Source organism: Durio zibethinus, chromosome 11 (assembly GCF_047325235.1).
Source record: "Durio zibethinus cultivar Kanyao isolate XHJ-2024 chromosome 11, ASM4732523v1, whole genome shotgun sequence".
Classification (NCBI taxonomy): domain Eukaryota; kingdom Viridiplantae; phylum Streptophyta; class Magnoliopsida; order Malvales; family Malvaceae; genus Durio; species Durio zibethinus.
This window is the reverse complement of record NC_143172.1, coordinates 23695037-23758667: the sequence shown is the minus strand read 5'-3', so window position 1 is coordinate 23758667 and position 63631 is coordinate 23695037. Positions and strand designations below refer to the sequence as shown.

Here is a 63631-nt window from a genome sequence, read left to right as displayed (position 1 = left end):
ATAATTTTTGCTAAAAAAATAAAAAATAAAAAATAAAAAAATAAAGAATTGTTTAAATGAATCTTTTAAATGTAATTTTTAAAGAAAATTAAAGGAGTTTGATTTTTTTAATTATTGTAAGTAAAAATAATTTTTTGAATTTTTCCATAGAGTTAGGATAATCTAAAATTATTTTTACTAGAATAAAGGTTTATTTAAACAATATAAAAATTAATATAAACGAATAAAAATTAAAGTGCTTCTTTAAATGAATCATTTAATTATTAACAAAAATATATTTTGAATTTCACCAAAGAGTTAGGATAAAAAAATATTTTTTTACTAAATAAATAATTATTTAAATAAAAAGATGAAAATAATAAATAAATAACAAAAAAATCAACTGTTTAATTAAATCTCTTAGGTAAAAATTTTAAGAAAATTAAGAAAATCTCATTTTTTAAAATTATCATCAATAAAAAAATAAATTTTAAGATCTCGTAAGAAAATTGAAATAATCTTAAAATTCGTTTAAAATTTTTAAAATTCTGTTAAAGAGTCAGAATAATTCTAAAATTAATTTAATAAAATTTTGGGATTTTACAAAAGTATTGAGATAATCCTAAAATCAATTTTAATAAATAAATAAAACATCTTATGATGAAATTTCAAAAATTTTGTGAATAATTAATTTTTTCAAAATTTTTTCTAAATAAAGATTTTCTATAAATTCTACCAAAACTTTGAAAATTATAAAATAGGAAAATAATAATAGTACTAATTTCACTAAAAATGTTTTTATAAATAAATTTTAAAAAATTAAATTTAAATATAAAGAATATCATATCATCAAAATTAAATAATAATACATGTTTAATTCTTACCGTTTTTCAAACGGGCAATGTGAAAGTACTAATACTTTTCTCACTCATAATCGTACTCCCGGACTCCACTCTGATTTTGCAGACCTAAATGTCTTTTAATAAATTTTAATTAATTTTAAAAGTTTTATTAAAAAAATGATATTTTTAAGTAGTCAGTCACACCCTACAAAAAAATATTAGTGACGACTCCAAAAATTTTTTATTTAAGTTTAGCGATCGAGTTTTTCAGATGAAAAATCATTATGACATAGACATCTAAGTGCTTAAGCTTAGTTATTTTTTCTAGGGGCTTTTAAGATAATATATTCAGTCAAATTTTAATGGTGATTAATAAATTTGAAATATTTTAAAAAATCATAATTTTAAAATTTAAAGTTTAAAGGTCTTAAATAGAATAAAATATTATGCAAAGATTATATACGTTTATTCAATATATTTGGTTTTTCTTAATACTATTACACCAAAAATTTACACATAAATGGGTGAAAAAATTGTCTTTTGGAAAAAAAAAAAGTTGTTGACAAAAAATAAAAAATTACTTGACAATAATCGATTGTGTGTTAATAAAATGTTAGAACTTTATTCTTAGTTCTAATGATCATATTTCAATCATGAGAACCTTCAATACAAAAAATATATATATTTGAAATATAGGTAACTTATTTTAAGTGCATATTTTCATTGAAATTTATTTTCCTACAAAATTTTAAAAAACTCCATTTGGTTAAAAGGTTGGCATACCCCTTTTAAAGTAAACTAGAGATGCGCAATTGATCGGTTCAATTAATTTGGTTGTAAAAATCTAAAATTTGATTAAACCAACTTTATCTATTAAAAAACTTAACTGATCAACTTATAAGATAAAAGCCAAAATTCATCACTTAATGAAAAAAGAATCGCATGAATAAAGAAACCCATTTCAATTCAAAGGACATTTCAAAATTGCTTTCAAGCGTCTTCAATGTCAATGCAACGTTAGAATTATAATTAATCAATAAAGAAAGGCATTTCAATTTAAAGAACCAATAAAAAATCAAAGAATGAAGTCGAATCATATTTGTGCCAAAATGCAATCTCAAACTCATTTATGTAAGTAGAAAATATTGTTTTAAAATGAAATAAAAAATATCCACACTTAACGAGCACAAAGGCTCTCAAGCTTATTTGTTTGATTTTACCCCATAAATTTGATGAAAAACGAGAGAAATCCAAAAAAAAGCCTTAAAAGCTTAATATCCATACCACAATTTGCTATGCAAAACATGACACACTTGACCACATGGAGTATCTTTGTAGCACCTTCACTGAGCTTTGCATCACCCTTGCAGGTACCAAGAATGGTCTCAGAGTTAGCCTTGCACCTATTGAAGAAAGCATTTTAGGTTTTCTTAAGATTTTTTTCCCAGCCTAGGCTTTGAGAGTGAGAATGATGGCTTCTTGGTTTGGAGCTTGTTCATGGCATTAAGGTTAAGGATAGATGGTGACTAAGTTTCGACCAACAAAAGGAAAAGAAATGGAGATGATTCTAAGATGTATTGTGATTTGTGAATTATGAGGTGAAAAGTATAGAAGACTAGTGTTTGGTTTGGTTAATGTGAGATGTATTTTGATTTCAAATTTCTAAAAAGATTGGACTGGAGAAGATAGGTTGAGTGGCAGCAAAACAAAATTTAGGGATTTAGGAAATTAGGGACTAGGGTTTTGAATGTTAAAATCTGAAAAGATATATAATTTATTTATTTTAAAATTTTTATTATTTAATTTACATTTTTTCGATCGATTTGGGTCTTAAAAATTTAACACAAAAAATCGATTAAATCCAATATTCAACCGACTTACCCTATTAAACTGAAAAACTATCTTGATTTACTTTAATTAAGCGATTTTTTTTTATTTTTTCAATAAAAATCGACGAATGCATAGCCCTAAAGTAAACATATAAAGAAAAAAATATATTGCAATACTTTAACTAGTTTAAATACTCCAATGGTGATATATGAAATAATAATTTTATTTTCATATTTTTAATTTTTATAATCTTAAAAAAATCTTTTATATGAAAAGTAAAGAAAAAAATATCTCTAATTTATTAATGTATTTTATTTAATTTTTAAATAATTTCATCAATTAAGTGCTCATTTGAATTTAAATGAAGCATTAGTGACACGTGGTTATAAAGTTTGATTGCATCATAACTATGTTTGGATAACAAATGACAGTTGGTGAAAACATATTTATCGTATTGGAGTTTCAATTAGAAATCAGATCCTCTTATGTTTGGATAACAAATGATAATTAGATAAAAATATTTTTTTATCATAGTAGAGTTTCAATTAGAAATTAAACCCTCGTGGTTCAGTGAAAAGTTATAAATGTTGACTACAACTAGTTTCCATTATTAGTCTCTCTTTTTATTATTTTTTTCAAAACTTATCTATTGTGTTCAACACTTGTCGGTTTTTTTTTTCTTCTTTTCTTTAAATTTTTTTACTTAAAAATTTCAAATAATTATTTTTTTACAAGATCAAAGTATAAAATTTTAATTATTTATTAGTAAAATTATTATTTGATATAAAAATAATTTAATAAATTTTCAATTATTTATTAATTGTCTTTGCTAAAAAAATATTTATTTATTTTTAATACTCATTTTCTCTTTTCACTACAATTCACTTTATTATCACTTCTACTTTTATATCCAAACACGTATTTCATCATTGATTTTAATCTCATCATTATAATACATAATCTTTTCGCTCCAATAATTAATCTCACTTTCACTACTATTTTCAATATCACCAAAACCAATCTTATTATCTATCCAAATTTGCATCTAAGTGATGAGTTCTCAAACTCACATGACATCCTATAAATACAATTTACATGTGAATTTAAAATCATTATTTAGAAGTTAGAAGTAACAAGCTAAAACACTTACTAGGTACAGTACCATAATCATTTTTTGTTGTTGCTTAGGAAAAACATTCACTTTTATGATCAATATTTTTTAAGAAATCTATACACTATATGTTAAAAAGATCCCTAAAGGATCCTATAGTTGACATCTATCCATTTATATCCTTTTTCTTTTTTAAGTACTTTTTATCTATTTTTGGAAGCTTACATTGCTTTGTATTGGTTTAGAATCTATACATCTATATCTATACTACTATTTATAAAAAAGGTCTCATAAGCTTTCTACAAATGACTTTTTTTTTTTTTTTTTTGAGATTTAGTGGGCTTTGGGATGTGAGGGAATATAGATAAGCTTTTTACACATGACAACTATTATTTTTTTTGGGTTTAGTGAGTTTTGAGGTGTAAGGGAATATGGGTTGTTTTATAGGTTAAATTTTTAAAAAGTTTGTTATTGTATAAGTTTTTTTTTTATACATAATAGCTATCCATTTTTTTAAATTTAATAGGTTTTTGGGTGTAAGGAAATGAGACTTGTTTTTTTAGTTGAATTTTATTTAAGGAAGTCTATTTTTGTATATGGATTTGTTTCATGCTTTTGTTTTATTTGGTACATAAAACAAAATTATAATATTAACTTTTAATCTCTAACTAAATTGTAATATTTCTTTTATATGTGTAACTTTCAATTTTTTATTTGATATATAAATGCAAATATAATACATTTAAATATCTTTAATTCCATCTTTATAATACATTTTAAAAAAATTATTGACCTCAACCAATCCCAAACGAAACGGTTTACAACACTAGTTTATATAATACAATTCTAAAAAGTTGAACAAATTGAATTTAAGTATTTGATCCAATACTAAAACACATGCATCTCTAACTTAAAGTGTTAAGTTTGAGATATTCTATTTGTTAAAATTCATGTATATCTTATAAAAGAATAAAAAAAAAGTACTAATACATAATAATAGCATTTAATTCCTCTTAATTAGAAGCAAAATATTGGAATATGAAGTTATTTTATCTAAGATATAAAAATTATAAAGATGTTCCAAACAATGATAATTTACATTTGTTTATATTAATGGAGTAATTATTTTGAAAAGTCATAATTCTTCAGGAACAAGTGGACCCATTATTTCTCAAAAGAAAAAAAAAAAGTCAAATTATGTTAAAGGTATTTATACTCTGTTAAAATTTGAAGTTTAATCTTTATATTGTAATTTATACATATTTAATTTTTATATTATTTTGATTTGATAATCTTAGTTCAATTACTAATTTAGTCAAATTTTTGTCATGTGTTCTGTTAAATTTTGAAATTTGATCTTTATATTGTAATTCATACAAATTTAGTACCTGCACTATTTTGATTTGATAATTTTAGTCCAATTACTAACTTAATCAATTTTTTGCCATTAAAAATACACACATGGTCATTGACTCGAGGACATGACTATTGACTTTGCTAATATGGTAAATTGGATTAAATTGATTAAATTAATTATTAAATTATACAGATGATCTCTATACGCATATAAAATTTAAAATTTAGTCTCTCTAGTTTAAAAATCTCATCATCGTGCAAGTTTAATTTAATAATTTCAGTCTAATTACTAATAAAAATTATTTTTTATTTTTCTTAAAAAATAAATTTTAATTTTAAAAAATCTATATTATGATTTTTTAGAATTTTTTTATTTTTTAAAATATTAAATTTAATATTTTTAATATTATTAATTTCCAAAAAATCATATATATATTTCAATTTTATTAAAATCATATTTTATTTTTAAAAAAACTAATATTTTGAATTTTTTAGAATTTTTTTAGATTTTTAAAAAATACTAAATTTACTGTTTCAATATTTTAATTTTTAAAGTAAAATTTATTTTTTTAACTTTTTATTTTTGAAAATTTAAAATTTTATTTAATCAAAATATTTAATTTTTTGTTTTTAATATTTTGGAATTTTTATAAAATTTTCTATATTTTTTAATTTTTTATGTTTCTTAGACATTTTCTAGATTTTTTATAAAATATAAAAAATTTTATAAAAAATAAAAATAAAAATATAGAAAATTTCATAAAAATTACAAAAAATTAAAAATGTTAGACTTTAATATTTTGTTTAAATAAAATGTTAAAATTTGAAAATAGCACAAAATCAAAAAATGAAATTTAAAAAATTAAATATTGAAAAAAGTAAATTTAATATTTTAAAAAATCTAGAAAATTTCTTAAAAATTTGAAATACTAATTTTTTTAAAATAAAGTTTGATTTTTTAAAACTAAAAAATATGATTTAAAAAAATAAAAATATTTAAAAATATTAAATTTAATATTTTAAAATAAGAAAAAATTCTAAAAAATTTTAAAATATTGTTTTTTTTAAATATAAAATTTGATTTCTTTTACAGTAAAAAAATGATTTTCATTAGGAACCAACATTATTAAATCCTACTTGTACGAAAACGAAATTTTTATTGAATTATACTAAACGTATTAACTTTCGTGTGAATACAATGATTATTTGTATAATTTAATAATTAATTTCATTTATCAAAGATGTGATGTCAACATAGTCAATACTTATGTTATCAAGTTAATGGTTACATCGATATTTTTAACGATAAAAAATTGATAAAGTTAATAATTTGACTAAAATTATCAACTCAATATAATATGAAAATTAAATTTGTATGAATTATAATAAATGAACTAAATTCTAAATTTTGATATAGTATAAAAACTTTTAGCATGATTTGAAAAAATAAAGGAAAAAGACCACAAGTGCTTTATATACATATATATATGTTTAATCATATACTATAATTTCTTTTTCTAGGTATCTTCCTTTCAATTTCCACCTCTCTAGAGTAATTAATTAGTTGGTTCGATTGAAAATATCAGTGATCAAAGTAATCGACTTTCATTCAACAAGTAATCAAATCGATAAAAATTTTTTAAATAACTGATCATAACCAAATTGATTAAAATTGGTTCGGTTTGGTTAATTTGATTAAATAACCAAACTTTTTATAATTTTTCTTCATTTTATGATCAATTATTTAACTACAAATTCGATTCAATAAAACTCAAACTCAAATATCATTAAAACTATTTCGATAGATAAAAATACTTATGTCAACTTTTTTACTACTACCTATTAAAAAGTTGATTAATTCAATCGATTCATTTATCAATTTTAATAATAAAAAAATTACTCGATTTAACAAATTTAACTGATCTAAAAAATTAATTATAATCAAAATTAAATAGACCAAACCAAATTGATTTTTTTTATCAATTTCAATAGATTAAATAAGTTAATTTTTGCTCACCCCTACACCTCTTTCAATGTTTTTCCTTGTTCTTTATTAATGTGGCCAATTTAGTATAATCTATTGCATGTCAATCTAACCTTGCACGACCTCAACAATAATCATTAAAAAGTTTAACAAGTGTAATTAATAATCCTAGTAAGCCCTTTAATTCACTAGACTCCTTGTCCTTTGCACAATATATCTCACCTTCTCCCTATTACTTTATTAAATACAAGTAATCACATCAAGAGAAAAATTTTGACATCATGATTTGTGAAATATTTTTTTTTAAATTATAGTCCGAGAATAAAAAAAAAAAGTTATGATGCTAATATTTATATTTTAAATTTATTAGATATTATTTTTAAATTTAATTATATAAATTAATTGATTTAAATTTTGAATTTTAACACTGAACACCTTTTTACTGTGAAAAGATGTTTAAAAAATAATAACGCGTTCGTACACACACAAATATAGTAAACATAGAATAAAAATATTAAAAGTCGACCTTTCAGACCAAAAGTTATTATCTATACCATATCTCATTAAACAGTATCTTTTTAAGTTATGAACTATTTCCTCATCATAAGTTTTAAATGCTATAGGAATAAACTGGATTTTGTAATTAAGGGTATTAACCGTAGTTAGGAATTTAATGGTTAAAAACATAAGAAATTTATTAATGTTAAATATTTTTTATATAAATAAACTGCAATTTAAAAATAAATGAACAAGAACTTTGTTTGTTTTGTAAAAAATAACTTTCAAAAAATGATTTCTGAAAAATGTTTATATTTTTTGAATTGGAATTGATTTTTTATTGTTTGGATGAATTAATAAAAAATATTTTTTATTGTTTGGTTGTTTTTTTGAAAAATCTATTTTTTTCAAATAATATTAATATAACTATTAAAATATTAAAAATTATTTATTATTAAAGTATATTAAAATTATTTATTATTAAAATTAGTAATATTAAAAAATAATTATATTTTAATAATAATATTTAATATTAAACTATTATGTTAATATAAAAAATACTTAAAATAAAACTATTATTATTCTTTATACTATTTATTATTATATTATAATATTTATTTATTAATATATTATATTAATATTATATTATTTATTAATATATTATTAAAATATTAATTAACATAATAATATTTATTAACATATTATTTATTAATATAAAATTATTTATAAGTAAAGTTATGCTAAAAAACATTAATAAATAGTTTTATTGTAGTTTTTTTTTCCATAAAATGTCTTCTCTTTTTTAAATTCTTATAATAATTAAAAAAAAAAAACGATCTTAGGTTTCATTTACTAGCAAGTCATTTTTCATTGACCAACTAATTTTTTGTTAAACAAACACTTAAAAATATAAAAATAATTTTTTGTGAAGAAATGGAGACTTGGATACTGAAATATTGATGAATGTTCAATATTGACATAGAAGACAAAATATAAGTATCAATATATCATTAAAACCTCCTTTAGTGAATTTGATATTATCATCAATTGACAATAGTTTAATTGAAAATCATAAAATTATCAAGAAAAATAATATAACATATACAAAATTAAGTACATTTATTTATTTTTAGATTTTTTCATATAACTATATTTTTATTTAAAAATTACAAAAAAAATATTTATGTAATTTTTTTTCCAAAACTTTTCTTATTAAAGAAAAAACACTAACATAACGAGTGTGCTCAATTTTAAATTAAAATGAGCAATGGCCAAGGACTAAGGAGTAGAAAATCATTGTTAGATTTCTCCTCCCCACATGGAAAAAGAAAATAGAGTTGGCGTTATTTATATATTTGGCTAAGATTTAAAGGTTTTTTCATCGATTACTTAATTTACGGCAAAACATTTTACTATAATTTTTTTTATTACAAAATTACCAACTTTTTGAGTGTTTTTTTTTTCTTATAATTGTTACCTGGTTTACATTTAGGGTTGGTATCGGATCAGGTTCGGAGCGGGTTTTACTCGTTCCGAACTCGACTTTATCCGAAAATTTTTTTGTTTTTTATATCCAAACTCGGCTCCAACCAGATATTATATAAATCGTACCTGATTCAACCTAAAATTAATAAAATATTATTTTTTAAATATAAATATTTAAAAATATCATTATCTAAATATATATATATAAATAAAAAATTAAATAATTAATTAAAAAATAATTTTTTATATAATATCAGGTTAGGTAGGATTTATCTAAAACTCGAACCCGATTCGATCACGATTATTTCTTAACCATAACTGACCCGACCTGAAACTCAAATTAAAAAAAAAAAAATTGATCTCATAAGGATTAAAACCCATCGAAAACAGATTGAATTATCGACCCTATTTACATCTAACCAAAATTGTCACTTCCAACAAATTTACCTTTGGATCTACAAAAACAAGTTTTACCATTATGCAGTTAAAATAATTAAATTAAAGTACGATATGAATTTGAAAGTATTAAATTTGATTATTAAGTCGGTTGATGTTAGTCCTCAATTTTTGAGTTTAACAGTTAACAAATTTTTAAGAGAACATAGAGATGTTGGTCTCAAACTTGGACCTCCTTCTTATTCTTTCATGAATTATGCCCATTTTATGTTCTAAAAAGAATTGTTGTTGCTAGATCTGTTATTCATCCCATGAGCAGTAAAAATTTCTTTCGTTAAGGGTTTTTTTTTTTTTTTTTGTGTTCTATGTTATTATGCACAGAAATTGGAATTGTAAAGGCTCAATAGACTTATCGTGAAGTTAATTTTGTGTGAATTTAATAATTTCTCATTTCGAAATTTTGCGAGAATTTTTAATTTCACTTAATGTCATTCGGAGTTCATTAAAATAATGCTATTTTTTATGTTCACTTGTTTAAATTAATTTGATTATAAAATTATTCTATTCTCTTATACAAAAAAAAAAAAAAATCAAGATATCAAAATTGTTTGTGTACTATGAAACGCAAAGAATTGTAAGTCATATTTAATATATAATATTATAATAAGATATAATAAGATGATATTATAAATATAATTAGATTAAATAATATAATTTTATTTTGTGTTTAATATATGTAAAGATTATGATAAGATAATTTATTTATTTATCAAAATTATCATTTTTTAAAATTTATATAATTTAAATTATTGATATAAATTTTAAGTATATAATTTAATATTAAGTTTAATCCAATAGATTAAAAATAATCTTTTTCATTTTAAAATGATTGAATAATTTTGCGCAAAGAAAATATTAATATTTTTTGTAATTTTTATCCTTCTTTTTAGATATAAATAAAAAATAATATAAAATAATAATAATTATATTTTATCAATAATCTTATGCATTAAACATGATTGTGATTGAAAACAGTTTTAATTAAAAAGGGCATTTAAAAAGAATGGTAACAAAAATATAATAAAAAATTTTAAGTATTTATTATTGCTGTAAAGAAATGTTGTGATTGGTGGAAATATTTAAAAAATTATATAAAATATTAAAATATTAAAAATATAAAGTAATATACTGATTTTTTATCTCAAAAAGTATAAAATTTCACCGCAAAAATACTTTTTGAATAGATTTTTGGTTCGGATTGCAAAACCAAAATTTTAAATTAAAAACCTTTTTTTTTATATTTTTTATTACTTAACATTGAAGTTGGATCAAAACAAAATTTGAACATAAATATTACTTTCAACGCCAATGTTAAATTATGCTTTTGTAATGCTAAAAGAAGTTGATAATTATGATTTTTTTAAAATTTTTTATAAGTTTAATAAATGATGTGTTCTGTTAAAAAAAAATATGAATTTTTTATAGTATTGAGAGATGAAAGATTTTGAATCCGGGTATTAAAATTTTTTAAAAGAGAAAAACTTGTAATATTTTGAAGTAACATTGATGATTGAACACCTACGAGGGAAAGCCCAAACAAAATCCCAACAAGTATTAAAGAAAGGTGGGATGTATGGGCCATATTAAACATGTTTTAATATGTCATATGCCCGATGCAGAGAAAAGACAAAAAGTTTGAGGATTTGTTGTTGGACCCATTCAAAATTTATATTAATATCCATCCAATCTTAACCGTTTAAAAAGCGGTTTTTTAACACTTGAATTTTGAAATTCGAATTCTTAATCGTTTGATGATCCGCCCTTTGCTCTTTTTAGGTGTGGCGCGTTGGTCCCACTTCCAGCTGCCTCGGCCTTGCTTATCATCTTACTTAATTCGCACCCCACTCTCAATGCTGCTCACAAACCTTACTCTCCACGTCTATCTTTAAAGTGTCCTTAGGGCAGCGGTTTTTATAACTTAGCAAATAGAAAAAGGACACGTCAGATGACGGCTGAAAGTGACAAGTGTCGCTGAAATAAAGCGAGTAGAAAACAGTTGGGATGACAGAGGAATAGGAGAACTGTGATTTTTTCGAAAATTTATTTATTTTTTATCCTTAAATTTTCCCGCCCGAAAACCAGAGTCAAAAGGACAGCAGTGAATCATCATAACATTAAAAAAAAGGAAAAACAAATCCTTATAAAATTCGAACACAAGTTCTGAATTTGTTTGTGCGTTAAAAAAGCAAGAATTTTTGTTTGAGAAAAATCCTACAAAGACAAAACAACAATCATGGAGGAGCCTGTCAAAGAACAACAACCTCCTGCTCAAAATTCTGGTTCATTTCTGCCTCAATTTCTCTATGTTTCCCTTGGCTTTTAAAGGTGGTTAATTTTGGGTTTTAAATTTTTTTTTTTGGGAATGTTTTCAGGGAGTGCAGGGAAGTCGAAGTTACGTTATCCACTTCGATCGTCGATAAAACCAAAGGAAGAGAAGCCACGAGTGGGTGATTTATCCAGTTCTTCTTCATCCAGAAGGTATTCATATTCTATACTTTGCAGATCAGTTTTTGTCTCTGTAGAATTTAATTTATGTTTTTTCAGATTTAATGTGACATACTAAAATATGATACTAAGGTAAAAAATTATACACAGGAAATGGGTAGGAGCGGAATAATTGAAAGAGTTTGAAAATTTTTGAAAGATTTTTAAATTGATAGATTAAAAGATTTTGTTATATAAATTAAGCGAGTAAAATTTCAAAAAGTTTTGATATAATTTTTAAATAAGTATTTTTATTAAAAATCTTGATAGAATTTTTACTTTGAACAAGTATAATTAAATTTGAATTGTAATGATATTTTTAATTTTTTTATATATTATTAATATTCTCAGTTAATTTTATCAATTTATTTGTTTGAATTTTTTTATTAATATTTTTATTAGTAAAAAATTTTATAAATTCCACTTAAAAAATTTTATAAATTCTACACACACTTCCCTGTTAATAATTAGTCCATTGCCTTTCTGGAAAATAATAGCATGTGAAAAGGATTTTATTTAATCATCCATCTATCCACTATCTTCCCAATTTTCTTCATCTCAATGGCACAATTCTATGTGGTTGCGCTCTTAGTTAATAATTTATAATTTCCTAGCTGCTGTCTTATTGGTATGACCTTTTAGGTGCTAAATAATTTTGGGGGTTTTTTTTTTTTTTTTGGTCTTCTTAGGGGGAGAGCAACCCCGAGTGTAAGCAAGAGTGTGGGTGTTCTTGATCTTTCGAAGGAGAAGTCTGCCAAGCCACCCAGAAGGCTATCTATTCCAACCAAATCAACTCTGGCTCCATCTCCAAAATTTGTTGGAACAATCACTCCTATATCTGAGGCTAGAGCTAAGAAACCTGCAAATGGTCAAGGGAAAAGTGACACACCTCTTTCTGATGCCTCTAGATCAGCAACTCGAAGGAGGTTCAATGTGCTGTCATCAGCTTCATACTGGCTGTCCCAGATTAAGCTCTCTGAGTCATCTTCTAAGCACTCAGTCTCACTTGGGTTTTTCAAACTTGGCTTGGAAGCGGGATGTGAGGTATTGTAATTCATTTGTTTATCCATTTCACTTTGCAGGCTTTTGCTCTGAATTGGGTTTATTGCATATCTGCATCAAAAGTTCTCGCAATCATCGCAAATTATTGCATCATCCTTTGTATTTAGCACTTTCATTTCCTTTGCGATTCAATTATCCTTTTTTTTTTTTTGGGCTTTTGCTAAATATCATCTTTTTAATTATATTTTTAAGCCTGCATCTCTTGTTATATAAGTCATAGTGGTTTATGCAGTTTAGTATATTGGATTTATTTTTGCCTATCCTGAGATACAATGCAAGTTCTTGGTATTGAGTTCTAACTTATCTCTGTTTTTGGTCTAATCTCATCATGACTCCAAATTCAGCCTCTTAAGAAAATGCATGATGAGCTTAAATCCTACATACGTCGCCATAATCTTAGTGAAAATGGGGAAGCTATAAAGGAACTACTTGAAAGCTACAATGTTTCAGAAAATTCAGATCAACCACAGGTGTCTGAAAACTGTTCTCAAGTGCCTGAGGAGGGGACTCGGTCATCTGATGATGAGGTTCACAGCGTTTCTTCTGCGGTGGGATTTAGGAAACTGAAACCCAAGTCCTTGAATACTGATGCTGCTCAAGTATCATCAGTGGCTGAATCAGCTAAAGAGGCTACTCTAAAGAATAATCCTGCAACCAGGAATAGGGTTTTGCATAGAAACGGTTCAAATTCAAGGTCTGTTTCGGAGACTAGGAGTCGTATGTTACAGAAAACTCAGAAGACAACCAAGCCAGAGGATGTTAAAGGAAAGGACAAGACTAAGAGATTGGGAACCGAATCGACTAATGAAGAAGGCAAGTTTGTAGATAAATTTTAGGTTCAGCATCTGTTCCGTACCTTGGATGCGCATGGTTTATGCATTTGTAATTTTATTTACAGGTCAAATTAGCCCTACAGCTGCAGTTGAGACTGTCGACGGGGACAAAGAAAATATGGTAAAAGTTCTTATCCTCAACTGACTAATATATCTACTTATTACCCTACATTCTTTAATGCTGTTTAATGTTATAACCCCGAATTTGCAAGGTTTCAACAAGTTTAGTAGAGCAAAGTTGATGCCTGATTTCTACCTCCCCACGCCACTGACTATTCATTGATAAAGTTTATATTAATTGACACAATCTATTTAAAATTCTCGCCATCTTCCTTTACAGGATGGGCCTTTGACTGAAGAAATCAACCTGAGTGGAGTGATGTAGGAGGTGTTCTGCACGAAATATGCTGAACCATATTATTTTAATACTCATTGGGTCGTTTGTTGTCTGTTTTGGTTTGTTTGTATAGGGGTTATGAAGTGTTCCAATCTGGTGTAAGTCGAGACCTTTTGTTTTTTTCTCTTGGGTCGTTGCTATGTTTTTGTATGGTATATACAGCCACTTAGATACAAATTGTATCAATATTCAACTTGCTTGTGTTTTAGTATTAATGTTATCTTTTCAAGGATATGATTTACACAAAGCTTGTTCTGATTTGAATCTTTTACACCAATTCAGGAATCTGTAAGCTGAATCCATTCAAGGCAAGTCAATTAATTTTCATGATCAATAGGCAAGCATCAGCACCAAGTCCCAAGGGGACAAAAAGCAGACAGAAGATCAGTCCTACCAATTAACCTAAAAATTCAACGTTGTAGACAAACAAAAAAGAGGAAAGAAACCCATTAGGCTATAACCATTAGAGATTTTCTTTTTAGCACAAATTCACTCCAAAATTTACAAGAAATGAATAACCAAAAGCGATAACATAAAAGACAACCCAGAAAAAAGAATTGGGTATCCCCAAAACTTCAAAAATCAAAAAGGAGAAATAAATAGAAAACAACAAAAACCGAAGTGGGCAAATTTAAAAATAGCCTGAAATTCAGTCGGAGTGAAAGCTATCATCGTCGCTGTAATCAGAGAGAGGATGATGGGGAGGATTAAAGCAAAGGTAGAGCCATATAGAGTTAGCAAGGCGGCAGAGATGATGGAGAGGAAGGCAGAAGAGGAGATGCAAGACTTGATCGCTGCTTAAGCGCTCTGGATTACAGGCTATGTATTGGCATACGTTTGCCGACACGTTGGCTATTGTCATCACCACCGAGCTGTTTAACACCATCTTATTTTCTCTGTTTCTTTTTTTGTGTCTGTCGTTTTTGCTATCTTGTCTTTGAGCCTGTGTGATAATGTTCTTTCTCTGGCCTTATTATGTCTTGTTTACATTTTTTCTTAAGAGACTGAAACTACGTCGTATCGCTTTCATCCGTTGTATTATAACTACGGGCTGAAAACCCTGTGAAAAAAATAGCGACTTCTTTATCGATGTTTGATGTGCAAACTATTAAAGCTTGACTTTGGTTAACATTTCACATTGTCTCGCGCTTGGCCTTTCTGTGTTTGAAAATGATAAAGTTGGACTTGAATTCGAAATTTAATTAAAGTAATTAATGTCATTATTTTTAAGAAGTAATATAATATTAAACAAGTTTAAAACTTCAGTCTCTAAATTTTTTTTGTTTATTCTAAACTTTGACCTCTTTTGTACTTAAAAAAATTGAAATTGGCAAACATTTATCTGATGTCTGATTGTAATTTTTCCCTTGTCCAGGATGGGAACAAGCTATTTTATTTACTCATTTTCAAAACTAATATCAGCTGCAATTCCTTAAGATATGATTTTATGGAATTCTTAGCAGACTAAGGTCCCTCGAAATGATTCAATAGATTGCTTTTGAGCTTTTCTTTCAATGCACTTGAGAAAGTTGAGGGAGCGGGAATTGAACCTTAAAACCTCAACCTAATCCACGGATTGATTAGGAAGATTTCTTCCTAATCGAAATCCCCAGAGTGAAAAGGGTGGTTTCATCTAGATAGCAGAAAATAATCCTGCCTCATTGTCAATTTGTTATGCATGAAATTCCTCGTAAGAATGAAAAAAGCTGCATTAACACTGAAACACACTGCATGTGGAAAGAGTTGCAGATGATCATATCCTGAAATCTATCATAAAAAAGATCATCTTTGAATTACAAGCATAAGACTAGGTATTATTTCCACCACGGATGAGAGAGTAAAAGCAGAAACTATTTGTCAAATGTAAAATCCTAACATCAATTTTAGGCAGCAGCATGACATATGCACCACGTAAAGTACAAGTAGGTGCTTTACCTCCCATGTACTCATTTACCATGAGCGTATGTAAGAAAAGGAATATGCACCGCTCATACTTTTTCTTTGTGGTGCTTCTCTCCAAAAAAAAAAAAAGCAAAAACATAAAGGTTGAACAATTCTGTTTGGGATGAAATCAACCAGAGATTTATATTGAAGCAAAAAGTTCATAATTAATGGTTAATGCAGATATAAAATGCTATTTTACAAAAGCTTAAGACACACAAAGCAAAAAGTCTTAGCATGATGTAGATCAAATAGCCCCAACATCCATTTATAAAGTGAACAAGTATGAGAATACAGGATAAAGTTGATGGAGTCCTCACAGAAAGACTCTGAGTGGGCAATGTTACCATGATATCAAACCTTAAAAACCCACTGTCCCACTACTGCATGGAGTTAATCTGCTGTCCAGCTCTGCTCCACAATCTCCCTTACTCTTCGGTTGTACTCACGCTTGTTCTCACTAAACATCCTAGCAGCTTCTGAGTTTGCAGGCGAGTTAGGGTTGGGATCACAGAGCAATGACTGCAACAATGGCATGATAGTTAAAATCACCATGTAGTCACAAAAAGACACAAAGACAACTTAATTTACCTATTTAAATGAGTGTAAATGAAAATTAAAGACCCATTAGTTTGTTCTAAACTTATGTAGAACCACGCTATAAGAAAATATTGAAGCTCTAATTTAATATCACCAGTTAAAACAATCATTTGTACAAATAACAAAAAATTATATCTATCAAAACAAAGATAATCTTGGCTGAAAGAAAAGAATTGTAGGGGAAAATAAAGAAAGAAAATGCAAAGTGCAAATTACTTTTGCTGCATCAAAATGAACAACAATTTAAATCCTCAAGATAGGGCAAGTTTGAGAGTTGAGATATACTAATCCAATCCATCATCAATTGCATGTGCTGTATGTGTCAGAATATTGATTTGCCGGGAAAACCTTTCTTTCTGTCACACCAGAACTTTGCAAATCACCATTTTCCTCCAAAGTGTCCTCTTGAACAAAACCAAAAATCACAAACTTGGTTTCTACTATTCCTTTTCTTTCTCTCACATGGGTCTTGGATATTAATTTTCATAAAAATGTTAAATGAACAGCTGAATGCTTCAAACAGCTCTGAAGAATCTAATATAGTTACACAGCATAGGTTTCAGTAAAAAATAAATAAACGACATAGGAATTGAGTGCAGGAGCAAACCTGAAAATATATTTGCAATCGATGAGGCATTTGGGGAACCAAAACCAGGGTGTTTAGGAGCATGGTTAAACAAATTTTATACACGTTTTATTTGGAACATCTTTTTCTATCACAAAACTGCCTTTTATTTCATCGGTTTAATACAACATATTATTATTAAGCTAATTTATTGTTTTGACAAAATCAATAGAAAACTTTAATTGTACAAGAAAACTCATTCTGAGTTTGTTTCTAACTGACTTCATAAATTTCATGGATCATGATTTGATTCTTAATCTTCTAAATTTTTTCCCACCTAAAAACATGGACATATGAAAATAAATCATTTAGCTTTGTAAATGAATTGCATCAAAGTTTCTTCATCTTATCAAAAGTAGAAATTCAGGGAAGGTGGCAAACTAGCAGGCTTCTGCTTGGAATCAGTTTTTTGTTTTATAAATGATATATGCAGCAAAAGTTCTTCCATCAACATTCTCACAATAATAGACACACAACAATAATATCCATAAAGCAAATAGGTTTTCAACTATACCTGGATGGATGTGAGAATAGCAGCTACATCATATATAGGACTCCACTGGTTCTGTAAAATGTCCAAACAAATACTTCCATCTGCATAAACTGAAAAAGTTCAAAAGGTTCAAGTCAGAAACCATGGATGGCATATACAGATTGTTACATAAGACTAACATTACAATTATGCTAACTAGCACTTACTATTTGGATGAAACATTCGGGAAACAAATCTCACTGTTGGAGGTTTGTTTGGATAATCCTCAGTGAATTGAAGAGTCAACTTGAACGTACCTGAAGAACTCAGAAAGATATTTCATTTCATGTAGATCCAAAGAGTGTAAAAATTACATTAGGATGATTAAACACTTAAGATGCCTTCCACCTTTCCACTAACCATCACCAATTGCTGAAACTATTATGTGATCCCTTATATTTTCACCTCAATGGAAGACAGTGAACGAAAAATTAACAAGGAATTGATTTTTCAGCTAAAATTATCCTTTTTTCCTTATCAAACTACTGTTTCTATTTCATATCAAGACTAGTTAGTACTGACAGAGAGTGCCCCCTTACAAGCACTCTTATAAACATGACAGAAACAGCATTCAAGATACAAAAGTAATCATGAACAAATGTCCCATATCCATACATTCATCACTACAAAAGAATGACACTGCATATTCTGAATAAAAACCTACCAAGAAACTTGCAATAAACAAACTCTTTAGCCATGTTAACAATGACTTAGCAGTTTACCACTAGGATTGAATGCCGTCTAGACCACAACATATGCTTAAAATAGCTGATTGGTCTCAAAGAAGCATGCATTGGAAAGCTATGGCAATGGCATAGATACATTACTGCTAATGGTTCGAAGGCTTACACTTGGGAAGCACAAAAAAGAAAAGAAAAGTAAAATCAAAATCACCACATAGAAACTAGCTATGTTGCTCCACTCTTTGTTTTTCCTATAATACACAAGTCAATACACATATTAAACTCCTCCCTATTACTGTTGGACAGATATCCTCATCTCACAGTTGTACCAAGTCAGAGCATCATAGGCCTAGGTACCAACCACAGCCCAAAAAAAAAAAAAAAACTACATCATTTTGCATCAGAATCCATTTCTGTAATAAGAATCAAGAAATGCTATAATGTCACAATGGAAAATGAGGATAAGATTGTTGAAACCCATATATCGCATCAATAAAGGAAAAAACCCAAAATGAAATTGTCTAAAGGGATATGTGTAACAAACAATATAAGATCTTATATATACATCCATCTGAGGCAATTGAGAGGTAAAAAACACAGCACATCCTCCTTAAGTAAGAGCTTGGGAACGAGGTTACTCACCTCCATCCCATGGAGTATCATCTGGACTGCAATCCAAATCAGACAAGAAAGCAGAATAGCTTATTGAACCATACTTAATATTCTGATAAATAAAAAGAGGTAAAATAAATATCCTAAACAAACTTGAAAATAAAGAAAAACGTCTTTTTTGTTTCAAACTTACCCGAATATAACAGCATTCCAAAGCATTATATTGTTGTCTTGAGGTGCCCCACTGATACCTGCAGGCGGGTCTTGTTGCAACCTCTTAAAATCTCTCATTAGCCTCTTCCTTGCAGGAGTTGACATTGTCACCAACTACAACAAAAAAAAAAGAAGAAAAAAGAAAAAATTCAAGCAATGAGCTTCCACCACCCAATTGATTATTATCTTCATCTCCTTTAATAACAACCATTGAAATTATCAGGAAACAAATATAGCTGCTAATTTAACAATAAAACAAAAAGAAGCTTGCCCTTCTTTCATTTTTCAGCTAACTCAACTTCTAATTGAAGCTTATCAAGAATCTTGATCGTTTTTCTCTATATTTCAAGTTTTCGGCTTAAAATAAAGAGACCCTTTTCTCAATTCAATCCAATACTAAAAATTTCATCAAAAACAGGAGCAAGAAATTCATGGTTTACATCCAAACAAACAATCCGAAAGCTTAGAACTTTGCCACCTCAACAAACATAAAATTCAGATCTTTTCCTCTATTTTACACCTGGATCCAGTGAAATAACAACTTATACAAAGTTCATAAAAAAAACCTTCACAATAATAAAGAAAAATTTACCTGGAGGTTAATGCTAAACGAGGAGATAAGCAATCAGAAAAATAGAGGGAGTTAGGGTTTTAATTGAAGCTGTAAATGATCTATATATATATAAAGATGGAGAAAAAAATGGAGGAAGATGATGATTGGAGAGGCAAAAAAGGAGAAGAGAAAGTATGAGAAAGAATCCGCAGAGAAGGAAATCAATTGAAAATGGAGTTTCCTCGGGTTATTTTGGCTGTTTCTGGTGAGTCTCGTCCCTGTCCCCAGTCCACACGCTTCCGTCTCTATCTGTATTTTTATACGTATACGTGTATTTGACCATTAAGGAATCATATACGTAGGTTTTATTAAAAGCCTCGAAAGCGTTCGAATCTGAATAATAATGAGATTAAAGATATAACTCAATCTGCTGAACTTATATAAAACCAATTTTAATTGATGGTTTTATTTTTATATTATTAATTTATTATATGAATATTTATATAAATTAAAAAGAGATAAAATTATAAATTTATTAAAAAATATTAATTTAATTAAAATTTAAAAATCATGAATATGATTTATGTATTTTTTAATAAAAATTTTATCAAATAATAAATAAAATAATTATTTTATTTTTATTAATAAAATTATTCATTATTTCAAATTTTATTCATTGGTTTTTTTTAATAAAGTATCTAATAACCTATATTCCATATATATTTTTAAAAAATTATTACCATTTAAAATTTTAATTAATTTAATAATACAAATTTATCTCCATAATGCACATTTATGTTCAAATTTTAATTGATTTAATAATGCACTTTTTTATTAATAGCCTTTATTCCCTATTTAAAAAATTACAGGTCTTTCCATTTCAAATAATAATAATAATAATAATAAATAAATAAATAAATAAATAAATAAAGGCTATTGATGCAGTGGGCTTATTCATGCAAAACCATGAAATTGCCATCCATGTTGGCAAGGAAAAGATAAAGTGAGATTCAAATTGCCATTCTCTAAATAAAATTAAAATTAAAATTTTTTTTTTATCTATTGGATAGTAGAGAAGAAATGGGATGGTTGAAAACTTAATTTCATCTTACAAGATATATGATTATTTAATAAAGTTTATTTGTATGGACATTTAGGTGAACAATCTATTTATTAGACACAAGAAATTTGATAAGTAAGACAATTCTTATTTTTAAGTTATTTATTATTTAAATTAAATTAAAATATTTAAAATAATTATTAATTATATAAATCTCTATTATATATTTTAAATCAAGTGTTCATCTAACTTTATAATTGACAAATTAAAGAATCTAAAAAGATTAATATTCTAAATTTTTTAAAAAATGAAGAATCAAATTCAAGATTAAATTACGAAATAAAAATTTTAAATTTTAAAATTTCAAAAAAATATTTTTATTTTAATAAATTTCCTCATAATCTTTTATTTTTAAACTTCTTTAATATTTGAAATCATAATATATCACTTATTTATTTTTTAAATTTAAAATATATTTATTAATTTAAATTAAATTTATTTTAAAGCTTACTTTTTTTAAATTATAAAAAAATAAAAAATCATGTGCATCACACCTGCTAAAAAAAAAAAGCTAGTTTAACTTAAATATGTTTTGACATTTGAAGCACTTATTATCACGGATGTAACTACATAAAAAAAGATTGTATATGTATATATATAAAATCAAACAAGGAAAATAATAGGAAAAGGAAAAAAAAATTACAATATAGCGAGACTTGTGTGAGCTTCGTGGCTTAGTTTTAAGTTTCATTTGGATAAATAATGAATTTGATTATGATGAGATTAAAAATAATAATAAAAATTATTGTAATTTCGATTGAAAAAATTTTTAATGAAAAATATTATGTTGATTTAATTTTATTAAAATTAATATTTGAATTCAACTGATGATACGATGAGAATGTGATTAAATTTAATTGTAAACTTAGTCAATTGTGACATTTTCTTAGCAGTTGGATAATTAGTAGGTTGTGAATCATGATCAAACTAAATTTGCGGAAAAACCAAATTTGGTCAAATTTCTATGCCTCCTGTCCTTGTCTCTAAGGGAAAATTTTCTTTAACTTCACATTATTACATGCCAATTAAGACTAATGAACATAATTACAAAATATTCAAAAATTAAAAAACAATCAATTGCTGTGATTTCTAGTATCACCAGGAGACGTGGATGCACTCTTGGGCGTTGAAAATGGCAAAGAAGGTGGTGAAAACATCGAACTCTCCGGCTGTGAAGTAGAGGAAGGAGATTTGTTCAAGAAGCTTGAGGCACAGCCATTCCCTTTCACTGTTTGTGAGTAACTAGAAGTGATTGGAAGTGGCTGCTCTCCCCACTTCAAATTTTGTCCCAAACTCTCTCTACCTGGCTGAGTTGCACCACCATTATTGCCAGTGCCAATGATTGATGTCAGAGCCACTGCTAAAGCAGATTGGAAATTGGGGTCTGCTGTGATTGCTTTGGTTGCAGCAGCAATAGTATCGGGTAGAGGCTGTTGAGGAAGATTTAGATTATTCTTTTGCATGAAAGATTGATAAATGCTATTCTCCACAGTCTGTGGTCTTCCAATGTTCAGAGCTCCGATTTGGTTTTTCATGTAGGGTTGAGTACTATTGCCATAGCTAAGGAGCCCATTGCCCCAAGACATGGTGTTTGATTCCGAAGAACCAAAGCTGAGACTTGTAGAAGGATATCTTGCGCTTGTGGGATAAGCTGAAGAAAGCCTATTGAAAGGAAATGATGAGGATGAGGATGGTGTCGAAGTAAGGTCAAGAGTGATTGTTGGGTGTGATGAGGCTGCAGACAGTGAAGAGTTGGGCAAGTAGAACATTGATTTTGAGTTATCAGATAGGTAAAAGTTGAGTCCATGGAGATTGGCAGTGGTGGTGTTGGCAATTGATGGAACATTGGAGCTAGGCTGGGAGCTCGATAATGAACCAGACAATAGCATCGAAGCAGCTGCAGAAGTGGTGGAAGCCATTGCTGTGGCTGACATTGGAAGTGGATGATTGTGTGTTCCTTCATAGGTTGTAATTAAAATGGACATGTCCTGAGCATATCTTTGTACCTGAAATTTGAAGCAAATTAACATGTTAATGATCTAAATTTTGGTTGTGATAAAATTAATTGAGCTTAAATTCACTTATTTGAATATATATATATATATATGTATGTATATACCTGTTTTCTAACTGGGCATGAAGGTGCAACAGTGCAACGATAATACGCTCGAGGGCAAGGATTTCCTTTAGCAATCTTCTGTCCATATTTCCGCCATTGGCAGCCATCAATCATCTGTACAAGTAAAAAGTCTTCTTATAGTTTTTACTCATTTGAAGCTAAAAAGTAAACAATAAATCTTCATAATATCCAAGTGGACTACAAAAGAATAAATGCACTAAATTGTCAAGGCTAAAACCTGGTTATATATCTCTTCTGTTCATTCAAGTAAGCTTATTTATGTCCAGTTTAGCGAATTTATGGAATTGCCTTCCCATAGTCTTTTTTATTTCTTTTGCTTTCTATTTATTAACTTTTATAAAAAAAAAAAAGTAAAAATATGAACCAAACAAAACTTAATGAATTTAAATGACCAGCTAATACTAACCGTAGGAGTGTCGCATCTGGCTCTCACGCAAACCCTTGCTTTCTTAACAGGGTTTTGTTGCAAAGCTTCGTCATCTCCACTTCTCATTGTCTTGAGAACTTTGCTTGGTGGCCAGCTCTCTTCTTCCTTTGGTTCTTGACAACTGTTCGCTGGGCTTGGATTTGGCAAAGCTTCATCATCTAAATCTGACTTAGAAGCTTCAAATTTGTAATCTAGGCCAAGAGATAAGCCTTCTTTCCCTCTCTCATCCTCTTTCCCTTGGCTAGATGTTTTGTTCTTATCATCCTTTTTTGAATCACTTGAAAATCTTCCGAGGGTAAGAGAAACAAGCTCAGGTTCTTCGACGGCTTCTTGGTGGTCATTATTTGCCGCTGTGGCAGTGGAATTCTTTGCATCTTGCCGAACAATGTCATAGAATTGCATTTGTAGGTTGTGATAATCCTTCATTATCCGATTTAAGTACATCTTCAGTCTTTGGTTTTCTTCTCTCACCTCTCCCATCTCAGCTTTGGCAGATTCAAGTTGATCGTCCTATATCCATGACAACATACAAAGAAAACTTAATTAACTAAACAGTCTTCTTCATTGCATATGCTTGTGATAATTAAAATTTTCATTGAACTTTTCCAGGAATAATTCTTTTTTTTTTTCTTTGCAATTCTGAGGAATATTACACCTTTATTTAAGCTTTTTAGTTTACAAAATGGTAAGAGATAATTGTCCTTGTTCCCATATGCTGTTATATTTCCATAGATGCATGCATGTTTAATGACCAGATCAATCATTTCTTGATCTAGATGCTGTTTAATGAGCTGTTAGTTCGAACCATAATCATAGTTTAAAAGATCCAAAAAAAAAAGAAAAAGAGAGAAATATTAGTTGATTGAAAAACAAAAGATCCGATTGAATTAATCTAATTAGAGGAGGATTTAGTTGATTAATTAATATTAATAATGAAAGTTTAATACCTTTGTTAAAGATTATCATACCATTAAATTAACCACAATAAAAAATGAAAGTAATCTAACCTGCTCCTTTCGACTTGAAGAAGATGCCATCGAGTCTGGTTCTGTTGAGAATCTTTCTGTGTCAGTTTTTACAGATACCTATTTAATTGTTAAGCATTATTACAAGTTAGTGGAAAAGAAAATGAAGGTTAACTATCAAAAATAAAAAGAACAAATATATAGAACATATAAAACTGAAGTTTTCTTTCATACCCTTTCTCTCCTAGCTACCAACTGTTTTGATCAGTTTTGATGCTGATGAATTGAAAACAGGAAATATTTGTGTAGCAAAATAAGAAAGCTGGAATTCTACAAATTGAAAAATGAATTGGAAAAGTAGTGCTAGGAAAGGATGGCAGATGACTACTAGTCAAGATTCTAGACCCATGTGTTTCGGGAACGTAATTATGGTCAAAATCTTACAAATCAAGTGCTCAAAGACAAAAAATGTTAAGAACCCCACTAGTCAAGTTGGCATGCATGACTTCTAATATATGTTCATACAGATTTCTATTTACTTAATTGTCTGCAGGAAGAATCTGTCAATTCTTGCTTGTTGGCAACTTGGAAATTGGCCTTATTCCTTTCGGGAGCTACCATTGCTCTATTAATCTAACAAGTCGTTTTCTTATACAATTAATGGAATTCATAACCCATTATAGACGTGGATGTTGATTGGCCAGATAACCTAGTAAAACTTGATGCCATCAGAAATATTAATCCTTTTGGATAATATAGAAAATAATATTGAATTTTTTTTTTGGTAATATATGTAGTTTATCTTAGAATTAAATACGTTGAAATGGATTGATACAAAATACTAGCTATATTAATTTTTTGTTTACTTTTATTTGTCGTCAGTACAAATTTACGGGGTAGAAAACCATATCCATGAAAGACTTTTTTTTTTACAAATAATAATAATAATAATAATAATAATAATAATAATAATTAGTTCAATTAGTTAAAGTTTATTTATTTTTTGATAAAAAAGTCATGGGTTCAAGTTTTATCGATGATTATTTGTTGGGATTATCTTAAATACACGAAATCATATGTTTTAAGTTATTAGGTACAGTATATCTTACTTTGACTTGAGGATTAAGTAATCTATTTATCCGAATTTTTCATAAAAAAAAAAAAAAAAAGCATTTGACAGTTCATATGGGAGCTGATCAGAGGGTTTCACTGCACGAGTGTTTTATCACTGGCTGCGGTGGGAGCCCTCCTACCAGGCTCTCAATCGAACTCTCAATTTGTTTACCTGCTTGCTGCTGCTTAACTCCTTTTTTCCAGGTGAAGATGGCTTCATATTATCATTCTCATGATATTGGCTTTTTTCTTCTACCTGAAATAACAGGCAATAAAGGAAATATAGAAAACTTAATTTTGTGTGCAGCAAAACTATAAGAAAAAAAAAAAAAAAGATGTCAAATTATGATCTCTAATAATAATCAGAGGAGTTAAATTAAGCTAAAACTCAGTTGAAAAGCTTGGGGAAGAAAATGGTATGATGAGATGAAGAAACATATGTATATATCATCAGACAAATTAAAACATAGAAAAAGCCATGAAACTATTCCAGACCTTAGAAGCAACCTCTTCCCTCCTACCAGCGGTTTCTTCATCCCCAGAAGAATCAACTTTCTTCTCCTTCATGACTGCACCTCCATGATCTGATCTCTTGACCAAATTCTCCTCCATACGGGGTTTTTGTTTGATTTTCTCTCTTGTAATAAATTCTCTGAAACCAAGTTTTCTCTTCTTTTATAGAGAGGCTGCTGTATTTGACACCCCTTCTAATTTTTTTTTCAAAACCAATGGCTTTCATAAATCATATGACATACTGAAATAAACATAATGTCAACAAAACCCCCATCCACTTGCATTAAAAACAAAGAACAAAAAAAATACAGTTATATAATAATTATTTTATTTCTCCCATACGTATTAAACAAAAAAAAATATATAGAAGAATTCAATTTCAACTCTTTTGGATAACATGTCATAGGCGAAGAATGGAGATAGAAAGAGGGGTTTGAGCCGCGAAGCACGGTCCCCACATAATGTCAAATAATGCTACCAATTCCTAGAAGTTTCGTACGTTACAAAAGTCACATGGGGATTGGTTCATGGTCAAAGTTTTTAGCCAATGCCACCCCTATTTTTTTGTCACCTCCGGTGACCGGAGCGTTGTTTTTTCCAATCTACCGGCTGGCCTTTAGGGTTTTGATTTTAAGGTTTAAAATGGTTGTATCGAGATCAAACATTGGATAAAACAACTATGCTTTCATTTGTCCATGCAGTTGACCTCTATTATTACAAAACCAATTCAATTATAGTGTGTGAATCTAGCTGGTACCTTTTCATACTATCTCTCATTCTCCCTTTTTTTTTTTTTTTGACCTTTCCAATTTTGGTTTCTATAATGTTGTAAGTCATTGGGTCGTGGTCGGTTAATTACTAGTTTTTTTTCTTTACTTTTAGGGTACATGTGAGGAAAAAATCTAATTGAAGGTTCGGACTTTGGACCTTAATTATCTTTTTTTTTTTTCTAAATCAGATTGGATTTCATAAGAAAATTGAAGGTACAATATGTAAGCGATGGTTCTCAATGATTACCAAAAAAAAAAAAAAAAAAACCCCGTAAGATAATATGAAAGGGAAGCATAAGAAAAATAGGGCGCGGCAGCATATATAAAAGCAAAGCAACAATTTTGCTTAAGCAAACTTAATTTTCAGTGATCATTTCAACTTTTTCTTCTTTAATGGAGAAAGAGAGGGAGGGGAAGTGAGTAAATAAATAAAATCCTCGATGCAAGTTCTCCATTTATTAGAAGATGCAGCCAATTATAATTAATTAATTAATTAACTTTGTAAGCACCAGATTCTGCTGGGAAATTAATTAAACCCTGCTAATAATTAAATATTTATAATACCAACATCGGGATCAAAATCGTTGACCTCTAATAATTCTGAGTAGTGCTTTGTTGAATTTGAGCCGTAAATATCTCTCTAATTTTTTTTTTTGTCTTTTTGAGCTCTCATATAATTATATTAATAAACTTGCAGGATAAGAACCATATAATATACTATAGTAATTAGTCATATGCATCTTAAGGATGATTAATTTAAAACTTTTTTTTTTATTTCTTTTATTTTTATTTATTTATTTTTGCCTTTCTCTCTCAATATTACAAGCAACAGTTGACTTTGCTTAAATCTTTTACGTTGTGTCATTCAAAATCATAAAATTTTCAGAAGTTTTCAAGCTGTACATAATTTTCTACGGTATGGCATATAAATTACGCAAAGTTTCAGTCTCACGATGAGGAGGATAAACAACAATATAACAAAATATAAGAACTTCAATATTATTAATCTTTTTTTTTTTCATAACATAAGACATTTTTAAAATTAATTTAATAGACTTAATTAATTAGTTAACTAATAAACTTGAAGTCTTAGCAATAAGCCGACCTTTACGACATATATAGGGCTATCTGGAACTGATATATATAAAAGCTTGATAGTTGATATCTTTTACAAATTACATGTTAATATATATAATGAATTAGTCTCTCCTATCACTTTCTTCGCCGGCTCTATTTCAATATTGATTGACTCAAGGATTTGAAGAGTCTTTGTTAATTTAATTTCCATGAAACCCAATATATACAAAATTTTTAATTAAAATTCAAATGTAGAAGAGAGTAGAATTACAAATTTGACTGATCTAATTGAGCGCAGGGAAAAATATGTGCACTCGATTTACTTTGGTGGTAAACTCGGGCTGAAGTATAAACCTGCATATATAAATAAATAAATAAATAAATAAATAAATAAATATAAATATATTCTAACTATTGATTTTAATTAATCTCAAGGATGATAGAGATAAGTAAAAAAAATTAATTTAATCTCATTTTTAGGATCTATTAAAATGAATGATTATAAAAAAATATAAAATTTTTTAATTTTAATACTAATATAAGTTGATTCTTTCTCTTTATATATATATACACACACATACACAAAAAGGATAAATCAAGTAATATTGATGTCACTCTAATTAGTTTTACATCCTTTATATAAATTTCATATATGATTAATATTTGAACGGACCGATCATTAAATTTAACAATATATTTATATCCGTTGTGCATATAAAATTTTAAATTAATTCATCATATCGAATAAGATATATTTAACAATATGAAATATATATTTAATTTTTTTAAAATTTAAAAATTAAAACGCTTTGATTTTTGGTGCATGTTAAAATTGTCTTCTAAAGTTTCAACAAAAGCTTCAAGGTTGAGGTGGAAAAATCAAAGTATTTTATTTGTACCTATCTACTTCTAATTCAAAATTTTTGACATCATGGCCCCGGTGGGCACCGGCTACTTCATTTTACCCTTGAATTTTTACACATAAATTAAGAAAGTAGAAACAGTTGGTAGCAGCCCTTTTGCATACAAAGAAATTAAGAGAATATAATATGAATGGATGGGAGAAATAATAAAAGGAATTGGATATGAAAGAGTCAGCCCTGCGTCTGCAAAAATATATTAGAACTGTTGCTTTTACAGTAGGCTGTACCAAGAAATTTTAAAGAGATAATTTTCAAGTTTCGACGTTTATGGCATTGACCTTTACATTAATTTTTTGAGACCACTTGCTGAATATGAACTACGTTGAGACCGGAAAAACAAAGAAGTTGAGGGCAATGACCTTTATATTATTTTTTTTTTCTTATACAAGTAAAAACTTTCGTGTTCAAGGCATACTTGAGGAAAATGGTTCCCTTCCACATTAGTAGGTTTCCCCCTTTTCCCTGGTTGGAGAGTAAAAATTAAGCATGATGATCACCTGTCTTATAATTAAGCACCGGCATCCACGTGTATGGTGTGTATGTTAGAAAATAAAAATAATATAAACAATTTGACTTTAAAACGTAAAATATTTTTTTAAAGGTAATGATGTTATTAGAATACATAAAGATTCAAAACTCTTCAAACAAAAATGGTAAAATTGATTATGTATAAAGAATTATTTAAAGTTGATGATGAGTCATATCATTTTAGTGAATAACCATGTCATTTTATTTAAATAGTTTTAATTTTTTTTTGTTCAAAAATCATTATCAGTTTAAATAGTTATAAACTTTTTTTATATAACAATTTAAATCATGATCTCTATTAAAATTTAATTATTTAAAATATGAATAAAATTAATATAAAAAATTAAATATTTTTATCCAATATGAGTTGCAGAATCTCACATAACATTATAAACTACCAATAATGTAAATAATATATGTATAGATATACATACATAGATATACAAAAAATATAAGTTATGTAGGACATGCAATATATATAGCATACAAAGTTAACATTATGATTTTTCCTTCGAAAAGATGTATAAATACAATTATATGTAGATATATGCATGATTGTTATGATTATATATACATGCTTGTAATACATACATATACACATACATACATATATATATATATATATATTTGTATATGCATGCTAAATAAGAACATGATCAATGCGTTTGTATCTGCATGCTTGTAAGGATGATTTATGTATATGCATATGCATTCATATATATATATATATTTATATATTACTTTTGTTCAAATGCATATATGGAATAGGTTATGCATGAATATAGAAAATCGCCCGTGATTCAACAAGTATAATTAAACTATTACATGGAACAAAGAATAGAGATATTAAACAATGCAAGCAATACACACACACATGTTGGGATTTACCTTGAATCTCAGAATTCCACATCAAAAGTTAAGTAAGTTTGAGTTTGTCTTGTATCCCACATCGAAAGTTTAGTAAAAATATAAAGGGTGAAACCCTTATAAATAAGATGTTTTGGCTTTAGTTTAGTAACCTCAAAGAGTTAGACACCAAGAGAATAGCTAAGTGAGTAGGCTATTAAATGGTGTAATTGGGTTTTGGATTAAGTTTTGAGTAAGGAGTTTTAGGAGACTTTTCTCATTCTAAAAGTCTCACAATTGTAAAGATTTATTTGATAGTGGATTAGGTTTGGAGTAGGTCATTTTGAGTTGGGTCGAACCAAATATATTTGTGTGTTCTTATTCTTGATTTGAGCTTGTTATTTTGTGTGTGGTTGCTGCGTGTGGGTATTGTTTTTCCAAACAAGTGGTATCAGAGCTAAAGGTTCGAAACGTGAAAAGAGTTGAAGATTCAAGATGTGAAAAGAGCCGAAAGTTCGAGATGTGAAAGAGCTGAAAGTTTGAGATATGAGAAGAGAAAGAGGATTCTTAATAGGTAAGTTTGACTTGTAAGAGAAGAATTCTAAAAGGAAAGGGATTCTTAATAGGCAAGTTTGACTTACAGGAGAAGAATTCTAAGAGGAGAGGGATTCTTAATGCGCAAGTTTGTATGGTTATAAATAGGTGAAGTCTCTATAGGGTTAGGTATGAGAAAAAGATGTAAGAGAGATGTAGGGTTTTGTGGGATAGACACCCCATAGGAGTATTGGGGCTCTACGTCTTATGGGTGTGTATGTTTATTTGTGAGTGGACTAGAGGAGACTGAGAGGGTCCACATAGGTATGATGTATGGGAACATATAGGTATGTGTTTGGTTGTGTTAAAAAGGTGCACAAGAGTTTGAGTTTGTGTTTGTTTGGGTAGAGAATACTTCATAGGACTAGAGGAGATTGAAAGTGTCTTATGAGTATTGATTGTTGAGTGGGATTGATGATATGATGTATGTTTGTAATTCTCTACAACTAGTGGATCTTGTTTCTCATCCGTGGATGTAGGTCAGTTAGACTGAACCACGTTAAATTATTGTCTCTTGTGTGTTTGATTTATTATTTGATTTCACTTCCGTTGGTGTGATTGGATTGGAGGCTTTTAGCCCAACAAATGGTATCAAAGCTGTGGTGATCCCCAACAAGCACACACACACACACATATATATATATATATATATATATATATATACATTGATTTAGTTTAAATTAAGTTTTAACAATCTTAATTAGGTCAATGCTTTGTTCTCCATTCTTGCTTGGGACAGTTTACAGTCATTATCTTACAGTAGCAAGTAGATTTTTTTTATGATCAAATTGCTTAGATTAATCAAAATATGATCTAGGAAAATTCATTTTAATAGTGGTCATTATTAGGGACTTGGTTTCCAAACGGTCGTACGAGCAACTTTAAACTATTGTAAGAATTGGAAAGTTGAAGAATAATAAAGGTAGTCCTATGCATTGGGTTATGGAGACTTAATTTGCTGGTTAATTGTATTAACTATAAGCATAAGGTGGGGTTGAAACTAGGTCAATTATACTACAATCAGCCATGGGATTGAGCATTTCATTTTGCAAATTTGGATTTTGATTTTAATTTTTGAGTGCATTCACTTTTATTTGTATGATTAACAATAATAATTGAGCTTACTACGAAGTAAGAACAATACGGGATTCATCCTCACCGTATAACTTTTGGTTCTTTAGGAATAAAGCATAAATTATGTATCTTAATTTATTGGATTGAGCTTAAAACTATGTTAGGATATGGTTCATCTTTCGTATAAAAAAACCCAAGTCTGCTCTAATTAAGAAGTGTCTCACAAAATCAAGAATAGTGCGGTTTGTTAATCCTAAAATGTTAGACAATTCAATTTTTTAGTAACTCAAATATTAAAAAATTGCACAAATCGAAGTCATGAATCAGCAAAAGTCCATACACAAGAAAATATATACTTTTATATTTTTTTGTATAAAGTAAGACGTTACAATTTGAAAATACACGAAGACATTATACGTATTAAAATTTATTAAATTATCTCTTAAATATGTTTACACGAAACAACTAATTTAAATTCGAGATTTAAATATTTTTTATATCTTGTCACAATCATATGCAAGCATTAACTTAATTACTATCTCTAGGAATTTATGAATTTTAATATAAGAGTTTAATCAAGAAACTAAACAATTAGTTCCAACCTGCAACTCCTCGTCTACACCCTGTACGTAATTTTTTTTAATTGCTTTGTAAACCTAAAATATCAACGCTGAAATGATTTAGATTGCCACATCGGTATCTTGTATATAGCATATAGCATTTCGTGTAGGCGTGTATCGGTATATAGTGTATCTGCATTTTTTTCATTCTATCAACTTGCATTTACTTATTTTTATTGCTTTCTTGCTGTATTAGAGATATATATCCACCACAAGGTCATTACCTAATTAATTAACTAGGATTTAATAATGTTTTTAATATTCTCAAAAAATTAAGCGACTGTTATGATATAGTATTAAATTTTTATTTTTAGTAACAAAAATTCAAATCTTGACAAACTTGAAAGTATAAAAAAAATTAAGTTGCAATAGCAACATAATTTTTTATTTTTGTTCATAAATATTAATATAATTAACGTTATCATATTAGTACGGAAGTCATTGCATTTTCACCATATTCTAATAATACTTCCCATTTGTATTCAACAACATGAATTATATATATATATATATATATATATATATTATCTAGTTGAATGTTATTCCTACTTCGCTTGAGACTTTTTTTTTAATTTTTATAAAAGAAAATTTTAAAAATTTTTTTTTTTAAATTTTTGGATTTTTTAGATTTAAAGAAAAAAAAAGTTTGAAAATCTTATATTTAGAGTTTTTTTATATAGTTATTTGTGTTGATTGGTTATTATTAATTTTTTCTTTTAAAATTTATTAGAAAATCTCAAATCTAGTGTCTTTAGTTTTTTTTTTTTAATTTTATATTTTGTTTTTAGGAGACTTTTTTGAAAAAAATTTAAATTCTAGATCTGACAAATTTTAAAAATTTTATTGTTATTTTTCATTGATTTTTTTATTGATTTTTTTTGTAGGTTATTTTTTCAATTGATTATTTATTTTAGTTGATTTTTTATGTTTGAATATATGGTTGAGATTTAATATATTGACTAGTATTAGGACTTTTTAGATTGATGAGTTTAATATATTTTTAGGGATTTTTTTTATTATTTAGATGTTTGGTTTGAATTTTTTTTTCAAAAAACTGAAAGCGCATTGTAATTGTCAATGACACTTTCTCCTCTCTAATCACCTCCTATTATATATTTTTTTAATTTTTATTTTTATTATAATTATAATTAAGCAAATAAATTTTTAAATAAAGTTTTCTTAAAAGAAAATTAAAATCTCACATAACAAGAGCTTGTCACATGTTAACATACTAATTTTTTAAGGGATTTTTTAAAAATATTTTTTAATTTAAAAATTTTAAAAAATTAACACATGACAAATAAAAAGCTTTTTTTTTTTTGTTAATTCATATTAATATTAAAAGAATTAATATGTATCACTCTTATACATTATCGGTCAATAATATAAAAACACTTTATTAATAAACAAAATTTAAACTTTTTAAGTCTTTAAAAATAAATATTAATAAATTTATTTAAAGTTAATTAATTATAATCAAAACTTTGCTCTTCTTCACCGCTTCCCTCTTCAATCCTTTGCCGTCTCCCTCATCAACCGTTACAATGGATATCTTTCTCGGCTTTCACTATCACTTTTCGCAAAAAAAAAAGAAAAAAAGCTATTATTTAATCGTTGCTTTGTTTAATCTATACCCAAAGGTGATCTTTTTTCTTTTCGTTTCATCTCCCTCAGATCTTTCGCTTCATTTCAAAATTTTCAAATTTTTTGCTTTCCTTTTGTGAGAAATTGAGAAAGATGGGCTTGTTTTAGCATTAGCCGGATTGAAATAAATATAAAACAATAAAAATGTGATTGTTATTTTTGGACTTTCCTTTGGTGGATCGGAGGAAGGAATCTAATATCTGCTGTTTTTCTTTTCTTCTTCAGAGCGTTAGATTTGTGTTCCTCAACTGTTGGTAGAGTGTAAGTGACCTCCCAGTGGAGAAAATCAGCAGAGTGATGACGAGAATTCAACTCCCACAGTGCATTAAACCTAAGCAAAGATATGTTTTCAGGATCATGATGATCAACCTGCAAAAGGAAAAGATCATCATATCCAATTAAGTAACCACAGCACAAGCACTTGAGAGAAAAACCAATAACGAAATATCAAAGGAAACTACCAAAAAAGGGAGAAAATTTGCAAATTGAAGAGAGAGACGATAAAAAAGAGCAAAGTTTTAATTATAATTAAATAACTTTAAATAAATTTATTAATATTTATTTTTAAAGATTTGAAAAAAAATATATATTTGATGCACTATCAGTATATAAATTTTATATACTATTAATGAATCAAATAATATCATTTTATTGATGATGTGAATCAAATGATATCATTTCATTAATAAATAAATTTTTTTTAAATTAAATTTTTATATATTTATTTTAAAGATTCATATTCATTTATTAATAAAATGATATAATTTAATTCACTGACGGTGTATATAATTTATCATTATATTATTAATTAATAATGCATAAAAATGTACATTGTCAATGTATGAAATATTAAAATAAAATAAAAATCTTGACACAACAAGCCATATAAATCTCGGTTTCTCAATACAAGAGAACTATTTCCCAAATAAATACGTTCCCAAAGGCAACCAATCTATTACTACCATGTCTGACCGATTTACTCCTTTCGCCAAGACGTCGACCATCCTATTAGCTCCCCGGAGCATATTGATCATTTTAACCTCATTCAACTGCCCCGTTATAAGTGTCAATGTCTAAGAAAATCTCTCACAGTCTCCTAGATCTTGAGTTGATCTTTTGACACCATGCTACTGCAACAAATTACTCTGATCCTTCATGACTAATCCAAATCTCTGATATTGTTTCAAATCAATTTTCATCACAACTTTCTAGTGCAAACTCAATAGCAAACAATTCAGCCATGTCCGTCAGCATTGAATTTTATAACACCAGTAGGAGAGGGATTCCACTGCATCAAGCTCCACATGTTTGACCCAATGGCCAATGATACACAACTCCGAGGATTGTCCCACCAAATTGTCTTTGAAATAGATACCTCATCGCGAATAACTTTAATCCAATACATCCAGCATAATTTGACTAAGTACAACAACTCCTCAACAGTCATTTACGTTTCCTCACATACTTACTCATTCCTGGCAAGTTTGCAAACCATCACAATATGAGATTGCAAGTGACTGGAGAATCGAAGCAGTATAAAGAAGCCTTTTATGAATTGAAGTTGGCATCATAAAAGGTTTGTCACATATTACCATATAATCCTTTAAAGAATAGTTTTAATAGTAAATTATGTTATGTTATATTGTTAATAGCACTTTCCTCTTCTTATCTTTTATTATATTTTTATTTTTTTATTATAATTATAATTATGATTAGACAAACAAAAAATATATTTTGAATTTTTCTTAAAAAATTAAAATACCACATGATGAGTATTACAAAATACAAAGTCGTATAAAACAAAAAGAGGGAGAAAAAAGTCTAAATCAATGATGATTAAGATTTTGAGTGTGGACGCAACCAATAAGTAATTATATTTGGCATTGATCTGAATTCTTTTCGTGTAGAAATCAACTTTCTAAATAGCTTTTCACTCTATATTTACGAAAAGAAAGAAACAGAGAAAGAAAGATTGATTTGTAGTAACAAATTGGACTATTTAACCACTTATATATAATAATATCATTGTATATTATGAAATTAGACAAAATATTTTATATTTTTCCCCACTTTGTAAGAAGGAAATAATATAAATATGTAAATTATATGAAAAATTAATATTATAAAGTGTGGATGTACATTAAAAAAAAAGTATAATCTGTAAATATTAATAGATTTTGACTTGTAAATAATTATTTTATATAGATCTCATCCTCGCTATCCTAAACATTACCTGATTTTCAACTTGTGTGAAGTACCCATTAAATTAATTAATGTAAAAAGTCCAAATCAAATATAAAAATATTTGTAAAGTGAAACAAAAAAGCAAGAATTTAAACTTAAAAGTTAAAATGTTTATGCTATATAAAATATAGAATGAGTGAAACAAAACTACTGCCAGAAGCTTATGACATAGAAATTCATTGTTATCATAATATCAAAGCAAGTATTGTCTCTTTTTTTTATTATTTTATATTGATAATTTGATAGGATATTTGTTTGATACTTTTTTTAAATTGTTTGGTCGTTACTGACTTTTAAAAAATAAGAAAATTTTTTTTATTTTAATATATTTAATATTAAAATTTAAAATTTTTTATAAAATCAAAAGTTTATAATTTTTAATGTCAAAAAATAATAAAAAATCATAAAAAATAAGAATTTTAAATGTTAAAAAAAATAAAAACATCTAAAAAAATAGATAAACATGAAAAAAAGGAAAACGAAAAGAGTATTATGTTTGAAAAGTTCATCGCATTCATTGGTGCAAAGTTTAGTAAAAACTTCAACACTTTTTTGTCTTATGATTTTGAAGTAATTAATAATAAGCGTATTTTTTTCATTTTAAATTCGAAAAATATTAATAATTATGATGAAATTGTACAAATTTTGATGTGCATATCAAAACAGAATACAAACAAATCATCACCGTCCATTGTGGCCAAATTCCTGTACAAGCACGAATCCTGAAACTTGAAGTGCTGAAAGATAACCTTGGAAGGCGACATCTTTGGTTCTTAGTTACTTGCCACATCTGTTTTGGAAGGAAAGCGATTCCAATCTCTCTAATTCTACATTCTTGGGAGCTTTCACAATGCATAGAATTGTATTGCAAAGAGAATTCAGAAGCAGAGCTTCCCAGAAGGCTCTAAGTTGGTTCAATTCTTTCTATCTTTCTAGGTATGTCAACTCTGTTGATCATAGATTGTGGAAATTGTTCAGTTTTAATCCATAGTTTTGATTATAGATGCTGGGGGATATCTGGGTTTCGTTTCTCTTTTTTAGAATTGTTCCAAGGAACCAGATTTTGTGATAATAGAGTTTATTCTTTGAATGGTGATGATCTGATCCGTTTAATGTGCTCTGCTCTAAGAGTAAATTAGATGTATTTCATTCATAAAAATACAAAAAGGGTATCTTCTCTTCTTTAAAGTTTAAACATTTGTAGAATACATATATTTATGTATATTGCTGCATTGAAAATTTGAGAATTTCACATGATTTTGTTATTTATTTATGATGTGATGAAACTTCTTTGCAACTTTTGTTGAATGTTTTATTTGCTTCTTTTTTCTGGGTTGATGGATCATATAGTTTGGAACCCTAAATGTTCCAAAACATAACACGGAGCTTTTTTTTGTTTTTTAAATCTTTCCCAATTTCCCCTATGCCAGGTCTGTTCATTCTTTACCTTTTGCGACTGTGGAAGCTGAAGGGATTTCAGGTTCTCAACCTGCTGAAGTACAAAATTTGGGTAGGTACTCCCATTGTATCAGTATTTTTTTGTTCATAATGAAAACTCTGAAAAATTATGTTGTCCGGTGCTTCTGAGAGACATTGATTTAACCTTTTTTTTTGCCTCACTTTGTTTAAAACTAATATTGGATTCATTTCCCCCATGGACCGTATTTTGTCAGCATACAATTTTGGTGATAGAACTGCATTTTAATCAAGTCCAGAGATAAGCAATTTCTTGTAACATGGAATGTTTCTGTTTTTAGTGAAAGGTAAATGGACAGGATCTGCAGCTTGGAACACGCTTGTAGACCCTTTGAATGGAGAACCATTCATTAAAGTTGCAGAAGTAGATGAAACTGGAATTCAGGTGTGCCCATTGGATATAATGTGTTTGATGCTCGTATTGCCTCATTACAGACAAATCTCTGATAAAAAGTTTACATTATCTTGACAAAAGCAGTTCATGTCTGGATTGTCAGGGTCCTTATACTTCAATGAGTTTTTTCCAATTGGCCTCTTCACTACCTATTGTTTGCAAAAACAGTTTATTCATGCCTTAAAATATTTGAGCTAAGTATCTTATAACTGTGTAATGCAGCCATTTGTAGAGAGCTTGTCCAAGTGCCCAAAACATGGTTTACACAATCCCTTCAAATCACCTGAGAGGTTGATGTTACTTATCCTTCTGTTCCATATCTTTCCTTTATGCTTCCATATATATTTTTTATGCCTTTATTTAATGCTAGTAGTTAGCCAATGTGTGCATGTTTGTCCGCATGTCTTTTTAAAGAAATTTTACAAAGATTATCCTTTAGCAGTTTTCTTTTATTTTTTCTATAGATATCTTTTATATGGAGACATATCTGCTAAGGCAGCACACATACTTTCCTTGCCAAAGGTAATGTGCTTTAAGCAAAACAATTTAGTCTTTTAAGACATATCTTCTTGATTAAGGCAGGCAATGTCATACCGTAATGCTTATGGTTAATATTGATATTTGGTATCAAATTGTTTTTTTATTTTTTATTTTTTATTTTTATGACTTTCAGGTGTCTGACTTCTTCACTAGGTTAATACAAAGAGTTTCTCCTAAAAGTTATCAGCAGGCCTTTGGTGAAGTTTATGTCACACAAAAGTTTCTTGAGAATTTCTCTGGTGATCAGGTATATTATGATCACCTTACTTGAGCCTTTCTAGTTGCATCAGCAGAGTCATCTACAGAAGGTGATCAATGACAGATGACAAATATAGTATCATGTTCCTTTGCAAAATTGCCTTCATGAATATATAGTTTCTTCATTTAGAATGGGATAGATATCAAGACTAGAAATATTCCTGAAGTCCATACCTGTGATAAAAATTCATCTCTTTCAGTTATGATCTGTGAAACTTTTACTAAGGAAGTTTTTATTAACCTGTTCCTTTTATTCTACATTATGGTAGGTCCGTTTCCTAGCAAGGTCTTTTGCAGTACCTGGAAATCATATAGGACAGCAAAGCCATGGGTACCGTTGGCCTTATGGTCCGGTAAGACATTCTCTTACTCATGGTTGGTTCTCATCATCAGAAAAGCACTTTCACATCTTGGTGTCAAAAACATTTGTAAGAATAAAGCAATTGGCTTCTTGTCGACGAAGGAAAATTTATTAAGTGTACTAATTTAAGCAATTTTCACCATCTATATTAGTTAAAATTAACCAGAAATTAGCTCCTCTAAGTACTAATTAACTGAATAGAAGAGGAGATGAGGAAAATGTGTCTTAGAATGGTTCCTACCAATTATAAAGTTTATATAGCTAGACTATCAATAGTATCAATGCACTTTAGAGCTTTTCATAGATTTGCATTATAGGATTTTACATGAGAAAAGAAGCTTTATGATAGGATTGTTGTAATAAGATTAAATTTACTCTTCCTATAACAGTTTAATGATCAGACCACATGATTCCTATTTAATTTTAACAAAACAATAGCGTAAGTGGTTCAATTTTGTAGCTGAGAATAGTAATAAAGCTAATGCATGTTATATAATTTCTGGAAAGAATTAAATGATAATAAAAGATCAGTCAATCTCTGGCAGCCAGATTCTCTGGTGATTTTGTTGCTTAATGTTGTCAAGGCATGATTTATTTGTTATTTGTTCTTGAAGTGAACCTTGTTTCACATTGCAGTGAGTGATGAGGGGTTACTGTCATTTCTGTCCATAGGTCCCTCCCTGGCATTTGAATATTTTAGAATTTCATATTTGTCACAGTAGTTGATCATATTTCTCATAGTTTCTGAAATTGAAAAATAATAATGTGCAGGTTGCTATTATTACTCCCTTCAATTTCCCACTGGAGATTCCTGTACTTCAACTGATGGGAGCACTCTATATGGGCAACAAACCCGTTCTTAAAGTTGATAGCAAGGTTTACTACTAGAAGCTTGGTTTAGTTGTCATTCATTGCTTTAATTGGTACTTTGATGGTCTATTATGAGTTAGTAATATTTTGAAACCTCTTTCTGTAGGTAAGCATTGTCATGGAGCAAATGATGCGTCTGCTTCATTATTGTGGGCTACCAGCAGATGATGTAGACTTCATAAATTCCGATGGGAAGACCATGAACAAGCTGTTGATGGAGGTTGGTTATTTTGAGTACAAATTATCTCTCTTTTACTAGTTAAATACTTTTCTTAACCTTGTATCAGGTTATATAACTTCTAAAGAGCACAACCCTTGAAGCACTTCTAACATTTTTTCATTCATTTTGTTTCAATTATTTTCCCTGTTTTCTCACTTGTTTTTAAGTTCCAATTCTCTTTAACTTTGTTATCCGCCTTTCTTGAGCCATTTTTTGACACTTTTCCCAGCCATCTCCTAGAAGTTCTAAAGAGTGGAGCAAGAGGAACACATACAGGGGGTTAGTATAGGTGGTAATGGATTTTGGTTATGAGAGCAATACTCTTTGCATGAAAGCCATTCTTTTGTATAAAGATATTTTCTTTTTTCCTTCATTTTTGCTTCCATTGAAACCACCACCTTTACTTTCTGGAAAGGCTACTATATATTTATTTTAGGAGAAAGCTTTTGTAATATTCTTTAGCTTAAGCCCACTAACCTACGATGTTTCTTTTAAGCAGGCAAATCCACGAATGACCCTCTTTACTGGCAGCTCTAGAGTGGCAGAGAAATTGGCTGTTGACCTGAAGGGTCGCATAAAACTGGAAGATGCAGGATTTGATTGGAAAATTCTTGGACCAGATGTTGAAGAGGTTCCTTGAAAACAATTTACAATCGAGTATTCCTTTCTTTTCCAAAGTCTAAACTGGTGTTGGATATTTCATTTTGTCTTTGAATGGCAGGTTGATTATGTTGCATGGGTCTGCGATCAGGATGCATATGCATGCAGTGGTCAAAAGTGCTCAGCTCAATCAATACTATTCATGCATGAGGTTATCAACTTTTATTTCGAATTTTTGCATTACTTTAGCCAATTATTACATATGAATGTAAGATAACTCTTCAGTCTTATTTGTAGCACAAATGTTCTGTTTTTTTATTTTGAACTTCTGAAGTTTTTTCTTTTTCATATTCTTAGTAATGTGTATATTCTTTTTTAGAATTGGTCAACAAGTTCACTCGTATCTAAAATACAAGATCTTGCTGAGAGAAGGAAGTTAGCAGATTTAACTATTGGTCCTGTCCTTACCGTAAGTATGCTTCATTTATTGTATGTTATTTTCTTATTATCAGTAGGGATTACTAAGAATCATATTTAACATTGTATCAATATTTTTTACCCTTTTAAGATATATAGTAATGTCCAAAAAGAAATTGAAGTTGAAATTCTAGAAATCAGAATATAATTTGATCAAATATTTTGTATGCTATCAATTTGAAAAAAAAAAATCCTAATAAATTGATCGAATGGAAATAGTAAATGTAGATTTTGGGATGATGAAAAGATACCAAAATTTGGCTGTTTGCCAAGCCAGTTAAATTAAAAAGGTAGTTAAGCTTGCCCAAGTCAAAAACTACGTGCTTAGTTGAACTTGATTGGAGTATTCTTTTTCTTGCATTAATGAAACTAAATGTTATTGATTAACTTAGTGATAGAATATACAGAGACTTACCACCCCCCCTGGCGCGTGGAAAAAAAGGAAGAATATAACTTGTTGATACAACATAATCAGTAATAATCAATTGTAGATCCAGGATTTTGTTTTTTCGGGAGTATCCACTTATAATATATATAAGAAACTACCAATGGATTTTCCAATTGTTGATGAAAAAGGTGTTTACGGGGTGTTTTTTAGGGGTGATTAGGGAAAAATTTTCTTACAAATTATTTTATTTTTCAATTTTTGAGATATCCATGAACACCCTAGTTCAAAAGGTAGTTTCACCTCAGGCAATAATTTACGAGTGCATTGGTCAGGCTTATTTAAAAAACTTCTCTTGTTTTGCACTTCTAATATCTCATCTTGCGTATTCTACTATTAATGAGTTTATGGGTCTTCTTACAACTACAATGAACTTATTGAAAGCTTAATTGGAGAGAGTAACTATGTATCAATATGAAAACAGAGTTGTATCTCAATTTTTAACATGTCATAGATTTTACCCTCCTTATGCTCCTCTTTTTCCTTACCTACACTGCAAATAAATGTGTATACACACTCACACCCACAAACAATTATATATAATTCAGAGTTTGGATCCATCTGAAATTTTGCATTGTTTAGTTTGATCTGTCCATAACCAAAAATAGAACTAATAAGATGAAAGATGCATGGCATTCTTGATTTTATTCATAGTTTTCCATCTCTGCTAGTATTTTTGAATTCTGACATCTTCGCTGGAAGTACTTATTTGTATTCCATCTCCCCCTTTTATCTGTATAATATGTTGCAGGTCACAACTGAAGCAATGTTGGAACACAAAACGAAACTGCTTCAAATTTCAGGTTCCAAGTTACTTTTTGGGGGTGAACCCTTAGAGAATCATTCTATTCCAACCATATATGGTGCTCTGAAGCCGACTGCCATTTACATTCCTCTTGAAGAAATTTTAAAGGAGGCTAATTATGAGCTTGTAACCAAAGAAATTTTTGGGCCATTTCAGGTATAACCATTTAAGCTATGCAAAAGATGGGATGCTTATCCTTTTAATATTTTCTGAATAAAAGAGGCAAAAATATTGATTAACGTATTTGCTTGTAGATTATAACTGATTATAAGAAGGATCAATTACCGATGGTATTGGATGCATTGGAACGAATGCATGCACATCTAACTGCTGCCGTGGTCTCAAACGATCTGATTTTCTTGCAGGTAAGACTTAATCATGTTGCAATCAATAATTTTAGTCACAGTCAGTTCTAAATATGAAATTTCAAACTTTATTACTCAAACTTGAATGGTCCTTTATTTGTTCAGCACATAGTAATTTTCATCAAATGCAAATCCACAGGATGTTATTGGAAATACAGTGAATGGGACAACTTATGCTGGACTGAGAGCAAGGACTACTGGAGCTCCACAAAACCACTGGTAAGTTAAAAAAAAGAATTAAAAATCATTTTCATGTATAACAGCATATTTGGTAGTAGGAGATGAAAGTGGAAGGCTATGACTACGATAGGTACAAGGAACAAAATATGGAGTGAAAGAAAATGAAAAAAAAAGTTGTAGATGATGAAGTCGTAAACAAAACAACTTTTCCCTTTAACTGTTGTTCATTCTTGCAGTAGCTTTTAAATCTAAATAACAATGGTTGTGGTGTAGGTTTGGACCGGCTGGAGATCCAAGAGGAGCAGGAATTGGGACACCGGAAGCAATAAAGCTGGTTTGGTCATGTCACAGGGAAATCATATATGATTTTGGTCCCTTGCCAAGGGATTGGGAAATCCCACCCTCAACTTGAGTAGTGATTTTAGTTATCAATATTTAGAGATTCATCTATACTTTTGCTGGTGCCATTTCAGTTTAGAAATAAAAATTGACAGGGAAATTTTTGTTTTCTTTTTTTCTTTTCTTTTCCTCAATAAGAAATACTGACATTTTTCAATTTAGTAGCAACTTATTGATCTTGCTGCTTGCTAGTATGTGTAGTCTTAGTTTTTGGAAGTCTACCTTTGATGCTCATATAAACTCCATGAAGATCCAAGTTACATTTGGAATGGTTTTTGTATTTTTCCCCATTGTTTCTCAAGTTCGAGATTCTTAACATGCAGATCAAGAATACAATCTAGGGATAGCAATAGATTTCCTTAATTAAAATAAAATTGGAGTTCTATCCTATCTCCCAAAACCCTACCGACTGATCTCCATGTTTTCTTTCAAAACCCATTGGTACCCGTCGGTCTCTCTTCTTCCCTGATTTGAGGGCACCCAACATCCTGCTCCATCTTACGTCTATCCTGTTCTTTAGAAGGATTCACTTTAAGATAGGTTTATTTTTCTTGCTCTGTAGCCTTTTTGATCGCTTGTTGGGGGGTTTTAGTTGCTGATTCTGAAGTTTTTGCTCTTTCATTGTTTGTTTAAGAGATTGTTTCCTTAGCATTTACAATGACCTTGCTCGATGTAATAACAAAGGCCTTACCTAATGTTGAGCCACTTTGTTCCCAAGCAGACCACCCCATAATGTTAAACCCTGATCGCATTTTCCTGAACTTGAAGCCTGAAGTTGAAAACTCATATCCCACCTCGCTTGTTAGTCCTCTTACTGGATGTGGAATCTCTCCAACCGATGTTAAACTCATTGACTTGAGCAAAAGTTCTATACCAAGTTAAGCAGAAAGCTCAAAGACATCCATAACTTTGATAAACAAGAATTTCTTGGAATATTGAATCCATTTCTAGAGAAAATTAGGGAGAAATGTGGAAATTTTATTGGGGTTGATTCAAATGGTAGTGGTTATACTTAAATTTTGCTTCAGAAAGTTGGGTTTTTGATGGGTAGAGATGTATTAAGTTTGGTTTCGGAAGCTTGTATTATTTTGGAAATTTGGGAATTGCTAGAGACTTTGATTGTTAACGGACTTGTTGACCATTCATGTTATCCAAATTTGGCTGTAAATGTTGCTGCCAACTAGAGGGCGGATTTGCTCTTCGTCTTAAACATGCTCGCAATTTGGGTTCGTCTGAGTTGCTTTGCATATTGAAATATTTTCTATGTCGACCTAAAGACGGTTATGTTAGCATGGTTAATGCGAGGAAGAATTGGAGAGTCAAGCTTTGCTCTCTATTGAGAAGGCAAGACTTGGAAAGAAATTGCGTTGGGCCAAGGAGGCTTCAATTTTGCTTATGGTTGCACATGATGGATTTTCGGATGCTGAGCTTTGTTTGCATTATTTGTTAGCATCAAATAATGTTGATGAGGTGATATTGTCGTCTTCAATTGGTAAGTTAGGTGGTAAAGAGACGGTGAATTTGATTCGGCACTTGGGGAAGTGGTTGACAAAGTATGAGAACTTCCTCCAGCCATTCCATGAAGGCTACCTCTGCTTTGGGGTTGAAGGCCTGTAATTGGGTTCCTGAGCTTGAAGATGCCTTGAAATGTCTCGTATTTGTTTTGGATGAGAACTTCTCTTCATTGATGTTGCATCCAGGGTTCCATGAAGAACTCAATAAATCTTTATAGGGAGTGGCTAGCTTCCTAGCATTTGATGCAAGATTCTGTTGTTTGATGGCAAATTTAATTGCAAAGTTGAGAGCTGGAGATACTAAAAAATCGTGGTGTTGTTGCAGTGACATTCTATTCTTGTCATTTGCACTGCTTTGTCCAATCTATTTGTGTCAATGTGACTTCTGTGCCTTTGGATTGAATCAAAGTTATTTTTTTACTATTTTCATTAGCTCATATTTAACCTTTGAGATCTTATGGTTGCTTTGTTAGCTTATGTGTTTTGTCAAAACTGTCTACCACATAAAAAGTACAACAAATAGAGAAGCCAGGCATGCATGCATTACTGCTTCGGTTTGAATAAATGACAACAAATTGAATAAATAATACGATTTCATTTAGTTTCTTGTATTGTGAAAATGAAAACAATTCTTTAGCAACCATACACGCCCGAGGCCTCAAACCTATTTTTGCAAAATAAAGAAATTGTAAAACCAAGGCCATCTTTTCACTAACAGCTTCATAGAATGAGAAAAGGTGCAGAGCTCTTTCTCCTTTTCACTATTTTAGAAGAATGAATTCAACAATAATGATGAAACTGGCATTGACTTGGCTAGCCCCAGTCATGTTATTTTCCTAAACCAAATGATCAAATTTGAGTAAGCACATTAATGCACTGTAAAGTTCCATAATGCCTTCATTATAAAGTCTATAACTAGAATTCTGAGAAAAATTAACTCTTAACCACAATAAGCCAGAATTATGGACCACATAGATTCACTTGCACAATATAGAGGAAGAAAAGAGATTTAGTCTTAACACCACTCCTTTAGAAACCTTCCGTAAGTGCAAAAACTCGGCCAGCCAGAGGTGAAGGCAGCGCAGAAACTGCTTCCTGGATATTCTGGCAGAATAGGAATGGCAAATTAACTTCTTAACCGCAACAAGAAACACATATTAAGGTAGCAATTTAAAACAAAACTGACTGTAACGATCACAATCATTTAGCAGATGATGGTGCATTCAATCAGAAAGCATCTTTGAATTTGTCAAAAAATGAAAAGCATCTTTGAATGAGGGAGGCCAAAGATTGAACCAAACAAAGATCTGGAAACTCTCTGCTAGAGATTAGGAAATTCATTTTTTTTTTTTTTAACTTCAGCCGGAATAACTTGGCAATCCTTGATTATAGGTAGGTAAATAGCACAGCGCACAACTTGACTTCAATGAATGAACTATACTTGATCAAGAGAGTGACACTTTCAAATTATTATCCAAGGTTTGCAAATAAAATGAGTCACATACACCAGAACAGTCAGGCCATACCTCTAATGCATACCGAGCTGAGAAGTGAATCAAAAGAATTGCTTTGTTTTCAAACTTGTCCGCATAATCAATAATCTAGAAGCCCATCCATAAGAAACAACGGAAGCAGTTATATATCCTGAATGGATTACACATTGTCTAACATAAAGCATATGAGGGTTTCTAGAGCCTCAGAAAGCCTTACCTCAGACAGATGAATGTGCCCATAATCTCTTGCATGCTCAACTGATACTGAGTTATCAACAAATGTGCTCTGCAGGAAAACAAAGATTCTTAGTTATCTAGGACTAATATGTTAACCAGTAATAGTGTTTTAAGTGTGACATGTTGACAGCAAAAAATCTAATAACTAATATCTCCAATTCTTTTGAAGATAAACTGCTAAACTGCAGTTGAATACTGCATTATTTAGGATTTCATTGACACTCAATGGCTATAATGAATTCATTAACCAGGGCATAAAACTTGATTTCTTTGAGCCAACCATGCAAATCATGATGTAAAAAATTTAGGAATTCAAGACAATTTTGAATACATAGGGGGATGGGGGTAATTAACTCTAACAAGTACTGCTGAGTATGCTCCTATCATGAATGCACAGCAGCACACCCAACCAACGAGATGGAAATGATTGAAGATTTCACTATTTGCAAAGGCAAACTATAACCGTTTGATACATGCAGGACTGTGAACTGGATATCACCTGAAAAAAGTATAGACACAAATTGCACCATGAAGATAACCTTGTAGCCTTTGCTTAACATTTATCAAGAGAACAATTCAAGATAGCTTTTATGGAAGTGGTTTCCCATTAGAATTCCAAGTTTGAGTAGCCTGTGGTTACCCAAAAGAATAGCCTCATCTCTAAAATTGAGATGAATAAAAGCAAATTGAAATTTCCAGCTCAGAAGTTGTAAAAAGAAAAAGAAAAGAATCCCAGCAATGCACCTCGACGACAAGAATCCTTGCCCTCAAAACATCAATATTAGTTTTGTCAACTATAAAGTCAGACATTGTATCTCCAGTAAAAGCAACTTCTGGTGCTGTAGTAGTGTAAGTAATCTGCAAAACCACGAATGAACCAAGTTATATACAAGCTTTATAAGAGAATTAAGTGCAACAGATATGAAAGGTAAAATGAAGGAGAATTTTTTGGCTACAATGATGAAAATTAACCTAACGAGAAATTTTAAACACAACTAGTTTAAAAACTCTTTCAAAAACCACTTTGGTGATTTTAACCATTATTATCAGATATAAACTATAAACTTCCAGTGATGCAAACATACTCTGAAATTTTAGAAAGAAAAATAAACTCATAAAACTAACTTCAAATAAACTCATAAAACTAACTTCTTTTTTTCTTGAAAACACATACAAATAAATTTTATATTGATTACTCCTGCAAACTGATAATTTGGAATTTTGACATATCATACTTCCCTCCTTAGTTGCCTTCCCCACTTGAATGAGGATGTTTTTGCACTCCTTTGGATTTTATCTTAATTCAGGGTATAATTTGTCAAAAATTCAAGACACAAGGCAGGATTAGCAAAAGTTTAAAGCCTTATAATAACTATGAGGGATAGTATATTCCTAAGCTCTGCTCCAGTTGTAATCTTCTTATTTGAAGATCTTTTCGTAAATAAAGGAAAAAACAGAATGAAGTTTTCTGTTAAGGAGAACAAATTCAGAAAGGAACAGAAGTTTTCTGTTAAGGAGAACAAATTCAGAAAGGAACAGAAGTAACTTAAGAAATAAAAGAAACTAAAGACCATCATCCATCTGTGGAATTTTAAATAAGTTATAATTATGACTATCAAGACAGACCTCCACACCTGACGACTTCAAGTTCTTGATCTCATTTCCAGAAAGTCCAAGATACTCTTCTTTAAGTTTTTGTTTTACGGAGTAAACTATATAACCCTGCAACAATTACACCATGCAAATGTTAAGTGAAAATAAAGTCAGCGCTGGAAGCCTAAAGAAGGGAAAAGAAAATATTAGAGCTGGACTTATTCACCTGGCTTGGTATGACATGGTAAGTCCTAAAAGCTTTTACTTTTAGGTCCCTTCTCATGAAAAACTCTTCTCCTGCAAATATAAATGATATGCAATTGAAGAGAAAATACATGTGAAAGGAAGTGATTAAAAAGGGTAAGCTTCTGAAAATTAAATAAAAGTTGCACATTACCCACATCCAAGCCAATCAAATTATGCTTTAGCTCTGATTGATCCATCTTTCTATGCACCTCAAAGAGTTTCTCAACATCTTCTTTTATAGCAGTAGGTACAATAATTGTTGGGGGCTTCATGCCATATAAACCCCGTGTTGCAACATACATTGGCAGGCCACCCTGACAAATGAAAACAAATGTGCACAACTAGTACTCAAACAAGACAGAAAGTAAAAAAACATTCTTTGAACCAAAAAGAATTATGGGAATCAACATAAAGAAAATGGGATATAGAAAAGAAAGGAAAACTTGGAAAAAGCAACACATTTTTCTTTAAATTTGAAACGAAGAAACCTTCCAATTCTATGCTCAAACAAAAACAAGCTTTGCGTATTCAACATCAAATTTTTAGAAGAGTACTGTTTCTTCAGTAATCACCTAATATTCTAATAGTATTATTTATTTTGTTCTATGTCAAAATTACCAATAATAAAACCCGCAGCTTAGCTCAACTGGGCTTAGGCAGCAGATTTGGTTCAAATATTAAATCACAGCACCTGCAACCTCCTACTTGACCCAAGCTGTGGTCTCCTTTGACCAAAAAATTTACCAATTATAGACAGAAGCAGTAAAATTTCACCAAACAACTAGGAACAAAAATTAGACAACCAGAAGAAATAAAACAAAAAAGAATAAAAACAGAAGAGAAAGAGAGAGAGGAAGTAACTAACAATGTGATCCATATGGCCATGAGAGATAAAGAGAAAGTCTTGAGAAAGGGCACGTTGTGGGCATCGACCGATATCAAATGCTAAGTTTAGAGTAGGGAAAATAATGCAAGTTTCATGCCCTCCTATTGACAATCCTTCCACTCGGTACCCTTCTATTTCCATTCCCTTTTTCTTCTTTTTCTCGTTGTTTTCCTCTTTTCCTGATTCTGGGTTCTTTGATTCTTGGCCTCTTTTATCCATTTAAGACAAAAAGCAACAAGCCAAGATCAAGAACTGGTTTCACTTCGGTTCTGGGAGAACAGATAGTTCAAGAAGAGTTTTTGGGTGCTGTATTGTTTTGTAAGTTAATAATAATAGTATTGCGCTCCTTATACCGACTCAAATTATATTTTGGTCATGTTATAAAAGTTCTAATTAGATCAAGTTGTTTTAATTTGATTGTTTCACCGTTTAAATTGACAGTAATTAACAGCACGCGCCACGTGGATAACGCAAATGACATATCAAGTTATAAATGAAAAGATCACAATGGAATCATTCAATGACTAAAAATGTTACTCCTCTTGTTTTAATATATTTATTATGTATTAATTTTTATAGAGATAAAAAAAATTAATTTTAATATATTTAATATTAAAATTTTATAAATTTTTATAAAATTAAAATTTCATGATTTTTAATATCAAAAAATAAAAAATCATAAAACTAATTTTAAAATATAAAAAAATAATTTTAGATATTCAAAACAAAATAAGACATAATTTTGAAATATCTTAAAAAAGAAAAAATTGTTACAAAAATGAGACAAAATGACTATTATTTTGATTTTTTATATTTTAAAAATATTTTAATATTAAATTTAAAATGTTATTTTTATATTTTTATCACAACCAAATTTATTTGTTAATTTTTTGTTGTTTTTAATAGAAAATATTTTCAAAAATTAAAATTAACTTAAAACATATCATTTTAAAGAATTAAGTAAAAATTAAGTATCGATTTAAAAAATTAAATAAAAATCTTAATATCATTTTAAAATATTAAGTAGAAAATTTTAAATTATTTAAAAAAATTCATATATTAATCTATTCATAATTTTTTCTATTAACAAGAATTTATTTTGAATTTATTCATTAATAAAATATTGTATTTATAAAAAAATAAAAAATAGGCATTAAAACTGGTTCTTACCATCGCCGATTGAGTTATTGAAAATAATATTTATAATTTTTTTTATAGAAAATAAAATTTTAAAATAGATCACTAATAAATCTATTTTGTAAAATGATATAAAATTTATACTTAATATTTTAAAATGATATGAAATTTTTTAAAAGGGATATTTCATTTTTTAACATAATTTTAATTTTTTTAAAAAATATATTTATTATTAAAAATATTATTTTACTTATAAATCACATCATAATAAAAAATATATATTTTAAATTAAAATATTTTATAAATTATATTTTAAATATAAAAAAATCAACTTTGTCGGCACTTATTTTTGTTTCTATTTTTATTTTTTCTTTTTTAAAAATATATTTTATAAAATATGTTTTAGAAGGGAAGAAGAAAATGATATTTAATATTTTTATGTCATAAAAATATTATTTATGTTATTAAACTAATAAACAATAAAAATATAAAAATATTTTTTAAATTTAATAGTTTATAATATATATATATATATATGTTGAGATAGTAACGTCATTAGTCTTTAAATTTTAAATAAAATTTTATTTTGATCCGTTCATTTACTATGTAGGATGTCAGTTAATGCAAATATATTCAACTGAAAAAAAATAAAAATATAAAAATACTATTTTAAATTTAATATTTTTAAAAATTTATAAAAAAAAAATTGAGATAATAACATCATTAATATCTAAACTTTAAGTAAAATTTTATTTTGATCCTTTCATTTGCATCATAAAATTCTAGTTAATGCCATTCACGTGATATCGATAGCATTTATTGTTAATTTAGATAATTTCGTAAGCAAATAGTTCAAAATAAAATAACTTTGGATAATTGATAATATGATTAAAATTTTTAAAAAAATTAAAGATTAAAATAAATTTTGATTTAAAATTTAAAGATCATAAATATTATTTATTTTTATTTTCTAAAAAAAATGAAAACCATAACCAACGGTTGAGATCGCTCGTTTCAGAAACTAAATCAATGGTTGAATGCTGTCACTGATACCCCTTATTAGGTATACATCTATTATCTATACACTATATATAAAAAGAATCTCGAAGGATTCTAAAACCACCACGTGTCTAGATTTTCGTTTAAATTTTTTGGTTTTTTTTCTTCTTTTTTATTTTGTGGGTTTTGTTCTAAGAAAGCTTTAGAGGAAACCATCAGCCAAAGGCAAAGGAGGCGCAGGCGGGACCCGTCTTCCGACTCAAACAACAACTAAAGCAAGAATGATGAGATGGGCAGTGGAACCAAGAAGAGGAAGTCTCAATGGGCAGATAATGAGCCGAAGCCGGTAATTCAATTCTCTAATTTCATGAAAAATTTTACTGAAGGTATTCAATTTGACCCTGAAATTCAAACTTCGAATAGTAAGTTGTTAGAGATTGGAAGGGTGTTGCAATCTGGATTGCATTTGGATGATAGACCTGAGGGAGCTAGGTCTCTTTCACCTGAACCTTCAAAGAATAAGAACTTGCATGTTTTAGTTGAGGCTGAAACACAAGAATCACTTGATGTTGCTGCAGCAATGGTGGAAAAGCTCTTGCAGCCTATTGATGGAGCATAAGAGGCAATAGTTAAGGGAACTTGTTACCTTGAATGGAACGATACGAGATGAAGAGTGAAATTGCTAATTTGGCAAAAAATTGGAATTTCTATGCATTTCTCTTTGTTTTTCTTTTAACTTTATCTAAATTTAAAAATATATATATTTTTTAATTTTTTAACAGAGAAAAGTCCTTCAATTGAGGAAGTGATACAATCTAGCGTTGTTCCCTACCTTGTTAAGTTTCTTATGAGGGAAGATTTTCCACAGCTTTAGGTATGAGTTCTTAATTGCTAATAATATTTTTTTGGGTGTTTAATTTATATACGAATTTCGCTAATATATTTGGAAAAACTGTAGCTTGAGGCTGCTTGGGCACTTATAAATATTGCTTCTGGAACCACAAAGAACACAAAGGTAGTTATTGATCATGGGGCTGTTTCGATTTTTGTGAAGATTTTTGATTCCCCAAGTACTGATGTTCGTGAGCAAGTATATTTTATGAGTCCTTTAAGTTAAGTTTGAGACTTGCAATTATGGGATAATTGTGTTTTACCTATAGAAAAGAATAAAACAAAAGCTTCGCCATGTGAAGTGCCGTTAAAGTCATTGCAATCGAACAGGGACATGACCACGTGCTCTTTATCCTTGTTCAAGTTTATTTTGATATTTAAGTTTTGACTGTTTTTATTTTTTAGAGTATGACAATTCGATTTTCTATGGCGTATTGTTAATTTGTCCTCCTCGAAAGTTCAGTTTTACTGGTGTGACTGGTAGACTCAATGTTGATTGGTGTGAATCTTACCAAACAGAAATAATTTGCACCAATGTGGTTGGAACCTTGACGTTGGCAAATGTTTGCAAAAAGCATGGGCTTTTGATGATGAATTTTGCTACGTGGTGTATGTTTGAGTATGATGTTGCACATCCTAAGGTTCTGGCATTAATAGTAGAACCAAGAAATGGTAATGTTTCTGATTTAAGGTTCTTTGCAACAACTTTTTGTGAAATAATTTGTCATTTATGAATTTGCAAATGCTATTGGATAAAAGCAAGGGCATCGCGTGTTGGGAAAGCTGCTGCTGTTCTAAGTGTTGAATTGAGGAAGAAAAATACTGGGAAAATTATTGCTTAAGGCCGTCATACTACGTATCTTCCTCTAACTTTACCAAGTAAAATGTAGATGACATTTGAATTTGAGTAATTAGGAACCAATAAAATTAATTGTTTCTTACATATTTAGAAATATGCTACTGATTCTTGCTTTTATAAGATACCTTTAATTGAGTTTTACATGAAATTACTTTGTATTAATCATCTACATTTTACTTGGTAGAGTAATACAAGCTACTGAAAAGATCCAAGATGACACAGTATTAATGTATTTTTAATCTAAGCATTAATGTATTATAACAAAAGAGTAAAAAATAAAAGAAAGTAAAAGATAAATTTATTATTGTATTATATATTAATATTAAATTTTATTTGATATTTTTTATTTCATTAAATTTTGTTATTGAACTTTTATTTTTGCAGGAGCAATATCTATTAGTATGGCAAAAAGGAACTTGAGGGGCTTATAGACCTTCAAACCCTGGGGTTGTGATCCATAATGAGATCCTGAAGATGACAAGATTTAAATTTACCTCAAGTTTCAGTGGATGAACTTCACATTGGAAAAACAAGCCAAGGTGATAGTTGCCCCTTGAAGCAATAATGAATTGGATGTGTCAAAGTTGAAGAAAGAGTTCCCTGAGTTGCTATCAATCAAGGAATCACTGATTAATAACGTCTTTGTACCCCACAAGAGAAATTGAGCCTAATAACCTGGTTTCAGCTATAAAACCTAAGCAAGCGTCAAACGTTGACCTCTTTTCTGCATTTGGTAGTATGGCCAGGAATATCTATTCATTTGTTACTGCTAGCTTCCATCTCATTAATTTTACTTGAATAACATTTGCTTTTAAATTTTTGACATTTGTTTTTCTTTTCATTTTCTTTAAATATACTTATACAATATATACAAAATTAAAAAAAAAGGGGCGAAGCCGGGCCGTTCACTAGTTTAGTTATAAAATTGAGCTTTTTGAATTATATAATAGATTGGACATTTTATAATTATTAAATAAAAGAAATTTGAAATGAATTGAATTTATTTTTAAGGCCCACTTAAAGAAATAATTAAAATCTAGCAGTTTAACCTTTAAAGTGAGGAAAAGGAGACTAACTAATTAGAAACACTTAAACACCTAAACACCTTAACTCGGTATGATTTAAAATTTTTTTAAATGAATTTTCAAAAGCTCTTAATAGTTTTCAAAAATGAATATCTAAAAATCTTTAAAAGCTTTCTAAAATAAAGATTTCATGAAATGAATTTTCAAAAACTTTTAAAGGTTTTTAGAAATGAATGTTTAGAAGCCTTTAAAAGCTTTTGAAAATGGATTTTCAAAAATGTTTAAAGTTTTTTTGATACTCAATTTTGAAAATCAACTTCCCTAATCGTCATTCCCAAATTTTTATTATTGTAGTTGTTTTCTCTCAAGTTTTTTCATTTTGACAGTATACAAGATATTACAAATTTTTGTTGTGAATTTTGATAATAATATGACTTGTTGCTAGGAAGAAAAAGAGAAGAGCCATATTACTAGTTTAGGAAGGAGAAAAAGAGAAGAGAAGAAAAAGAAAAAAGAGATGTAAAGGATAAAAAAAAAAATTAATTAATAGGTATGTAAGTAATTTCATTAAAAGTTAAATTTGTAATAAAATTTTTGAGGTATTTTGAGTAATTCTTGGGGTCTAAATAAAACTCTTTAAAAAAATCATATTGCATCATTATATAATTCATTGATAATGTACAATATTACAATACTTCATCAATTTTAAAACACATTATTAATTAGTTGGCTAATATTAATCCAAGTGGTGGCACTAAACCTTGATTCAATTAGCATGTATAGTAAACTTAAGGAAGATGATTTAATATTAAATTTATAAAATTAAATATAGAAAATTTTATAAAAATTCCAAAAAATTTAAAAACTATTAAAATTAAATGGGATAAACTTTAAAAATATATCTTATGGTTAAGGTTAAAATGAAAATACCATCTGAAGTTTAAAATGTGACACTTAATTACTTTATGATTTATTTTGTTATTTTTTACTCAAAATCGCTACCTTTTTCAATTTTTTTTACTTTTTTTATTCTTTTCCTTTTTTTTTTCATCTAAATTCATATTTTCTCTAAAAATTCATACTTTCTCTAAAAATTCATTCTCTCTCTTTAAAATCAAACTAATTCTCTCTTTAAACTCAAATCAATTCACAAATAACAACTTTTAAATCACCAGAACCTTTACACTGCCACTACCATTACAAGTTCATATCACCACCAGACTTTATCTTTAACTCATTATTTCTTTAAAAATTCATACTCTTTCTTTAAAACCATCGGATCCTTTTTCTTTCTCTAAATGTTATTCTTTAAGAATAAATTCATCAACCAATGTTCAAATCTCAAAATTTGGTGAACCTCATCATCACTACTATTTCACCATCGTATGTTGACATCGACAAACCTGTGAAATACCCTTTTTGACTTACTCATCGTTCTTTTTTTTTTTTTTTTTGGGTGTTTGTCTTTTATTTTCAATACCCATGAAAATTAGAGATCTTTGATTTGATTGCCTTTTTTAGGTTTTCTATTTGTGGGTTATTGGGTATGATTTTGTTTGATTCTTTACGTGGTTTTATTGGTTTCAATGGTGGGGTTGATTGGTGAGGTTTGTTGGATTTGGTGGTAATCACATAATCTGGTAGTGATATGAACTTGTAATAGTGATGGTAGTGTAGAGATTCTGACAGTTTGAAAATTACTATTTGTGGATTAGTCTAAGTTTAGAAAAAGAATATATTCAGATAAAAAAATGAAAATAAACGAAAAAAAATGAATATTTTTATAAAAAAATAATAATACAAATCATAGAGTAATTAAGTGCACATTTTAAACCTTAAGAGCACTTTCATTTTGACTTTAAACATATGGTAGATTTCTTAAGTTAACCCAATTAAATATTTTGTTTAAAAAATGTTAAATTTTGAAAAAAATACAAAAACTTTCAAAAAAATAAAATAAATATTTTAAAATTTAAATTTAATATTCTTAAAAAATCTAGACAATTTCTAAAAAAATTCAAAATGTTGGTTTTTTTGGAAAAAATAAAATTCGATTTTATAAAATTAAAAAATATGATTTAAAAAAATTAAAATATTAACTTTAAGATTTTAAAAATATGAAAAATTTAAAATTTTTGAAATATAAAATTCAAAAAAATATGATTTTTTAAAGAGTAAAAAATATAATTTTTATTATTTATTAGACCAATAGTATTAAATTCAACTTGTAAAAGGATAAAATTTCTATGGAATTATACTAGATGGAGTAAATTTCAATTTCATATATATATATATATCATTTATATAATTTAACAATTGATTTTATCATCAAAGTTGTGAAGTCAATAAGTTCAATGCATATGTCAGTAATTTTATGACAAAAAATTAATGAAATTAGTGATTAAATTAAGATTATCAAATTAAAATAACATAAAAATTTATATGAATTACAATATAAAGATTAAATTTTAAATTTGGCAAAGTACAAAAACCTTTGTCATAATACAACCTCTTAAGTAACTCAAACTCAAATACCTAATGTGCCTTCTAATTGGATTTGGACTACACCAATTGTTTTTAAGTTTCCAAGGCCTTATAACTCAACTTAAATTGAATTAAACTTGATATCTGCAAAATGACCCAAGCAATTTAGATTTAAAATAAAACCCAAATAAGCCCAATAATCTATCAAAATATTCAAAGGTGCTTAAATTGTTTTATTTTTTCTTTTAAATGAGATCAACTTAAATTAATTTAAATAAAATTAAGTATCTGTACAAGAATGGTAAGAGAATAGATCTTTACTATTTCTTAATATTCAAATTCGTTTAATATTTATAATATTCGAATTCATTTAAATATTTGTTTAAGTTTAATATTAATATTCACATTCGATTTTATTTAAATAAATATTATCTGTTTAAATATTTGATCTATTAAAATATTTATTTATTTAAAAATTTTATCAAAAACAAAAAAAAAATTAATTTAAAATTTAATTTTACTCTTAATTAATAATAAATAAAAGTTATATTTTAAAGTTTGAAATTTTTTATAAACAAAAATTTTATATGTTTTACATATGTAAACGGTAATGGATTTTGATATCCATTATTATTCATTAAAACTTAAAAAAATTTAGATATTAAATATTCAAGAGATATTATTTATATCTGTTTCGAATTTATCACAAATAATAAAATAATTATTCGAATCCGTTAATTATTTATTTATAATTATTCAAATTCGATATAAACGGATCAAATAATGAATGATTTTTGTTTATTTACTATTTATTGCCATCCTTATATCTGCATAAATGTAATAAAGCATTTATTTATTATTTACAATTTTTAATAAAATTTTAATTTTAATAATTAAAATTTAATTTTAGCAATCTCAAATAAAAAAAATTGGTTTATGATTTATATATTATAAATGAATAAAGATTGAATAATTTTTATTATTAATTAAAAATGAATGAAATAATTTATTTGTCAATTATGAAATTAAATTTAAAATATATAATAAAATATACATGTTGATCCTTCATTATATTTAAATATATAAAAATTTATTTCTTCAAAAATATATTTAAAATTTAAAATGCATCCAGGCAACGAAGCCGTCCACGTTCAGATGTGCCAAGTAAACGGACGGTCGGTGACGGAGACATTTCGATTTTGTTCAACAGAAGTAAGAATGGAGAAGAGCTTACGTAATCTCACACGTCATCACATTGTCTTAAATCCGACAATGTTTCTATTTAAAGTTGAACCCATTTCTTCAAATGGTAGGCTTGTAGACGTCGTGGACAAACCAAAGTCACCAACATCCAAACAAAGATTTTCTTTTTCAGAATTCCGGAGACGAAAATGGGATCTAGCCAACACCAACAGAAACTGAAAGAAGAAACCATCACCGATAATATGATTCCTACACTTCCTCTTCTTACTCCCTACAAAATGGGAAATTTCAATCTTTCTCATAGGTAATACTCGCAACTAAAGTTTCTTTCTTTTGTCCTGAGAATTGGATCGATATAATGCCATACAATCTCACAAGTTTTGATTAAGTGAAGCTTCAGCAGATTTGGATTCACATCTTAACATATGCTCTTCTTTCTTTCTCCCAAAAGCTGCGCGACCTATTTTGTCCCAAAAAATATAACAGTTATGGCTTTGAAAATCCCAGTTAGCATGAATCTTCGAACATTGCAATTTTATTTTCATCTGAATCTTTATAATGGCCTATGTTTTCTTCAAGTTCATAATGAGTTGGATTTGTATCTGCTGTAAGTTTTAGAGGTAGATACTAGATTCATGACTCTTGTTTGATTTTCCAGAGAAGGAACTTGAAAGCATTGTATGTTTAACTGGGACAAAGAATGAAATTTTGACCTACCATGATCATTTTAAATTGGATTAGCTGTTTGATTTTGCTTATTTTTTTCGAACTTTTGTAACTGATTAATTATTTTGCTCATTTTCCATCAAGCTTTCTATCGGGCAAGATGCATGTAATTAAGTCAGTTTACTAGCACTTTCTTTTGGTTTAGAATTTCGGAGCTAGATTTGCTTTATCAATTTTGTTTTCCCTTCTCAGAATTGTATTGGCTCCATTGACTAGACAGAGATCTTACGACAATGTTCCTCAGCCGCATGCCATTTTATATTATTCCCAGAGAACTTCCAAAGGTGGTCTTTTGATAGCTGAAGCTACCGGAGTTTCTGATACAGCTCAAGGGTAACCACATATATTTTGGACTGTCAACTTCTTTTAGATTTATTACTTTTTTATCACCTCAAAGTTTAATGAAATACTTGGCTTCTTACGGGATAAAGGTACCCAGAAACACCTGGTATATGGACGAAAGAGCAAGTTGAAGCATGGAAACCCATTGTTGATGCTGTCCATGCAAAAGGTGGGATCTTCTTTTGTCAGATTTGGCATGTGGGAAGGGTTTCAAATCAAGGTGAGCATTTTTCTTAGACCTCCTCTATTGTGTCTTCTCTCCTGTCTTAAAGTGGCTGGTGATTGAGCATTCAACAAGATTTTTATATAATTATATAGTAAAAGAATAAGTCAATCTGGAGAGTTGTGATGTTTTGAAATTGAAGAAATTCATAAGAATTTTATTTATGAATTCTTAAGAAACTTTATAGAGTATAAGAGTATATATATAGCTAAAACATCAAAATTGGCAAATCCTATGATATCCTAAAGATAATAACAAATAACCTAAAAATCCTCTAACAATAAATGGAAACTACCAAGTAGGAATTTGATCAAGGTGAAACTGATGGCATGACATAACTTGTAGTATAGTACATGATATATCTAGAACAGAGATTTGCAGTCATGACTCGATGACTGTTGAGTGCGCTCAATTTGACTAAACATGGGTTATAAATTTAGGCATCAACATGCTTGTTAATGTAAAGGACCTTGGTGTTGCATGTCCAATTCAAAGCAGTGGGCTGCATTACTTTTTTTGGTCAAATAAACATTTTGAAATACAAATTAGCAGATGAATATCCATTGTCGGTACATGTTATGCAATCAATGTGTGATGGATTGTGATTGATTATTCATTTTCTTCGTTTGTTGGTGTTCAGCATTTGAACATACCTCTCAGATTTTAGAACTCATAAGTAGTTTCTACATGTCTTGTATTGGTTAATTCATCTTCCCAGGGGGTTATTTCCCGGGGTCTGTTCTTCCTTAATCACTTGAAACTTTTTTGAGTTGAACTTCTGATACTGTGCTTCACTTGGAAGAATTCATCTTATTGATCTATATGCCTTTTTCCTTCATTCTAACTGCTACAAGTTCTATTCCAAGCTTTAACTATAGAAACCTGCAGATAAAAAGGCAATATAAAATAGAAATTACTTAGACATTCTCATCATAAAGCCTAAATATATCGATATTTTCCCCATTTTGGTTTTGAATTAAGGTTTGATTTTACTTTTTTCTATTTGTCACTTATTTTTGGTTTATTTTTTATATTTTTCTTTTCACTTTCTATTTTAAAAGGTGAAAAACAAATAGTAAAAACATTAATCAAATGGAGTCTAAGTTGAAATGGATACAGGTTTTTTCTTAGCAGGAATCTCCTCCCAAACTTTTTTTTTGAAGCTTTACTGCCTCTTTTCTTGTCAAATTTGTCTTGGCCTCACTCACACAAATTGATTTTAAAATAACCAAGGGCTCTTTTATCTGGTTATAACAATTAATCTTTATCCCTTGTCCACGCATGCAGGTTTTCAGCCAAATGGACAAGCTCCAATCTCCTGTACAGACAAGCCATTGATGCCCCAGGTTCGAGCAAACGGAATAGATGTTGCAAGGTTCTCACCTCCAAGGCAGTTAAGAACAGATGAGATCCCTCAAATTGTCAATGATTTTAGACTTGCTGCAAGGAATGCCATGGAAGCTGGTGAGTTCTTTCTCTATGATAAACTAAAGATTGAATGAATCTCAACTTTTAAGAACTTTTTATGTGGAACAAATGTGAATTTCGACTTCCTACCTGTATGATGGAATGAAAAATGCTAGCTCTTCAACTAAAAGCAAAATTACTTATTGCTAGATTATGAATGCTATATATCAAATGACAAGAAACTAAACTTTTGCTTACTCTGTGGGGTTGTCAATCATCTGCAAGGATTTAATTACACCATTGATGCTGTTACTTTTATGTTGTGCTGATTTTGCCCTATGGTTCTTAGGTTTTGATGGAGTCGAGATTCATGGGGCTCATGGATATCTAATTGACCAGTTTATGAAAGATCAGGTCAATGATCGAACAGACCAGTATGGTGGATCTCTAAAGAACCGCTGCAGATTCGCTCTGGAAATAGTTGAAGCCATTTGTAATGAGATAGGAGCAGATAAAGTTGGAATAAGACTTTCTCCCTTTGCAAACTATATGGAATCAGGAGACTCAAATCCAAAAGCATTAGGCCTCTACATGGCAGAATCCTTGAATAAATACGGAATTCTCTACTGTCACATGGTCGAGCCAAGAATGATGAAAGTGGGAGAAAAATGTGAATGTCCCCATAGTCTCCTGCCAATGAGAAAGGCTTTTAATGGTACTTTCATTGTTGCTGGGGGTTATGACAGGGAAGATGGAAACAAAGCAGTGGCTGAAAACCATGCAGATCTTGTTGCGTTTGGTCGTTTGTTTTTAGCCAACCCGGATTTGCCAAGGAGATTTGAGCTTGATGCTCCTCTCAATCAGTACAACAGAGATACATTCTACGTATCAGATCCTGTTGTTGGCTACACTGATTATCCATCTCTTGCAACAGCAGCTTAAGCTGTTAATTAAGTGGCTTGAATCTGATACTAGAATATTTGTGGGTGCCGGGTTAAGGACCGGACAGCAAGCTGTTAGCATCATGTGTATTATTTGCCATAGGTTGGCGGAAAGTTGGGTGGGCTAAGGCGTGCTTAAAAGTAGCAAGGTCAAAGGTGGTTTGGTTCGCTTAGAAAAGGAAGAAATGAAACAATACAACTTGCCTATTGTCACTAGTCATGAAATGGTGTTAGAATTTAGATGTTATGAAAAATATGAAAGCAAGAAAATAAAATATTTCATAAAATATTTTGTATTTATATTCAAAATAATTTTGGATTAAAATATAAAATATGAAATGGATATTTCTCATGAAAAAATATATTATTTTTTTTATGAAATTTTATGCTAAAATGCAAAGTTTTCTTTTTGAGAAGTAAAATAAATACTTTTTAACTATTAAATTTAAAATAATTTTGAAAAAAGGAATCTAATTCATCAAATAAAATAGAATTAAAACAAACAATAATAATCTACACTAAACAAGAATTCAAGTGGTATTGCTTGAAATTGAGGATGTTGAAGTTATTGTTTGTATTCTATTAAAAATCCATCTAATCATGCGTGTGAATTTAAAAATTCAACAACTGAACACAAAAAAAAAATTATTATAATTTATTTTGTATGATTGATTATTTAATTAAATTTATTATTTTTTAAAAATATTTTAAAATTGACTAAAGTTTTCATAAAAAATAAAATTTTTATCTATTTTTATAAATTGGGGAGTATGATTATATATGAAATATTTATTAACAGCCTTCAACATTTATCAAAAGGACAATACTTATTAATATTATATTATCCTTCATAGTATTAATTAAAATGTTCTTTCTTAATTAATTTTCTTTATTTTATTTTGTAAATTTTATTATTTAAATATAAAAAATTCTAATAATATATTGTTTCTAAAGAGGATTTACTAGAGCAGAGAAAATTAAACTTTTCATTTTTTTTAAGAAAAAGAAGAAAAAATGAGTAGTGCCTTCTTTGCTTTTTAGACTTGTGAAAATCAAGTAAGTTTTCGAAAGAACTTGATTTCATTTTATTATCACTATTATTATTTTTTTGAAGAAATATTATTATTTTCATTATCAAATATTATTCAATCTAAAATTATTTTTTGTAAATAACTTATAAAAAACAGTGACCCCACGCAAAGCAGGGCACCATTCAGGTTATTAATTATTTGGGGAATGCAAGCCGCAGGTGTTCCGACGGTCTCTTTCACCGCACTCGAGCAATTAAAAGGCCTACGTCAGCGTATACAAACCTGACACCTGAACTTTCGGTAAACAAATTTCTATTTGCTGTAGCTTGT

At 28.8% G+C, this 63631-nt stretch overlaps 6 protein-coding genes, 1 long non-coding RNA gene and 1 pseudogene across 13 annotated transcripts; 5 read left to right on the top strand and 3 right to left on the bottom strand.

Annotated features, from left to right (window-relative positions):
• Positions 1-11456: 11456 nt before the first annotated feature.
• Positions 11457-14564, top strand: LOC111289961 (uncharacterized). The gene is made up of 6 exons (XM_022881328.2): positions 11457-11820; positions 11914-12019; positions 12715-13069; positions 13432-13900; positions 13986-14041; positions 14261-14564. Exons 1-6 carry the CDS (start codon positions 11775-11777, stop codon positions 14303-14305), a joined length of 1077 nt encoding a protein of 358 aa, XP_022737063.2. The 5' UTR covers positions 11457-11774; the 3' UTR covers positions 14306-14564.
• A 1819-nt stretch (positions 14565-16383) lies between these two features.
• Positions 16384-20299, bottom strand: LOC111289711 (ubiquitin-conjugating enzyme E2 2). The gene is made up of 6 exons (XM_022880966.2): positions 20116-20299; positions 19504-19637; positions 19341-19366; positions 18183-18272; positions 17998-18086; positions 16384-16780 (listed from the first exon to the last, which is right to left on the bottom strand). The coding sequence occupies exons 2-6, from the start codon at positions 19626-19628 to the stop codon at positions 16652-16654; spliced, it is 459 nt and encodes a 152-aa protein (XP_022736701.1). The 5' UTR covers positions 19629-19637; positions 20116-20299; the 3' UTR covers positions 16384-16651.
• A 1829-nt stretch (positions 20300-22128) lies between these two features.
• LOC111289989 (WRKY transcription factor 72A-like) lies at positions 22129-26545 on the bottom strand. 2 transcript variants are annotated; one of them, XM_022881369.2, is made up of 6 exons: positions 26337-26545; positions 26014-26097; positions 24771-24848; positions 23743-24273; positions 23316-23429; positions 22129-23202 (listed from the first exon to the last, which is right to left on the bottom strand). In XM_022881369.2, exons 1-6 carry the CDS (start codon positions 26451-26453, stop codon positions 22270-22272), a joined length of 1857 nt encoding a protein of 618 aa, XP_022737104.2. In that variant the 5' UTR covers positions 26454-26545; the 3' UTR covers positions 22129-22269. The 2 variants fall into 2 exon arrangements, with proteins under 2 accessions (XP_022737104.2, XP_022737105.2); XM_022881370.2 differs by lacking the exons at positions 26014-26097; positions 26337-26545 and adding an exon at positions 24963-25010.
• A 10812-nt stretch (positions 26546-37357) lies between these two features.
• Positions 37358-44221, top strand: ALDH12A1 (aldehyde dehydrogenase 12A1). Its single transcript, XM_022880289.2, has 16 exons — positions 37358-37610; positions 38105-38184; positions 38432-38535; positions 38767-38834; positions 39009-39066; positions 39218-39331; positions 39612-39695; positions 40475-40579; positions 40680-40793; positions 41293-41424; positions 41515-41604; positions 41773-41862; positions 43067-43276; positions 43375-43485; positions 43625-43704; positions 43939-44221. The coding sequence occupies exons 1-16, from the start codon at positions 37525-37527 to the stop codon at positions 44075-44077; spliced, it is 1665 nt and encodes a 554-aa protein (XP_022736024.2). The 5' UTR covers positions 37358-37524; the 3' UTR covers positions 44078-44221.
• A 373-nt stretch (positions 44222-44594) lies between these two features.
• Positions 44595-46165, top strand: LOC111290275 (uncharacterized; annotated as a pseudogene).
• Positions 46166-46301: 136 nt separating this feature from the next.
• LOC111289331 (tRNase Z TRZ1-like) lies at positions 46302-50382 on the bottom strand. Of its 2 annotated transcripts, none has more exons than XM_022880294.2 (8): positions 50013-50382; positions 49299-49461; positions 49128-49198; positions 48935-49030; positions 48053-48166; positions 47289-47357; positions 47105-47179; positions 46302-46682 (listed from the first exon to the last, which is right to left on the bottom strand). In XM_022880294.2, the coding sequence occupies exons 1-8, from the start codon at positions 50250-50252 to the stop codon at positions 46608-46610; spliced, it is 903 nt and encodes a 300-aa protein (XP_022736029.2). In that variant the 5' UTR covers positions 50253-50382; the 3' UTR covers positions 46302-46607. The 2 variants fall into 2 exon arrangements, 1 of the variants encoding a protein (XP_022736029.2); XR_002690168.2 differs by lacking the exon at positions 46302-46682 and adding an exon at positions 47663-47807 and having other exon boundaries at positions 47123-47179; positions 50013-50380.
• A 1942-nt stretch (positions 50383-52324) lies between these two features.
• On the top strand, positions 52325-54744 carry LOC111289688 (uncharacterized). 4 transcript variants are annotated; one of them, XR_016346530.1, is made up of 3 exons: positions 52329-52515; positions 52952-53732; positions 54304-54744. It is a non-coding gene; the product is annotated as an uncharacterized LOC111289688 (long non-coding RNA). The 4 variants fall into 4 exon arrangements; XR_016346531.1 differs by having other exon boundaries at positions 52593-53732; XR_016346529.1 differs by having other exon boundaries at positions 52329-53043; positions 53128-53732.
• Positions 54745-58734: 3990 nt separating this feature from the next.
• On the top strand, positions 58735-62557 carry LOC111289687 (putative 12-oxophytodienoate reductase 11). Of its 2 annotated transcripts, none has more exons than XM_022880937.2 (5): positions 58735-58935; positions 59574-59690; positions 59789-59919; positions 61210-61386; positions 61679-62557. In XM_022880937.2, exons 1-5 carry the CDS (start codon positions 58820-58822, stop codon positions 62269-62271), a joined length of 1134 nt encoding a protein of 377 aa, XP_022736672.2. In that variant the 5' UTR covers positions 58735-58819; the 3' UTR covers positions 62272-62557. The 2 variants fall into 2 exon arrangements, with proteins under 2 accessions (XP_022736672.2, XP_022736670.2); XM_022880935.2 differs by having other exon boundaries at positions 58736-58935; positions 59550-59690.
• Positions 62558-63631: the final 1074 nt, after the last annotated feature.

Bases quoted from the DNA above. Each gene is read 5' to 3' on its own strand.
- LOC111289687 (XM_022880935.2), top strand. From the start codon at position 58,820: ATGGGATCTAGCCAACACCAACAGAAACTGAAAGAAGAAACCATCACC. The intron at 58,936-59,549 runs GTAATACTCGCA...TTCCCTTCTCAG, and splicing joins AATTTCAATCTTTCTCATAG to AATTGTATTGGCTCCATTGA. The intron at 59,920-61,209 runs GTGAGCATTTTT...CCACGCATGCAG, and splicing joins GGGAAGGGTTTCAAATCAAG to GTTTTCAGCCAAATGGACAA.
- ALDH12A1 (XM_022880289.2), top strand. From the start codon at position 37,525: ATGCATAGAATTGTATTGCAAAGAGAATTCAGAAGCAGAGCTTCCCAG. The intron at 38,185-38,431 runs GTAGGTACTCCC...TTCTGTTTTTAG, and splicing joins TGCTGAAGTACAAAATTTGG to TGAAAGGTAAATGGACAGGA. The intron at 40,794-41,292 runs GTTGGTTATTTT...TCTTTTAAGCAG, and splicing joins TGAACAAGCTGTTGATGGAG to GCAAATCCACGAATGACCCT.
- LOC111289961 (XM_022881328.2), top strand. From the start codon at position 11,775: ATGGAGGAGCCTGTCAAAGAACAACAACCTCCTGCTCAAAATTCTG. The intron at 12,020-12,714 runs GTATTCATATTC...TGGTCTTCTTAG, and splicing joins AGTTCTTCTTCATCCAGAAG to GGGGAGAGCAACCCCGAGTG. The intron at 14,042-14,260 runs GTAAAAGTTCTT...CTTCCTTTACAG, and splicing joins ACGGGGACAAAGAAAATATG to GATGGGCCTTTGACTGAAGA.
- LOC111289989 (XM_022881369.2), bottom strand. From the start codon at position 26,453: ATGGAGGAGAATTTGGTCAAGAGATCAGATCATGGAGGTGCAGTCATG. The intron at 24,849-26,013 runs GTAAACAAATTG...ACAATTAAATAG, and splicing joins AGTTAAGCAGCAGCAAGCAG to GTATCTGTAAAAACTGACAC. The intron at 24,274-24,770 runs GTTAGATTACTT...TCATGGATATAG, and splicing joins CTTCAAGTCGAAAGGAGCAG to GACGATCAACTTGAATCTGC.
- LOC111289711 (XM_022880966.2), bottom strand. From the start codon at position 19,628: ATGTCAACTCCTGCAAGGAAGAGGCTAATGAGAGATTTTAAGAGGTTG. The intron at 19,367-19,503 runs GTAAGTTTGAAA...TTTGGATTGCAG, and splicing joins TGGAATGCTGTTATATTCGG to TCCAGATGATACTCCATGGG. The intron at 18,087-18,182 runs GTAAGTGCTAGT...GAACTTTTTCAG, and splicing joins CCGAATGTTTCATCCAAATA to TTTATGCAGATGGAAGTATT.
- LOC111289331 (XM_022880294.2), bottom strand. From the start codon at position 50,252: ATGGATAAAAGAGGCCAAGAATCAAAGAACCCAGAATCAGGAAAAGAG. The intron at 47,180-47,288 runs GTAAGGCTTTCT...ATGGGCTTCTAG, and splicing joins GGCACATTCATCTGTCTGAG to ATTATTGATTATGCGGACAA. The intron at 46,683-47,104 runs GTATGGCCTGAC...CTATTCTGCCAG, and splicing joins CAGCTCGGTATGCATTAGAG to AATATCCAGGAAGCAGTTTC.